The sequence below is a fragment of the Numenius arquata genome, chromosome 9, assembly GCF_964106895.1.
Source record: "Numenius arquata chromosome 9, bNumArq3.hap1.1, whole genome shotgun sequence".
NCBI lineage: Eukaryota > Metazoa > Chordata > Aves > Charadriiformes > Scolopacidae > Numenius > Numenius arquata.
In genome coordinates this window covers 18829017-18901105 of record NC_133584.1, presented here as the reverse complement: position 1 = coordinate 18901105, position 72089 = coordinate 18829017, and the positions used below count along the sequence as shown (strand labels likewise).

The window sequence follows — 72089 nt, the reverse complement described above, 5'->3', positions numbered from 1 at the left end:
AGCTTTCTGACTTTTCCCTATATGTCCATAAAATCTGTCATATCAGTCCTCAGCAAGTAGAAATGCACCTTTTCCATTTCACCCCCGAATGTCGTGAGGTGTGCTCATCTCTCACGGCTGAGAGCAGCCGCACTGCAAAATAACCCTTGCATTGCACAGCGGATTGGATTACTGCACAGAATAACTGCGTTAGCAGCTGAAAAACCGCGTTAATTTGAGCTGCAGCCTATGTAACCAGACAAGCCAGTCAGTTCAAGTAAAAACACCACCATCCTCATCTTAAAGGTTCCTGCATTCGGACAAGACTTGAGCTGGGGTGAAACTGAAGTTATGACTCAAACATACTGCGCAGTCAAGACAAGCCCAGAGAGCACTATGAAGAGACATGCGTGGATACTTTCCTTCACCTCTGTTAAAAATAAACACAAGCAACAGGCTGCACAGCAGAAACGGAGGCCTCGCTGCCCACTCGCATTTGAGCTCTAATGAGAACAAAAAGGATAAGAAAGTTTGACTCTTTGAAGATTGGGTTGCTCCCAGGGCTGTTCCTTCTCTGAGCTCCTCTGTCACAGAGGATGCACAGGAATGCTCTAAAGCCATAGAAAGTCTTCAATTCACCTGCTAACAAGACAAAAAGTTTCAGGGCAGACCCAGATGAAACATGACAAAGCATGGTAATACGGACACAGGGATCCTATTTATCTGTTTTATAAATGGAAAATATTGAGAAACTAATGAAAATAAAACAAGCTGCAAGAAATGTTTTGAAACCTTAAGTTAACCGTGTACGAGCATGGCAGGCATCTTGCTGGTATTTCTGTAATTCACTTAGCTCCTACAGTCACACAATCCTAAGAGCTTCAGTGGAAAAGAAAATAAGATCCTCCAATCCTTAGGGAAAAGTCACAGTTTATCTCTAGAAAGCATGAAGCCGCAAATCTGAAAAGATGCCAAAGTTGACAGTTAACTGCCACATACTACTGAAGTCTTTTTTTTCCCCGTTTTCTTAAACTCTTTCTTCCCATTCCCAGGCCAGACTCAAGTTTGGAAGTCAGTGAATGAATTCCACAAGTACTACAGTTTGTACTTTCACAAACAGCTTAAAAGCAGAGGTATCAGATTTCACAGCTCTGTGAGGAGGCTGGCAAGACTTCAAAGCACTTCTGAAATATCTATTACTTTATTCTGAAGAGACAATAGCCTCTCCACAGTGAAGGCTGAAACAGTCCTTCCCTTCAAAAGCTGTTTTTGACGCATACAGTCTCTCACATACATACTCAGCAGAGTAACAGCAACATGTCTGAAATTTCAGGACCTTATGCCAAGGCAGAATTTACCTGTAAAGTCTGAAGCAAACAAGAAAGCATTTGAGATCTCAAAATTTTTAATGAGATTTTGGACCTGTCACAACTCAAAAATGGGTTGGATTCAAATCCCATATTGGCTTCAATGTGCTAATCCTGGTGGAAAGCAGGTGCTTTTGACAAGCTTTTTTAGTTACTAAAAATAGCTACGTATTACATTATCAAAACTACATAATCTTTAATTTTTCTCTTGACTGTAGTTAAATTTTAAAGAGACAAATACACCAATCCCAGAATTTATAGACAGGTCTCATATAACCTTCCTATCCTGAATTATTTTAGATACAGCCATTTTTAAAAAATATAATTTTCTCCTTTCTCCTTTGATATTATGAGAAGTTATCTTTCATAGCTTCCTGCAAAGATAAAACACGCAGGATTTTGTTTTGCCAATCAGTTTACAATCACAACCTTTCACCCAATCTCAAGAATGGTTGCGAACATCACCTCCCATAAAGGCAAAGGCATGCCAGAGAAATGGGTTTTTACTAGGAATAGCAACATGAAATAAGAAATAGGAATATAAAAAAAATTGATATAAATATATCAAGAGCAGCAAAACTGACTAAGCAAATACTGTACTGAGAATACCCTTCTAAGCTCCAGGTCAATGGAAAATTTTAATTTACAACTGTATCCTGTGCAACAGAGCTGCTACAATTCCAAACATGACAACTGGGTGATATATGTCATTTCCCATGTTCTTATATGTCCTAGTGTTTCAGTTATTAAATGACAAGCTGAGAAACAGTAATACAGAGACAAGTGACAATAAAGCTGCTGAAAGGATAGTCAAAATTTGTCAAAGTGTGATGGAAACTATGTGAAGAACAAAACATGAGCTGCATTGAAGCCTGGAAAAAAACCACCTCACAAACCACTTGAGAATTTGAACCAAGGACAAAATGAAACACTAGACGCATTCATGAGGCGAGACAGCATATATTTGGATGATCCTTGATAGAAAAGCTTAAGGGAAAGGGAAAGGAAAGGCCAGCTGAAAGCATGGCAGTCTAATGCTTCATCACCCTCTCTCCCTCTTCAGAACTTTCTGGAACAATCTCAGCATTGCTGTTTAATCACAGCTCTTCTTGCTGAAGAACAAGTGGAAACAACAGCAAAGTTTCCACAGAGTTTATCAGGAAAAGGAACTTACCCTGATTACTTAATCCCTTTATCCTGTTGATCTGGTGCTTTGCATCAGCACTACCGCAGTCCAGTCCCTGGGTGACAAACTGTTCACATGGCTTTCCCGCTGCCACCCATCCTGCTCACAGCACTTTGTCTCACCTGAGTGTTTCATTCACAAAAATGAAAGGAAAAGACTTTTCAACTAAATTAGTAGCTGTCTTTATCAACTTGTGCAGATTTTCCTCTGTGGGGCTGCGCAAGGTTTGGACGCTGAGGAATCTACCCTGCTCTGTCGTTCCAACCCATGACTGGACAACTATATTATCAAACTTCAGGTAGATTATGAAAAGTGGGGAAACTGCCTCTCAGAGCCTCAGCCTTTAAGCCACTTAGAAGGTATGAGCTGTTCTTAGATGATGCTACTAAATTTGGGAATCTGACTCCAGTACTGAATGCAAAGCTGATAAATCCACCTCTTCCCCCTTCCTTTCCAATAATCTCATCATGTACCCTTTATTTTTTCCGAACTTCAAATGCTGCAATGATGCTTCAAGCTAAACTCCCCAAACACCATAAGTCAAGAATCAGCTGTGTGTTCTGTGAGGCATCCTACAGTCACAAAATTCAAGGGCAAAATGGAAGAAGAATCTTTGATGGAAATATAGTTTGCTTTCTCTAATGAGTTTTCAAAAACAGTAATGAGGGAACAAGCTTCCAAAAAAAAAAAAAAAAAAAAAAACACAAACAAAACAACTAAAAATGGAGTTATCTTGAGATAACTTAAAAAAAAAAAAAAAAGCAGAATCTGAAAAGACAGCAGGTAATACAGATCAGCCACAAACCACAGTACTGGCTGCAGCTTAAACTTATTTAAATTAGGTATGCTGTCTCTTCTCCAAATGTAGGGTCTATGAGCCCATATATTGTTGAGCAAACTTTTTCCCATGAAACCATTCCCACTCCAGTTCAGAGATAGGCATTATGGTCAAGCCATGTTTCTAACAATAATGTTTGGTTTGGCAAGTTTTAGTGTGGTTATCTTGGCAAACAGATACTTTAGCCTATGCCATTTATTTGGTCCCAGTACATTCCAAATTATTTTGATGTAACTTCAAGTGTGATATGAAGGGAAACTCATAGCTAGTAAATCACCTGGAAAGTCCCATAAAGGATAGGTCTTGAAGGCCTCACCCTGCCAGAGAAACAACACTGGGTTGCTGATCTGTTACAAACTGGAAATGCTTACAATAAAAGCAGGGGTTCTTTTTATTGCAAGAAGGCAAGGAAATTTATACAGCACAAAGAATAGTAATATGACCCTACAGCAATGCTCACCATAGAACAGAAGGATCGTAACTCTTAAGAGAAGTCAGCACTTAAGTTCATAAAGTTACTGAGTCGCTTCTCACGGCATTCTCTTCTTTTTAAAAATTGTTATTTATGTGCATGCACATGTATGTGCACAAATGCACACTTTCAAATATGTGGATTATTAACTTAAAGGCAAGAGTTCAGACCAAGCAGGAGGGGGAGAGAGCTATTTCTTTATCTCCTTTCAACAGAACAAAACAGAAAAAGCACTGCAAATCGTAGTAAAGTAAAAAGAAGACAGATTTAAATCCCCAAACAATGCATGATAGCTCACACAAACATTCTTCTCTTTTTTTTAAGGTCTGTTGCTTTTTAATGGTGCTGTAAGAATTGCAATATTTGCCCTGAAAATGCAAGTTTTTTGCAAACAATTCACAATATCCAGGAATGATATAAATCACTTTTTATAGTCCTGAATACCTTAAGAAGTTAGTTTCAGAAGTGCAGAAGTAACAGCTAATGGCTTGGTTCTCAGAAATGCACTATAATCTCAGAGTCCAATGTAAAAGACAGCGCCTGTCATTGCCTTGCACTTGTGGAAATCAGGCCAATTTTAAAAGCTAGAAATAAAAAATAAAGATACTTTCTATGTTTGTCACATTAAAGTAATTCCTAATCACTTTATAAAAATCTCTGTTTTAAAAACAATAAGTAGACAATTCATAGTGCTTAGTTCTGATTTGTATTCACATAGTTTTTTTCTCATAAATGTTCAGATGCACATCTCCAGCTTTTAAGCTGTCCTCAATAAGAAACACAGACATGAAATACCTACTTTTCATCTTCCTCCAACCCAAATGCTGACTGCTCAGAGTTAAGAATAGCAGCAGGAAGGTGATAGAAAACTAGAAAAACGAGAGCATTTGAAAATTAATGCTTAGGTTCACAGTATTATCAGAATAGGCTGACTGACAGCTATGATAATCTTACATACATCTATTGGAAATTTCATGATTTAATTTCTTTCATTGCACATAGTATTATAAATATGAACAGGAATTAATATGCAATGACTACAGTTAAAAGTAAATATTTGGCCTCTTAATTTCATAGACATTCTTCAGATATCATCTAAATGGGTAGGCAGAGTTATTGGTATTTCTCTTTTCCAGAACAGATATCCCTTGAATCAAACAGTAATAGAAGAGGACTATCTAATTTACTAAGCAGCCTGCTATAGAAGCAAGAATCATCTACTGAGCTCTTTTAGGCTGATAGAGAACCAGGATGGCTATCACCTGCAGGAGAATAACTCCAAACTTACCTGGGTTCAAGAGAAACTGCTGAAACAGGTCTATTACTGAAATTGAGTCCTGGGAGAATATTTAACATACTCTGAAACACAAGTAATTCAACACCTCCTTCGACAGACATTCATCTTTAAATACATCCCATAGAACATGTGCATCAGAACTACAAAATAAAGCAAACCATGAACACCATACAAAAAACAATTCTTCATGTAATTCACTAATGAATAAATGCCTAGTAAATACAGATGTTAAGGCTGTTGTGGGATAAAAATAGAACTGAGTTTTCAAGGGCAATTTGTGACTTGTGGTTACCTTGCAGTCAGTGCTGTTGGTTTTACACACATACATTCATAAAAACACACACACTTCGTTAGACACAGTCACTCTCTGATGCTTTTCCCATTCCCCCTTTCCTTATCTTCTACAGTTCCACCTAATTCCCTTTTTCCTTCGTTTTATTTTCTTTTGAATAGCCTTTGTGCATTTTTTTGGTCCTTAGAGAAAGGAGAAAAAAAATACAAATAATTGACACTAACCTCTGCATAGAGAAACAACACTGCTATCGACACTGTCTTTTCCTTCGAGCAAGTCAGTTTCTTTAAACAGGCTGCACTCCACCAAAGGACTGAAAAAACGTATCTTAAAAACAAATTAATTAGCTTCCTACAAATTAAATTTTTCCTTTCTGTACTCTTAAAGCTTTTATCTATGTTTTCCTCTTTTACTCTAACAATAAAATTGATTAAAGTCAAATTACGTTTCTGTAGGCATTGATTTGCTAAAGCTTTTGATACATCCCATTCCGGATGCATTAGCCGATATGACAGATCCTGCCTGGGAAGCTGCCACAGACTCCAGGCAGTGTTTGAAGTACGGTTACGCAATGGATGCCACAATGCCCGGGCAGTCAAATTATCCGGTCTTTACAACTGAGCTTTTTGGTAGATGGGTAATTCACATGGATCTGTGCTGGTGTCTGTATATAGAAACTGCATAACTCTTTGGACAAGGCGCAGTTGAATGTGTGCTCATGAGTTACTATATACCGACCACAGAAGTGGTCATTGGGAGTAGTTCAAAATGTTTTACAAGAATGCTTTGATGCTATCCAGAGCAGTACTACTGGCCAGTAGCTAAACTATAATTATGCTAGCTGGATCTGAAAGTCAGGGTTGAGCTGCAAGAATTCCCTTCTCGGCTCACCCGTTCCAGACCTTGATCAAGGCCAATGTACTTTTGGGAAAGTTCAGTTCCAGTGAAAATGTAAGCCTGCAGCTGAAAACCTCTTGGGTTCAGTTTTTGTTTTTAAATCTAGGTCACGTCACTCCAGGAGCAATGGCAGACTTTCCACACAGGTGCAGAGGATGTGGGGATATTCTACACACAAGAAGGTACAAATAAAGAAATGTTTACAAAAATCTAACCATATGTGTTAAAAAAAAAAAATATTAACATCAATTCATTATAAGCTTTGTCTCTGGCCTGGCTACCATCTGTGACGGGGATTTTGTTATGCAGTGAAATAAGAGCAAGATAGAGCTTTAAACACTGCCTGGAGCACACAAGCCCTATGTTTATTCCCAGCAACATATTCATAAATTATAAAACCGAAAGAGGACCACTCCGACTGTGCGGGCTGCAGGAATTTACTTAGTCATTACATGTTCTGCCTGCTGCTGTGGCCAAGGCAGGCATTCAGAAGCTTGCAGCCAAATTCCCATTTGTTTTAATCAGGTACGTTACCACCACACACCTGAATGGTGGCCCCTAACTCCATGCATCAGGGGTGAGTGATTAATAGCACTCAGATGGGTTCCCATCAGAGCGGGGTTGGGTGCAGCCACTGCCTGGGCCTCGGCAGCAGACCCATCACGTCACCCTTGGAAGCATGCATGCTCCACAGGGAGGGCCAACGGCAGGGTCACAGACAGCAGTGACTGCTGGCTGAGCCCTCCGGTGACGTGGTGCACCTTGCTCCTGAGGTCACTTCTACTGAGGGAGATCACATAAGGCCAGTCAGGAGAGGATCATCCTCTGGTGTGAGTGGGGTTAAGTTCAGCATCCAACCTCCACTTTGATCATGCCGTTTCCATAGGCAAAGATCACAACTGGAAAAAGCCTAACAAACTCCACAATCTTTGTTGGCTGTGGGTTTTAACCTACTGCTTCCCCACATAAACACGTGTCTAAGCTTGAGCCTGTCGCCTGGCTTTCAGCTCCTTCAAATTTTGCTGGTGTGAGGAAGGGTTACCTCTATTCTCTACTTTCTAAAGCGGCTTTAAAACTGGGGATGGACTAAACAATAATTATAATCTGGGATGTCTTTATTTGCTGTGTGCTCCATGACATTGGTTTATGGAAGCCTATGCACAGCATATTCCCACACCAACCCATGTACAGTTCCCATTATCATATAAAAAAAAACTAGCAGGGAACCACAATTTTTTCCCCTTGTCCCCAAACAAAGAATCTTTATGACGATGAACTCCCTCTTCCTTTAAGCAGCCTCATTTCAAGCCTCACTATTTATACAAAACACAACACAAACCAAGACACTAATATCTTATGGACTACTTCATTCGGTAGAGAATTATCTTCTGTTATTTCACCTCCCTCTCAGAAATTAACGTTGGTTTTTTTTTTCTGTCTTAGGAAGTCAGGATACCTTATTGTGTTTGTATATTTCAGTTCACTCTGCCATACATTACCCTAATTAATTTTGGCAGTGACAAAGTTGGAAAAGTAATTTAAAATTACGATCATACAGAAGCATTGTATTTTACTGCAGCAAAATCAGCACTCATGTTTTAACTCTCCTGACCTCTCATTTCCTGTGAAGGAGCACAGGAGGTAAAACCTGTTTCTGAAAGCATGGCCTTAAGAGTTCTCCCAATTTTGTTTTTGAATCATTTTTCCTTCATAATAAATGAAAATGCATACAGTGTTACACTTACAGAGACAGAGTTGCAATACCACAATAGCACCAAATAGGTATAACTAAAGGTGGAATTAGACTAGAACGCTAAGGTTGTTAAATCAAAAGGAAGTCAATCTAAATTTATCTTTATCAACCTTAGAAAACAACAGAGAAGAACCCAAGAAATGCAAATGATAGGCATGAGAAATCTGACTCTTGCTTGCTGGGTAAAGTTTGCTTCAAAAAAGAATATGCAGAAATACTGAAAACAACAAAATGTGCAAAGATGACAAAGGGAGAATTTGAGCACACTGGACTTGTAATTTATTTCCTTTGAGTTTCATTTATTGTTTCCTTCTCATTACAGCTATTGAAATTTTTTTTTAGAGAAGTATTATAATATAATGATAGTTATCTATGTGAATTGTAAATCATTCATGGCTTAACTCCTCTTTTTAAGAATTGGCCTTAACTATTTTCAGACTAAGTATGTACTTCCTGTAATTTCCCAAAATAACTTCTGGCGATCACTAGAGCTAGAAGAGCTGCTGATTGCTGGAAAGCGACACTTGAAGTGTCTACACAAAGATCAAATATGAATTTATTAGAGAGCACCTATCTGAATGTCTATTGCGATGAGATCAATCAATGATTCTCCACTGACAAGCTTCTGAAAGTGGTCTGCATGCACACAAACATAATAAGCAGCAAAAAAAACCCCAAGCAAACAAACAAAAAACACCCCAAAAAGCCAATAAATTCTCAGAGAAGTTGACCACAGCTCTCCTTAAAAGATCTAATCTATTGGGTATCAATTTATATTACTGTTATATATGACAAACATCCTGCTTAAATAACAACACTGTTAAGAAAATGGACTGACAAACCCACATCACAGTTACGACAATGTTATTTGCTTAGCAAGGACATGCGATTATTTTACAGTGAGGGAGGTTCATTAGGAAACAATTACACTGCACTGCCAGCTAGCAAGGTGTGTAACAAACACACTGAGCGAAAGAGACTCTGATCCGAATACTAAGTTCACTTTGGATCCCATCAAAAAGAAAGTAGCATGTTCTCTGAGCTGTTAATCTTCTAGTTTCTTGCTTCTCTTCTTCTAAATCCAGAGTAAGTTTAACAGGTTGCTATGTCTCAAGCTGGAAGGTTCTGCCTTTTGAGTAGTGTTGTTACCTGGATGATCATGTTCTAAACTGTATTTATTAAATTATGTTTAAAAAAAAAAAAGTGAACTCACTTTTTATTTTGGAGGTCTCACTTCAAGTGAAATCATTCCACATATCTAGTCAGGAACAGAATTATTCAACCAAGTTAAACCACCTAGTATTCCATCAGGCCATCATTTCCAGCCAAAGACACCAGCGAAGACCGAGCCTTTTAAAATGAAAATAATTCTATTACGTGGAAAACCAGTCTTATTTCACCCCAAAATTTAATGCTCCAAGTCCATCTACTCACAGTAAAATTGGAGAGCCTGCAGTTTCAGGATCCACAGCCTTCAGTGGCAATTCCAAGTTGAAGATTTCACACTTTCCCCTATTTGTGGGTCATTTAAGTCCAAGTCAATTCAGTGATACTGCTCACAGTACGTCTCCAGAAAGTTTTGGTGGCATGTTGTGGTACTGCGGTAGCAGCAGCTGTGAAGAGGGCAAGGTTTCAGTAAGCCAGCACTGTCCCCGAAGTCAGCATACAGCAGTCAAAGAATATTCACGTGCTAGAAGTACCTCACAGAAGAGAGGAAAGCAAAGACAGTTTCAGGAAGGCATGAGGAGGTCACCAGTGAGGTGAAGAGTAATAAGCTCCCTCCTAAAAGCATCCATGGGAAGAGTTATTAAGAGGAGGAAGAAGACTAGCTCGCTGTGACTAAAAGAGGCTTCTGTTTTGACAGGGCACAAAGTCAAGATATTAGTGGGGAAGAGCATCGTATCTTCAAGGAAGCTTTGAAGATCTTCATTTCATGCAGATCCTAGCTCTCACAATGAAACTGCTGGGAAAACAAACACAGATATCCCAAAGCACTTATATATGTATATAGAGCCATTCTTAATTTGAGGATATACTTGCTTTAAGCTTCTGTATTTAGTTTATAGGCTCTGTTTAGTTAAGATCACTTTAATGAATCTTCAGCAGGCACTGCACTGGTCTTCCTAAATAGGAGTGATCTCCTGAGTCAGGGTCAAGTGCAACTTTGATTAGTAGATCACAAAGAAGGTTTTTAGAGAACTGCAGACCTGGCTTAAATGTGAAACTTCTGGTGAGAACACCTTGACTGTGCGACAGTTACAACAAAACTCAAGAGTGGAAGAGACTGATGGACTAAAACCAGAATGAAACCTTCCAGCAACCAAGTCTTCTGACTGAGCAAGATGATATTAAAACAATGGAAGAAGCATTGAAGTGGAGGCTGAAATCTGGAGAGATAAGCAGGGCCAGATAGTACTGCTGTTCTGCAACAACAAAGTTTACGTAGTTTCTTTACAAGCATTTCTACAGTGCCCAACGTTGCAGGAGTTGAGTTCTTCTCATTCTTTACTTAATCCTCCTAACAACTCGGCAAAGCAGGTAAAAATAATTTTCATTTTGCATACACAAAACCAAGGCAGTAATATTAAATGATTTATCCACATTCATACAATGTTTTGGCAGAGGTAAGAACAAACAGCTCACTCATGTCTCATTGTTAGCTCTAACTTTAAAAATAACACAGCAAGCAGAAGTCTCTTGATCTTTCATATACGTGTGTCACGCTCAGACCCTTCTCTTTATCTTTCACCTCAGATGACAACACTCAGGATTAGCCACATGACTGGGAGACTGGTGATGAGCCAACAGATTACCAGCCCATTTCACACAGAGCCCGACAAGGAAGAGGCCCAGGCAAATTGTTTCCTGGCAGATTTAGGAGAGAGAATTTCAGCTTACCTTTTGCTATAGGATCCTGCTGAGGTGGCACTGACGGTGTGGATGAAGGAGATGGACTGTATGACTAAGGGAAGCTGGCAAGAACTCCACTAGCAGGCCACGTAATGGCCGTCACAGATGCACTGCGAACAAGCTGAAATTAATGAAAAACATGCTACCGATAAAGGCACATTGACAGTATGAGGTAGATTACTCTGCCACGTAGCTGAGGAAAGCCGGATGTTGTGGTAAAATGGCAGGCTGGGCAGGAGAGTAATGACCCACTCCTCTGAGGAGGGGGCAAAGGCATGCAGATTCAGCGCACAGGGCCTTCAGGCTGCTCTGGAGAAAAGATGATCAAATCCTAATTACTGAAACCACAGGAGTATCTAAATGTTGTTAGAGGACACCCTTTTTTCTCTGAATTTAGTCATAACGCATATTTAAAGGACAAATAACCACTTTTTGGCCCTTCATAGGCTTGATCCATGTTTGGATTGAGACTGCGACCACAGGAACTGGACACTCACCACCCAACAGCTTTTTAGAACAAAAGCCAACACCCTGTTGTTGATTTCAGAAGATACAATGAGGAAAAACCAGTGACACTCACCTCAGCCAACTGCAGAGAGAACCAGGGTATGTAAGAAATTTTGTTATTGTTCTCAAACTCCTGCCTTAATCAAATTTCCAAACAACGGTTTAAAGAAAAATGAAATGCTGTTCTAAATTCACTAGCTGAAGGCGAAACAGTAAATTGATAAATTGTTATCATTTCTTCTTTCAGTTAATGTTCAAAAAAGTGGAAAAACAGAGCACTGCAGTGAGGAACCGTAACAGAGTCCTACCACTGTCCACAATAAACCGAGGAGAAAATCCGCAATATCTCAACTTTATTGTATTTTATCAACAATAAAAAATTCATGGCATAACCGACATTTCATTCAGTCTAATTAGTCTGATTTCATTCAGTAATAGTTATTTATTAAAAGGAAAGACTCCAAACAAACAAGAGACAGGAGGTCTCACCCCCTGGCTGGGCAGAAGGCCCCTCAGGGAGTTCCCCCAGCCCTGCAGGGCCCAGCCTGGCTCAGCAGGAGGGACGCCCAGTCCTGCTTATACACCAGGAAGGTTCCATCATGACACCAAACAGCCAAACTGTGCCAGGCGGATTCTGAAGTTAAAAATAAAAGTCTGAAAGAGAGGCAGAGATTGTGACTGCTGCATACAATATACTGTAATGCCACAAGACTTTGGACAGTCAGACAGGAACTGAGCGGTAAGGCAGAACTTCTTCTTCTCAAAAATTACTGGCAATAATATAAAAATACCAGATAATGTCTTTGATTTTTTTATTAAAAAAAAAAAAAAAATGCTGCTTTAATGGTTTTTGTTTGCAACACTCTACCCCGTACAAACAGAGTAGGTGAGGTGTCCAGTCAGGTCTCTTTCCTCTACATAGTAAGTGCTTCTGTTTCTATAGATAGAAGCCTAGGAGTAATTGAAAAAGCCTAAATATTTTTTTGAAGCTGTGACAAAGAATAACTCTTCTTCTTGTTGTTCTTATTCAATATAGTTTATCTGCCTACAGATAACTTGATTTCTCTGAGATGTATTCAATTGGTTTAATCTACAGAACACATACAGGTTTTATTTAACTGTCAAGCATCCTAATACAGCAGAAATGGGAGTTTTGGGGATTCTTGCAGCCAGAGGGATACCCACCATACAGACATCGGCTGTACCCAAAGCCGGGTTGGAGCTCACACAAGAGATGGGCAAAAGATTGGCCCTAACTTCATTAGTTTCGGTATTGCTTCTTTAAATTAAACTAGCGTAGGTGAATTAAGTTGCAGAACAAAGCACTCGGACATCTATCCTGATTGATTCAATTAACAGTTGATATGCTGTACTTAAGCTGCTACCAAGTACTAGCTTCAGCTAATCATTTCAAAAGCAAATGTGAAGGCTGTTCCTACTGCTGCATTAATCTGCTGCTGCAGAGTAGAATCATGTAACTGAAATATAGCACATGCTAAGTTGATAGGACCCATTTAAGCACATACTACTCATTACACAGCCCTTGAGTGTAATAGAGGGCATGAATAATAGCTTCAGCTAAAAGTCAGCTGGTAGCAAGATGGACACGGATGCTTAACTCTTAAATATGCAGAAAGTAAGGATACGGCACTAGAATATGCTTATAAATGTGGCCTGAGTTTCCTTTTTGCTTTCTGAATTTGGACCTTGGCTGGAAAAAAAAATATTAATAAACACTATAGGAGACGTATGACATTTTAAATACTAATTAAAGAGCTTAATACCAAAGACTAGAAGGATGAAAATTTATTTAGAGTTCTACAACGTACCTGCCAACTCGGCACCAAACTGAGCTTGAACACAGCAATCCTTGCAAAAACCTAAGTCTAGAAGTGTTGCTTGTGCTCCTGGAGACTGCTTCAAATGGTTTTTCCAACCAATAGCACTAATAAATGCATTCAGTAGAGTTCCTGAAAACTGAAGCTGTCCCAGTAATGGAGCCAGAAAGAACCTCAAATAATAACCAGAAACTTCCACTTGAAAAAAAATTCAAAGCAAAATAAACTCCTGACCATCTGAGTCCTACCAGCTAATATAGGACTGATCCCATTTGCTCATTTTCAAACTTAAAGAAATGATAATCTGTTCTGTGGCAGACAAAAGAATGTATGCAAGGATAAGATAGTATAGCACCGTATTTTTGAGGCATTTATTTAAAAGAGTTCGGTTCATAATGGTCTATTTATTAAAGTTTGCAATTTATAAGAATAAAAATCTATGCAAGAGAAGAATCAAGAGTTTCAGGTTTGGTTATCAATGCATTTTGCTTCAAAAGCCTTTTCAAAACACTTGCTTAACAAGCATGTTTAATTTTACTAGGAAAAAAATAATGATTAACATAAAAACAATGCATGTTAACATCATTAACAAACTGTTTCTCTGGCCGCATGTTACTAGTAACATGAAAGGAAACCCACCAGATCAGCACTAATGTCTCCCCACCATTCCCTTCTGTAACAACTATTGCCAATTCCTACAATTTTTTAAAATTCATATTTTATGAACAAAATTTGCACATAGACGTATCACCATGAAATACTTCTACCAGGATTAAATGTACTCAACTAATGCCTTTAAAACTTAACAGTAGCTTCCAGTACTTACAAACGTATTATTTCAGTAATTGCTAGAGCATGCAAATTATCTGAAACAATGCAAAACAATGGCCATAAAAAACTCTTCTATCCAAGGCACTTCAACATCAACACGGGCTAATATTTAGCAACCAAGTCAACACAGTGAACATTTATGTTAATTCATTAAGCTGGAGAAGGCTGGGAGCAAAAAGGGGTTGGGGGTGAGGGTTTTTATGTTTTCACTTCAGAACACATGCAGGTTTTCATTACAACTAAATCCCATAAAAAAACCAACAACAAATAAAAGAAGGATCTTAAGATAAAATTAAAATGGGTAACTTACAAATTTAAATACCGGTCTGATGCATGTGGCTTTCTTTTAAAGCAAGTGCTGCCTTCTTATATATTAATGCTTCTTTGGAAAAATACACACCAATGCTCATCAAGAGCAATAAGCAAGCTACTGTGGTTCCTACATAAAAAAGAAGCAAAGCCTCATGTCTTTTACTGGTTGGTATCAGCCCCTCTAGGAGTAGACAGCTCTGTCAGCAAAGGCAAAGACTTCCACAGGTGGCACACTGGGCAGTCGCAGGTCCTTCTCAGGCTGCAGCCTCACCACACAACAGCATCCTCAAATCTGCCAGCATCACTACTCATGCAATTGTTCCCAGTCATCTAGAACGATTTAAAAATATTCTAAAGCTGCAAGTGCTTTCTTAAGTTAATATTTTGACTAGACGTGGTCAAAGTTGTTATATATGTGCAATAATACCAGCAGATCTAAGGGAATGGTAAGCCTCCAGCAAAAGGAAAGGTGAAAATTAGCTGTGGAATGGCCACTTCATCTATAGTACAGTCAGAAGAGGACATTGCACTAACCACAGCCTAACCCCAGACATCACAAACATCTCAGGGGAAAGAAACCCCTCCTTTGAGGGTTTGACAGCCTTCCCGCAGGGAGAGCTGGTGCTTTGAGTGCCTGCCTTTTCCTGATAAGAATCCTGTCGAATGTGCATTGGCCCATGGAGCTGCTTTGCAGAAGCAGGAGGAGCGACCAACAGGGACCTGACATGGCTTCAAGTTCAATTATGACTTCAACATTTTACTTGGAAATCCATGATCTCAGTATTTTTCCAGTCCCCAAAAGAGTTAAGGCTCTGCAAATACTATGCACAAAAGATTTTTTATCTGCATAGAACCAGAGTGCAGCACAGGAGAGTCGCAGAATTCTTCCTCTTGCACTGATTTCCAGACAATCATCTGGACCGTTCTTTTTAAATTTTATGCTGAAGTCTTGCTATGGCTTCCAGTGATTTCACTTGCTGTGAACTCTTTCACCAACTTAAGTGGATGGAGGGCTGTATCCTGAAGTATCTCCAGAAAACTGAAATAAGAGATTTAGTGAAATAATTCAAGGAAGCATACTCCCTACTACACCTAATTACACTTGACTTTATTCTTAAACTATGGCGATCCACAGCCGTTCTCAATTACACACAATGGAAACATCAAAGAAACCTGGTGGGACAATTTGAGATATTGGAGACGGCTTACCAAGAAAACAAAAAACCCCAAAAAAACCACTACAGCAGATAAAACAGTATCTAGTTTATTACATATAGAAAGAGATTTCCAGAATTTACAAACACCCACATTTTCATTCCAGGGAAAGAGTCAATTTGAAAAGTTCACTCTTTTTTCTTTTCATTTTGTTTTGTGGATTTCTGTTGGTTGTTTTTTTTTTCTTTACAATATATACAATGGAAGACTTTGATTTCTTTTTACCGATTTTTTTTTCTCAGTTCCTGTGCAATTGATGAATTCAAGTTGACACTTGTAAATACCATGTACAGTAATGTTTGTCTTCATTGTAGTTAATACAGACTATTATTTTACAAGGAGTACAAAATTATTTTTCTTTTGGAAAGAACTCAACATCAGGGTTATCTTACAACTGATAGTATCAGTAAATATGACTGTACAATCAAGGCCCAGGGACCAATGACTCATATTATATTATTTTCTGAATTACAATCTTAAAACAAGAATAGTACCCTACTCTATTCTTAGAAGCCTTGTTTTAAGCAGGTTTCCCACTCTGTTTACAACAGAATATAGTATACCTCAGTTCCACATCAAAAAAGATGTGCTGTAGGAAAAGTTACATTTTAATTAAAAAAGTACATGTATAAATCAAAACCTATGTTAAATATTTAATACTCTTCAACCAACATTAAGTTTTGTATGTAATAATTTACAATGATGATTTGTCATACAGGTTTTCAGCAGCAAATGAAGTTGTGTAAATGTGCTAGTAAAATACCCATTCTCACCATGACATAGTGGTGGGCACATCAGTTCATTGTGGCCAGCTAAGTCCTTATGGTAGAGGATGAAGTAAGAGAGACTCATTGTCCAGGTGTCACAGTGCTTCTGCTTGGCACAACACAGGATGTGCAGCTCAGTCAACTAACTCCTGAGGTTTGTGTAAAGTAAACAAACTGAACTGGATGCATCGTACCCATTTACAGAGGAAGAGGAGGAGGAGGAGGAGGAGGTGAGGTCCTAGTTGTGATAGCATGAAACATTTATAGTCTTGATACCCATGAGTTAAAAGAAGGATTTGCTGAGGTTGTATAGGTCATCATTCTGAAATTGAAAGAGAAAGAAAATTAGCATCATGGGCACTTTAAAAGCTTTTCTGTAATTATCTCCCTCCCCCTCCTTTTTTATTTATTTATTTAAAGGAGTTATAATCCAAACAGAAAATGTTAGCACCTTGAAAAATTATGGCACACACAGTTGAACTGTACTCAAGCATCTGAATCCCAAAAGCATTTAAAACAGATGTTGGCAATAAAATTCAAAGCAGTCAGAAATACATTTAAAACTTGCAAGAGATTCACCTAAGCAGAAACAATTTAAGTGTCCACAATGATTAACTCTGACAAGCTCCTGTGCCAAGAGAAAGAAAATCTCAAACCATTAGCCTGCTGTTGGCGTTTTTACCCACTGCAAGATAGATTCATTAGATCTCAGGCCTCCTTGCAGGGCTTCCTGGCCACCTGCAAATGCCATGGCTTGCATGAGAAGGATGACCAAGGAATGAAGCATTAGGGGTGCAGCATTACCATTCGCTATTGACATACAAGTTACAAAAGAAATTGTATCCAGAAAATCCTGTTAAAGTCCACACGTTTATCTACATTCATCTTCTCTCTCTGAGAAAGGACTGGATCCTACAACCCTAATAAAACACAGCACAGGTTTAACGGGGAATGAACATCAGAAGCTGCCTTTGACCCTGTCCCACCAGTCGATTTCTTGGCTCCAGCCTCCCTGATCTAGCACATAGTGCAACTCTGTCAACAAGTCCTCTCAACTCTGCTTTTCCATTGATTTCACACAGGCAGGTCATCAGTACAAGGGCTCTGATCACCAGTGACATAGTGCGCAGTGCAGTGCTCTCAGTGCCCATCTGCCTCGTGTCCTGCCACCAACCCCATGGCAGATGCTTCAGCCCCCAGTGAGGAGTGGTGTCCCTGCTGGAGGACACAGGATGGAGGTGGCAGGCTGTGGGGTGCCTCCCTGGCCAAGGCACTCAGAGAGGGGCAGCCACGCGATCCGTGAGCCACCCCTGAGCCCAGCACTGTCCTCCTCTCTTGGCACCACCGTCACAGGCAGCCATACCCACTGGGGACTGAACAGCACACCAGTGAAATGAATATATTTTTGTTTTAACTAGGCTTAGAGAACTACCATCATTTACATTTCAGGAGTTTCACCTAAAAGTTGATGAAGCAAGACTTAGATTTTACATAAAAGTGTGTCTATTTCTATATTAGATATTAACTATGCTCCTGAAAAGATAGGTAAACAGTGCATTTTCCTCAGTACAAACACAGGCTTCCCATAGACACATTGAAGTAAAAAAGCTGAAAAGACCTCCTGTCCTATATTCTTTAATTGCCCAAGAAACAGAATTTACTTTGTGTGGTCCTTCAAGTGAAAGGAAAGCCTATCCCTGCAAATGATGTGTGGTATGCTGTGAAAACTCCCTGGAGAATTATCTCACAGATCTCTTATTTACTTTCAACTTTCTTCTGCACTCACATTGCAATCTACTGGAATGTTCCTACCCAAATATCTATATACAGCTTCACATAGCTTTGCAGCTTTCAACTATGTTGGACCTAAAATTAGCCAGTAATGCCATACTTTACTGATAAAGACAAGCGACAAAGGAGAAATGGCTTCATTTAAACAGAGGAGCAAAGTGTGCGTGATTCGCGTGCTGCATAGCTGAGGTGGGTGTTTTACACCCAGCAGGGCCAGAGGAACGTTGGGTGACCACCAGCAGGGCTCCACAGCCCAACCTGTCCTGCACATACAGGGCAAGTGGAACGAAAGCAAGTAACAGCTTCTCTATATCACCAGACCTTTTCCTGCTCAGAGATTTTAAGTACGTAAATAACAATTTGCAGTATCAGGACCAAGTATTACGCCTCTTCACTAGTATTCAGCTCATCTAAACTCAAATGCATCATGTATTGAACCAAATGGTCTGTCTGATCCAAATCCTCACCAATTCAACTAGTATGGTCAAGACATCATCGCAATTGCTACTAGCAAGCATTCACTCCTGGATGAAAAAGCAAAGTCAGAAAAACAAAGGAAGAAAGAGAGTAACAAGTTATTTGAAAAACAAAACACTTCCTAGAGGATTCACTAAGAAAATAATACTGAGGAAACCCACACTTACAGAAACGCAGACACTGAAATACTGGAGTCCTGCGCGTGTGTAAAGAGTGAAAAACCACAGCAGGCTGAAATAGCCAAGAGTTTGAGACTTGGGGTGAAGTGCCAGAATCATGTAGGACATAAACTGGCACAGGCTGCATTTCATACAGACTTCAGCTGCAGGTATGACAGGACGCAGGGGCACCGAGCAGCTTCCAGCTTGCGATTACACCTCCAGTATCTCCAGCAGTACAACATGGAAATCTATCTGTCACCTGTTGATACAAATATAATCGGTAGCTCTTGTTTTCTTCTAATTTTGTCAGGGAAAAAAATTTAGACACTTTGCTATGGACCTTCTGAAATCATTGATTGCAATGATTTGTTTTCACATCCCCAAGTCCTCTGACAAACCTCTTCCCACAAAACAAAAATAGTGTAACTGAGAATGACAACCCCTGCTACTGTTACAGGACAGCGGTGCCTCTTCTGGCTGAATGCACACAAAGATGCATAAAAGCCAGCATTCTGAGAGCAAAGTGCTCTTCCAAGGTCACTGGAAATACAGTCTACCTGTGAGGCCTTGGATCCAGGGAATTCTTGTTTGTGCATAACAGATACCAAAAAGCCCTATTCTCAATTTTAGTGCACAAATGTTCTTTTCTGAACTTAAAAGAGTGTTTCTTGAATTTTTGACAAAACGATCTCAACCTCCTCTCTCCTCACTGAACTATTATAGTATGTTTCAAGGCGGAAGTACCTTATACGGAATTTAAGTCATCGGCTGGATATCTCATTGTTTCTTATCAACAGCCATCAGCATTTCCTTAACAACACATAAAAACAGTGCAGAAGACAAGTGTTTTAATAGAGTGTGCTAGGACTGCAGCGAGCTGAGGTAAGGATCATTAAAACTACTGACATCACTGTTGGCAACCAGAGTAAAGGGAAAACCTGTGTTTAATCAATTTCCTATTCACCACAAGCTTCAGCTGGAGTCCCCAATAATGCAGTTTGTGGTTGACTTTATGGAAAAAATTAGTGATGCAAGAAAAACGTACTGAAACAAACAAGCATCTTTAAAAGTTACTACAAGGTACCTTTGACAAGTAGTTTCTGCTCAACATCTGTTACAACACACATGCAGATAACATGCACGCACGTTCCAGCTGGCAATGCTTTCTTCTCAAATCTATTAGTCCAGGCTGGATACAACACAGCTAACTGTAGTTCCTATTACAGCCGGAGTCCCATTCTTAAATCCAGTAACTAAAAATAAGTTGATACTTCATTTTATTTCCATTATCAGGGAGCTGGAGAAGGAGAAGAGTGTTTAAAATTTGAACTCTAAGAGCAGAGTGTCTAGACAATGTAATAATATATCTTTCCTGAAGTTAACAGAATTTTCATACATAAAATAGATGTGTTGTTAAAATACACTTAAAGCCTAATTCTTACTCCTTCCTTACAATCCATTCTCTTTGAAAAATAACCAAGGAGGAACAAATATATCAAAAGAAATGAAGGTGAAAACTCAAGCAATCTTCAAGCAAAAGCCTTTCCAGTAGCCAATTTAAACTTCTATTTACTATTAAGGGCTACTAAGGGCTATGTGTCTTGTCCCCAAAAGACCAATAGAAATGCCCTTCCAAAGGGTAATTTCATTTCAAAACAAGTAAAATAAGGTGGAGTTGCTGTTGAAGGTCCATGATCATTTCGGCAACTAAACGCAGCTACTTTGTCACTGATTAATATGCAAGGCAAAACGGGGCTCCCAGACCTGCTTGGTACCCTGTGACACCTTTCCAGTGTGAGCTGGACATCTGTTCAGGAACAACTCTTCAGGTAACAGAGCGAGGTCAATGAAAAGATGACTCCTGACTGAAGACAATGCAGATTTTTCCAGATCCGCCAAAGGTAGCTAATTTCCCAACTCTGCCATCAACCTTGCTAAGTCAAACCTATTCTCCAGAAGTCTACATATGCCACCAGCCTCTCATTTGAAACAATGAAGAACAAGGACCATCTGAAGACTCCTCTGTCAAAGATACTAGTTACAAATAAAAGGTTTTATAAAGTAAATGCATTTGTTGTTTACTTTAGGATCATATAGCGTATCCTATTCTGTGTAGATTAAACAGTGATTTACTACACAATGAACACATCTATCTAGTGAAAAAAAAAAAAGCTCAGGAACAAAAGCTCAAAATAAAAAGATAGCCATTATGAAAATACACCAGCAGAATTTCACAAGTCGCGGTCTACACAAAGCCTGGGCACCCTTTGTCTGGGCACGTACAACCGAGTGTCTTTAGAAATCTGACACAAAGTAAACACATTAAGTAGTCCTGAAAAACTCATTTGCAGCTCTTGTCTTGGTGACATTTGCATGAGTCACCCCCTAATTATAATGAAACGGTGCACACCTACTTAAAAGCTGAATTTATCCCCATGTTGTTGTGTTCACCATACTGATGATCATAAGTAGTGTCTGTTTACATTTTTCTTGGCATTACTGACAAGCGCACATATATGGGAAGTATCCCATTCAGATAAATTAAAAACATCAACCAAAATTTAAACTAGCTCGAATAACTTCTTTCAAAGAGATGCAAATAGGTTGTACGGTTTCCCCGATCTCCCATAGACCATTGAAAGAGTAAAGGAATGCAAGAAGAAACAATGGTTGCCCTAGTATGTTAATTGCAGCTTGAGTACTAACAAAAGGAATTCAAAATAGAGCTAAACAAGGTAATTACAACATTGCTATTTCACTTGACAGGCTATAATCTACATTTAATAAGCCTAGATAGGCGTTTCTTCATTGTACCCCAAAATGCCTATTTCAGCTTTCTTGTGAATGTCAGAAGTGGGGAATTACTGACCATTCGGTTTCACCAAGTCCTTTCTTATCAGGCCAAGGAACCGGATTTGGTGTTTTCATTCCCTTTTTTCTTCTTCTTATAGGTAATCGTCCACTGACGGAGGAACTGAAGGACCAGTAATAGATGGTACAGTCCTTCCGCTATGAGTTCAGACAAAATTCACTCCCTTCATGTATAGCACTGAAAAAAAGTCATATTCACCACAGAGAAAGATTTTTCCTCTTTTCTGCAGAAAGAGAAGGTGGGGAAAAAGCAAAAACTAAGAGACTTGTAAAAGAAGATGATGAGCAGAACCAGGTTCTTATATTTAAGAATCCATTTCCTGGGGTGTAAATAGAGTGGGAAAACACAAACTAAACCACACGCATTCTTTGGATGAGCTTCTGCCCAGCGAAGAATTCATATGTTTGATTTCAACTTCACAGCATGTCAACCTGATTTAAACTCACTCAAGACAAAACTAAACCCATCACTGAGGTCAGCAAGAAAGGCTGCTGCCAGACAGAAAGCCAAGGACCGCCTGCCCCAAGCGGCTAGCACAGGAGAGTGACGCTGCTGGAGGTCAGATTTGCCCATTTCCACCCATAAAGAGGAGGAAACGAGCCCGCTCTCCCCACTGGTATATAGATATTGGAAAAAAGGAATTCACCAAGTTTGTATGTAGAAAAAATATTTAAGAGATCTCCTGCTCTATTACACCAAATCAGGAGCAGGTTTTTTACTATTTTTTTCCTTCTTAAATTTTTTTTCCTTTATTAATAGTCCAGCTGAGTAATCAGCTAAAGGTTGAGTCCAGCTTACATAGAGAAATTCCCTTTGTTTCAGGACTGAAAATAATGATGTGAAGCCAGGAAATGCAGGATCTCATGAGATCAATACTCCCAAGTTCATCCCAAATCTTCTCATCATGCTTTGCTAATATCTTGGCAGTATTGTTTGTGTTTGATGTCCCTCAGATAAGCCCAATGCTGACCCAGTGTCTTCTTCCCTTCCCCAGACTCCAATGATGAGAAGGGACATCAAACCTAAATGTGTATCATCTAGTTAATAGCTTCAGCCTTCACAGGACAACATTGCTTCTGATTTTAAGATTCTAAGAAACTTGCAAATTCAACGGCCATGGTCATTCATTATTTTTGAATTTGTATTCTTCGGTTCACCGAATTTTCAGTCTAACCCTGAAGAATCTGGGGCATTCATGCTTCCCCTGATGACCCAATAACCCACTCCCAGTTCAAGAAAGCAATGGTGAACTGTGCTTTGTATGTCTGTATCCTTGAAAGAGGAAAACACTGCTCAGTATTTATCTTTATCAAACATATAACCAAATATCAACTATATTAATAAGGGAAATCCAGAAACACAACTTCATTATGCATTTTGTTTCTCAAAGGAGTTTTCTTAGCACTTTTTTTAAAAAATAATTACTTTTATGGTAGTTTGGAATTCAATAAAACTCACCAATGCTAGGAATCATTATAACTGCTCTCCCTATGGGAAAGCAGATGACCTGTGTGCCTTTAGATACACTCACACACCCTCAGCTTGTTAGCAATTTAAACATACACAATTAAATTTGACCAAACTTGAGTGCACTTGAAGCTGTGCTCATAATACATCAACTAAATTACATCAGCAGTGGAGCTCTGCAACACATAACACCCAGTGTAGATCTCAACTGCTGAATTTTCATTTTCATTATCCTTCTGTGACTTTGTATTTGACATGCCTTTTCTGGCACTGTGGTCTGGTTCCCCATTCCTGCAGCCAAACTCTGCCACTTTCTCCTGTGCTTTTCTGACCTGACTTTATAATGCTAATTTTCTGCCAGATTTACTTTTCTCTGACAACATCTTAAAAACCTTACCTAAATAGCCTCAACTACCTTGAAACTATTCTTGTGATACATGCTAAATTGTGAGAGTTCCACCTTAAAGAAAGGATTCACACCATTCGGCTTAGCTGGAGCCATTTTCCTCCCCATGGACAAATAAGAGCAAAAAGTAGAACAGACAGAAGAAAAATGGCATTTAAAAGAAAGACATACAGAAGCCCCGCAGGGGGATAACCTGGCCAGCTGACCTTCCCTTTGAAATTTTGCCAGTGCAAATTAAGTAGCTAGTCTGCAGCACTTCTGGCAGCAGCATGGGAAGGAAGTTCTGCAGTGATTTTGGATGAAACACTTCCTCAATTCCCAACAACAGCACATTAATATCAAAGAAGGATAATAAGGAGGTGCTGGAAAACACATCCTAAAAAACACGCCAAGAAAACAGAGGAACGGATAAGAACAAAAGAAATGTCATAAAGTTGACAAAATTGTAACAATACGCTTGCAAAGCCAAGGTAGAAGCAAAGCCTCCATTATTCTGACACTGTTTGCTATGCCTTAATACAAAAACTATCATACAGCAAAAGTAACAGTTGAAAACAAATTAGAGGTAGTGCTTTTATAAGGTAAAAGGAGAAGGACTCTGGTAAAAGGCAAAAAGCAACAGTGAAGTTTGTTACAACTTGAGCTGAATTAGAAAACAATTATTTAACGACACATTTAGCTTTTCAGTGAGATACCACCATCAGTCTGACATCAGATGAATTACACCAACTGCTTTGACCCATTGTTTTCTTCTATGTAGAAGAAGATAACAAATCTTACAAGTCTACGATATCTGACATAAATTTGTTTCAGTAAGAAAGTGTTTTCATGTACATCCATGTATATTCATAATTTATTTCTAGTTTCTAGTAATTTGCACTCATTTGATCTGACCTTTTTACCTTCTCTCGCTCTGCCATAAATTGCAAAACTTCTCCAGGTGGAGTCATACGGTGTTTTCCCCTTCCCAGCACTTCAGACCTGACGTACAGAATCCTTTGATGCTTGAGCTGACAACCAAAAACCAAAGCATCAGTGATGCTCAAAAGCCCTTCAACAATGAAGTGCTGTGGTTGGGGTATACAGCCTAGAGGCAGGTGGACATGCACACAACTGGATGCAGAAAGACCTGAAATTTAATTCTGCTTCTTGGCTTGAGCTGCTGTGTAGTTTTATCAAGTTACTTTGTCTTCGCCTCACGTAAAACAGGTAAAATATCTACCCTATCTCTTTTCTACATGAAATTTTCTTGTGAGGAGGAAGAAGTCAGGATGTCTCAAACACACACAGTCACTCTAACAATCTAGGGAACTAGGCCCGTGCCTTAATCTTCCCGTATCTCGGAGCCCTCACTGTGAGACGAGAGCTGCTACCTGACAGAAGAGTTGAGGCTGCTCCAGGGGCCAGACAGCAGGGTGGTAAGTGTCTCGACAGTGCCCGCATGACGACAGCTGCAGGGCGGCATCTGGACAAGCTGCTATAAATACAACACTGGGCCAGCCATACGTTGATGAGAATAAAAAGAACTGAAAAAATGCTTCATTCCCTGAACACTGCCTACAAACTGAAGAATATGTGGGAAATATTAATTTCTTAATACATGGTCTTAAACTATGAGAATACATATGCATGAGGTAGGGGCAAAACTACCAGTTCTTAAGAAAATACATGACATCTGAGAATTTTGTGACTGTATATATTGCCAAGCATTATTCTGTAGTAAAACAGATTATATTATAAAGTTAAGTAAACTGTACAAGCAAATATAATTTTTAGCTGGAAAAAGAAACAAAATTCCAACATAAGAAGAAGATGGAAAAAGAAACAAAATTCCAACATAAGAAAATAAGCCTTTCCTGGTAGAGCAAGAGCTCTACCCTTCTCCTCCCACTGATTTAGCAAGCAAGATACTCCGGACTGCAATGGGATTAACCTCGAAAATAACGCTGAGCACTTTAATGAGCTCTGAGGTATTTCATGGCTAAACTATTCACTGTACCATTTAAACACTGAAATACTTGTTTGTATATAGATTAGGTTTTCAAGACAATTGTCATCCAATTTATTCCCAGAAAGAAAATAGCAAATACAGGGTGATGAAAGGGCCCAAAGGAAATGTAATTCTGATTCAAACCAATGGAGCAATCTCAAGTTTGAAGTATACGGACAGAGGAAGCAGCACCTGGCAGGCTCTCGGGGAGGGGGGAGCCCTATTTGAATACAGCTGTGAATTAAATCCAAATTATAAAGATCAATCAGACAAACCAAGTCTTTTACTGCTGTTTCTTTAAAGTTTCATTCAGTGAAATCCTAAAAGCCTGAATGACTGCCAGTATTATATTTTAAAGTTGCTAACAGCTTAAATGGACTAATCTTCACTTGTTCAGTTGTCGTGATTTCAAATGGGAAACTAATCAACAGTCACATTAATTATCTGATATAATTTTAACATCAATTTAGCATTATGAAACTTTATAATTACACACGCAAAAGTCGAAGTAGGTAAAAGATTTTCTCCTCTCAGAATTTCAGTCAGACATTTAAGTCAATAATTCTTACTTAAATTCTTTAAAAAAAAAACCAAACAACCATGCCAAGCAGAAATTTTCCCCATATAATGAAATTTGTTCACAACAGTATCAGTGAGAATCTCACTAGAAGATAGATACTGTATTATTGTGACACAAATCTTCCATCAGTTGTCAAATCTAGTATTACGGATAACCCTTTAGAAGCTATTAGTATAAGTCAATTGAAAATTAAAAGCATATAGTAATACAGATTAAAGGCTTAGCATGCACACAAAAGGATCTGTACATGATACCATATCTCATTAAGGTGTCTTGGTTAATCATTGATTGTAAGCATCCACTAAACATTAACCTTGACAAAATATATAAAAATTCAGCCTTATTACACCATATGACCACACTATATAATCTTCTATACTTCTATACAGTATATAATCTTCTTAGCCAAGAGAGGAATTTTTAACTATCTTGGACAGCTGATAGTCTCAGGGATTACAAAGTAATTGATGCTACATTTAAACCTCTTCCCAAAAGAAGTTATATTAATCATCCTTTAATATCAACTTAATTCAAAAAGTTACTCAAAACACACATTAGACAGAAGAAGGTCTCTTCTTGAAACATGAAGAAGTTTAATATTATACTAGTTAAGCACCAATAACAGTTTTAGAAATGGTTTCACAAAATACTGTACGAGAAGCAGCTATTGACACTGCTAGTCTTACTGACTATAAGTACCATTTAAGTTAGTGTTGATGATGGAGTATAGTTTCCTTGATGTCCAGAACTAGGCATACCTTTAGCATTTAGCAGTTCAAAAACTGAAATATGGCAGAAGGAGAGCAAGTAGGATTAGGAAAGAGGATGAACTTTGGTATACAGAAGCAAAAGTCCTCAAGACGAATTACTGAGTTGGACATTACACAGAATCACACAGAATCACAGAATGATACGGGGTTGGATGGGACCTCTGGAGATCATCTAGTCCAACCCCCAACTTTGTGCTTCCTTTCAACATCAGGTCTTCTAACTGTGTATCCCACTATGGAAGTTATAGTTCAGCCATACCACAGAAAAAACATTGACTAAAATACCCTGGAAATAACTATTCTAGGCACATAGATATTTTCTTTCCTTCAGAGCGACTGCTCAGTAGATTGCCCAAGTGGCAGCTACACACAAGCCAGTGAAGGGGCAAAGATGTTCATCTGCCGCAAAGCAGAAATACAGTCAGCACAAAACCCAAAGACAGTACAGTGACGGGAGAGGAAAGGAGGGTATGGCCAGCACAAGTAACATGGTTACCAAGAAGACAATATATGTTGTGTCATAATCAAGAAACCTTAGCTTGCATTGGGTTCTCTGGTCTGGTTTCCTGAAGAAATGGAGCTTATGTAATTGGTAGAATAGAGAGCAGACCTTCTAAACAGGATGTAAAATTCAGTTTAACTTTGGCAAAGACTTAAAGTTTCAGACACATTAAGCTGCAGTACGTTTTTTAAAAATCCATGGCTGAGTAAAGAACTCTTTTTCTGAAGCACAGTTTTAACCCACATGTTCCACGAGAAGTGGAGAGCAAGCTGCTCAGCACCCACCATAAGCCCCTCACACTCGTCTCAACAGCCCCAGCACCGTCTGGCAGAGACTGCAGAGGGTATACCGGGGGCACAAAAGAGACAGTTAATAAACGTAAAACAAATCTATAGGAAACAGAGCTTCATTAGTTCCACTGCTCACAGATCATCCGTTGGTATAAGCAGTTTTGCTTGGAGCAGTGTTTTGTCAGTACTATTACTGTTACGTTATTCAAAGAATGTATTAAATTCTTAAATATTACATGAGATTTAATGGATTGTGTATCACGTGGGAGGTCAAACAAGGAGGGTAATGTTCCATTCAGCCTTATAGATGTAATTTAAAAAACAGAAGCCTGCATTATACTTCAAGGAGCAAGTGCAGATAAAACATATGCCTGAGATGGGAAAAGACAGCTTAAAAAGCAATGGGGAAAAAATAAAACAAAATTTTTAAAAATAGTAAAAAAATATCAGTGGTTGTGACAAGTAACAGTACAATGTTCAAGAAAGTTCTTGCCACTCTGATCTTTGTTATAAAGGTAACCCAAACCACAACAAGACTGCATTCAAGCTGCTATGCCATTAGTAACGCCTAGTAGTAAGTTACTTCCAAAGCCAGTGCTCCATAGGAAGAAGTTTTACAGCAGTCCCTTTAAAACCTTTCCTGCTTTCAGAAGCTGTCCATATTAAATTCTCCCTGTATCCTTTGCCTTATCCAACAAACTGTTGCATTTTTTTTTTTAAGTTCCTGTATATGTTTGGAAACTCTGCAGCTCAGCGGTAGGGACTCTGAATGTCCTTGCTAAGGGCTAAGGAGATCATATGAAGAATAGCAGTATCTTGACTTCTACTTTCCATCTGTATTTTCATGCCAGAGCCAAAAATACTCTAAGTCTAATTTTAGGTCCAGTTCTCTTAAATGAAGGCTTTAATTAAGATAAAGCTAGCATTTTTGTTATATAACTTCCATTTTCATGGCATTTTTGAAAAAAAACAAAAAACAAAACCCCAAATCTCCCTCACACAGCACAGCAACCAAAGAGTCTACGTTATTTTGTCCACCTGTTTTCCAGTAACAGCAGATTTTTCATATTATTGAAAAGTTTTTTTGAAAGTACACTTCATCATTTTAAATCACATAAAGAACAAAAGAAAACCACTTTGCAACTATGTTTTCTATTTATCACATGTATTGTACAGAACATAAGAGTATAACACCACTGCCTATGAGTATGCATATATACAAAAAGGAGCTAAAGTGGGCTATAGTAGCATGAAACAAGAAGTTCAATTGCATTACTGGAAAAAACAAAAACTCCAAAACCAGGACAGCTCTCTACCTCAGTTTAAAAAACAAAACACACCTCCCAAATCTCCATATTGTCAGACACAATTTATGATTCCCAGTTCAAATTCCAGGGACTCCAAGAATTAAGAATCATCTTGGAAGGAGAAGGGAAAAACAAAGAACACTTATTTTCTACAGAGTAATACTTCCTATATTGGTAATGATAATTTTCTATTACTTTTTCTCCAGTCTCAATAATTGCATATTCATCTCTCTTGAGAAACATTCCCTTCAACTTTTCAAACTTACTTCATTTCTAGTTACCAACTATGCATAATGCTTAACACAATGTTTAATTTTCACTAATAATTGTGACAACTGGAAGTCAGAGTTTCTGCAGCATCCGTAGGCATCTTGTTCTACTACAGAGACAATACGATGAAGTACAAACACAGGAACCTTTTCTTTCTATACATCAGAGTCCTGGTATTTCAGCACAGTAAAACAACCTTTCAACTTTCCTTTTTGTCTGTGACTCTCTTCTACCTAAAAGTTCTAGTTTCTAGGAAAAGATGCATCAAGGTCTGTGGAAGCACACAGAGTGGGAGCCACAGCTTTTAGAAACAGTAACTGAAAGGTGTAGAAAGTTCTGTTGTAAATGCAACTGGGCATTTTTCAGTTAGTTACAGTATTGACATAACAAAGCATTGCTTTCAAACAAATACAACACCTGAAATGTAGAGATTGCTTCCTTCCAAACTTCAAGGTCACTTCAAAACCTGCAAAACATCAGAGCCGTCCGAAATATTGGTTGGAAGGGATGAAAAAAGAACAGTGTTCTTGTCTCATTGAGGATGGTTAAATTCTTTTAGATAAAGCTTTCCAGTGGATTTCAGCTGGAGGGAACTGGTAACAAGCATGGGAAATTTCAGCCTTAAGCACTGAAATTTGTCAAAAATACGAGCAAATTAGATCGATCGCAAATGTAGACAATACAGACATTCACATGACTTTTGAAGTGAAAATCTTGCGATATACGTTTTCAAAACAATAAGCAACTGAGCTAAAACACTGTAAGCTTTCTTATAGGGCACAACAAGATTATTTTAAAGCTAGCTCATCTTAGACAATCAGATTTTTGCTAGCACAATCTTTACATAACTGTAAATGCAGCTTTTTATTAAAAAACCCACAAAACCCCTTCTTTTGCTACTATTTTTATTTCTCAAGTGTATTCCAGATGGGCTTAAGAATACATCCACATGCTTCCATACTCTTATTTCCTTTTCTGTGCTCAGATGCCTCCTTGCTGCTGCTATATTATTTCTCAGCCTAAACTTTCAAGAGAGAAGTAAACAACTAAGTTCTTCTGCACTGTACCTTCAGTCAGAGCAATCTTATGACAATAAAAAGTAATAATATGTTTAGACGTGTAAGATTTCAAAACTGTGTATTTTAAATGGTGAACTGGCCACTTCGGTTATACTATGCACATGAAATATATAAAATATTAACCCACTTCACTGAACAAAGCCATGCTGCACTGAAAGTGAGATCACAAAATTAACAGAAATATAACAAAGGTGAACAGGGCTTTGGAAACATCCCACAGTTGCAGTTTGGACGTAATGATTAAACCAGGGAAGAACACAGATGTCTACTGACATTTTGCTTTAAAAGGTTTAAAGAAGATTTTCCCCTTCACTTTTTACAAACCAGATTCAGTTACAGCAAAACAATTCTGCAATCATCATTTACAACAAATCTTAAAGTTAGTAAGCACAAGTCATTAGTAGTAACAAACAGATTTGGGCATAAAGAGAGCGGGAACCTGAGCTATGGGAAGGGCAGTCCATAAAGCACAAACTCCTCCTGTCCCATCTTGCATTCCAGCTGCTTCTTTTGACTTCAATGACTGTCCTAGTGCAAGTATTTCTATAAGCCAGTATAACCTGTCTTTCTTTTATTTAGGAAACCAATATGCAACTATAAGCAATATGTTTATAAAATTATAATCCATATTGTGCAATATGTAAACAAGTACTCATTACTTAGAGGCCACAGATGAGCATAATATTAAATAGTAATAGAAATCAGCTGCATTTTCCTTTTCCAATTGTTCACACTTCTAAAGTATCCGCTTAATAAAATATTCTCCATTTAAATCAAAACATGTTGTGCCGGAACGAAGGACAAAACAACCACAGTAGTTTTAAAGCACTGCATTTCCTGCAGTATTATGCAAATTAAACGTCAGTCTGCAGCCAGAGTCAACAGGGTACTTCAAACGGTATAGCAACTGAAAAGGTTACTCCAGTCAGGTGGCAGGGAGAAAAAGGCACACTTCACCTTACTGCACAGATTACCCATACCACCACCCAAGCAACCCTGATATTGCAATCATTTATACATCTGTGGTTTTATGTGAGTTAGCCCACTTTTTGCGTTTATTTGCCACAAAGCACTTTTTTTTTTTTTTCTCTCTCCGCCACTGTCTATACACACACAGGTGCGCTCTGTGCAGGCAGACTGACACATATAAATATATACATATACACACACAACTCAACATATCCAAGCACTCTTACTTTGTTGATATAGGTTAGCATAAAGCAAGATTTATTTCAGTATTTCCTTCAAACATCTACAGTACATGCCATCTTCCATGTCAGTATCAATTAGAGGCAAAAAATTTGTGCACAGATTTATCAATCATTAGAAAATAATGCACTCAAATTATATGATCCAGAAGCTTTCAAAGCTCTCATCACTCTTGTCCTGAAGCGGCTTACAGGCCAACCTTTTGAGAGATAAAACACAAACACTAAAATCACCTAAAAGTTGAGGGACAGTCATTGTGTGATCAACACGGCTTCAAAATATACTAGTACTTTGAGCTAGCATATCTTTTGCCTTCATCTGCCACAAAACAGTGTTCAAATATAATTCTGTAACCCGCACTATAGCAGTACAGCCGAGGAGAAGCAAGGCAAGAACTAGGTTTCCCCAAAAGGGGAAAACAGACGTGGTTACAAACCCAGATATAATCTTGTGTATGTCTCCAGACTCTCATAAATTATCTCTCTCAGCTGGGATTTCAGATATTTCATAAATAATATCAATTCACTGTTTGCCAACCTACTTGTCAACAGGAATTGATGATTTCTTTTCCATTGTAACCCAAAATTACTGGCAGTTACTAAATGATATCTGGGCTACCACCTTACAAAATAAGCTGCTGCTGCTAGTAACTAACTGAGCCGGCAACTCACTTGCAAACAACATTTCTAGTAGTTTTGTTAATTGTAATTATTCAGTATAGTTTTTATTTTAACTTAAGAAAAAGATAGTTTCCATAGAGGCTGAGGTCTCTTGTGAGAAAATAAATCAACTTTTACTGTCCGTGATTTTAACCTTTGTCAGAGGAAAAAAAAAAAAAAAAAAAGCTTTAAAGAGGCCCTGGTATACATAATGCTAAAATCAAACTATGTTAAACAAGCAATACTTGCCCTTCCTATAGTTTTAAACCATTCTTTGCAGTTGGCGGTGATTGTTTCTGAAGATCAAATAGTGTTAGCACCATATACGCCAACATAAAATAAAATACAAAAAAATAATCTAGTGTCTACATAAACGAAAAAGATTAAAATAATTTACATCCCTCCATCTTACAGGCTGTAAAGACAACATGAAAACAGCAGCCATTTATAAATTGGTGTAACACTGGTATACCAGGAGGGAACTCATTACTTGCTTTGACTTTGAAAAGAATTTGTCTGTTCTTGGGATGAAGTTACAGCAGAGAGGTCCCGCCAGCCCCTCTTCACCTTCTGTGGATTTGGCCCCTTTCCAGCTCAGGAAACTAACTGTACTCCCTGCTCTACAACATGCAGCTCCTTGTGCAGCAGCTACTTTATTTTTAAACTTATCAGTTGAGTGGTGGGAAGTAAAAAATACTAGAATGGATTACTTAGCTTTTAATCATATTAGCCTTTGTGAAAAATGCTGATTATAATTTTGAAAGGCCATTACTAAGCACATTCTATTCCCAGTGCAGAACAACAACTCTAACAAGTCCTCTGCTTCACACTTTTCTTCCATCATTTCATGTCTACCTTTCTTTTGAAAAAAGCAGATGCTGGGGTTCAAACCCCAAAACAAGCATTCAGCGCTAGGCTACAATACCAAGTTAAAGTGGAGTATGTGTGCGCGTGTGCCTATGTGCACACTTCAGCAGCTGGTAAACATCCTGACATATTAACCACTGCACAGCAGCTGCAGCAAATCAAATTCAGAAACCTTGCTGCACCTCCTATGTGTTTTGGTATGCACTAACAATTATTTCTACGCTACAACTGAACAAAGATCATAGGAACAGACTGTAACTACACCAAATAGCTCTTCCAAAGTAAGAATTACATTAATATTAGAAACCCACAGCATCACATTTTCTAATACAGTGCATAATCATCAAATGAGGGAGATATTCTTTTTAAAAAGTGAAAAGATGGTGTTAGTTTTGTTTCATGTACAGCAAGATATAACAACCACATATAATAAAGACCACGCAGGAGTATCATACGTGTTACTAATATGATCATTATGCTGCAATTTTTCTAGTTATCACAAACATGCAAACATTTGCATTAAGTAAGACAAGAGCTCAAAGTTATACTAAGAAGAAACACCCTAAGTTCATGTCACAACAAAACAAAACATCAAGTAAGATTCACACCAGACAAGTACTTGCCACCCATGTATCTTAACTTTCCTGAGCAGTGCTTCTTCCCAGCATTCTCCTCCATCCTTTTAACTGTTCATCAGCCGGTCCATGATATACCTACACGCATTTGCCAATATCCTTCCATAAGTGTGCTTATAAACAGAATGCAACACTTCAGAAAGACAGCTATAATTACTTCCAATTTCAAAGCCTATCTAACGGCCTGCTGGCTCTTCTGCATGTCCCTGCACATCAGTTGGGAACCATCATTCTAGATGTATCTTTGTAGTTTTGGAAAGACTACAACTAACCTTGAGATAGTGCAACTGAACTGCTCGTTAATAAAAAACATTTATTGGGGTGGAGGAGGGAAAATATTGAAACTTCTGACTTTCACTGTATTTTGTTTTCACGCTATTCACAGAATATTTTGAAGGAATTCACAAACTTAATTTTTCTTTTCATATTACCCAAAGGCCCTAAAAAGGCACTGAAAACAACTATCAATATAAAACATCAGGGCCATACAGATATATTAATTTTTCTTAAAATGCCAAAGTCAAGCAACTATGTAATTATATTGCTTTCTTCTATAATTAGAAGATATGATATGTTGGGGAAAAGACTACATCAAGTCAACAAGCCGCTGCAGCACAGCGTAAGGGTGTACTCTGCAGCACAGCTGTGTGTGTCTCCGTCAGCAGATATTCCATGTTTGCTGGCGTTTTCCTATCTGCCTTAATGAAAACCAATACCTCTAGGTTTCACTGCTGGCTGTTTACATGAAACTAAAGTTAGAAGCCGAGCTGAGCACCATCGGGGGGGTGGGGTGTCAAGACAAGTGTGTAGCCAACCAAGACGATGCAGGGGAGAGTCTGAGCTCATTCTTACTCAAGTAAGGAAATAAAGGAAGTAAATTAAAGAATTATGCCAATAAATCTTACCCTGCAAAGCAGATTTTCAGATAACAAAAAGATAAGTGCATGTTTTTAAGTAACATGAAATACAAGTGCATTTCATGGGGAGCCAGCTTCCCTTCTATATAACTAATCTAAATGCCAATTACAGCAGACAATTTGAACTGAATATAAAAAGCCACAAATCTCACAGTTTGAGATAACTTCAAAGGGGGTGTTAAAGTTAACTTTGGAACTATACAACACCACCTCAGCCTTCTCATAGTGAATACGTTACTGCAGAACACCCAGGAAAGGGCAACCATGCTCATCGAAGCACCTTATAATTTGTGGGAACAGAGAGGCTGAAGAGATTACGTGGATACTTCGCATATTTCTCCAAGAGTAACATCAGGAATTTTCTGCTCACAGAACTTCATGGATGAGAACTTGGCTGTGCAAAATATCAGTGGCAAGACTTTAGCTAGTAACTGCAGTAATCTCCGCATGTGACTGGGCTATGTCACCCCTAAATGCGGCAGCTGGATTAGCGAGGCTGCCATGGGAATACCGCGATGTTTGACGTTCTGCAGCACCAATAACCTGCGACAGGGAGAAGACAGGGATCCAAGCCTGCAGACTGCTTGTAGTCTTCAGCACTTCATCTTTTTATTAAAATAATTCCTCCATTCTAACTTCAAATACAACAGATTGGCTGCCATCCCTGCACTAGCCAGAACTCACAATACAATTTATCTGACAGATTATCAGATGGTTTTCTCCCTTTCTAACAGGCTCCTTCAACATTTGATACAACCAAGCTGCATCTTTTCTGCTCATGGTAACGTACTGCAGCCTGCAACAGCAGCTGGAGACAGTAGATCTCTCTCTCCCCTCTTTCCAGCTGGTTTGGAGCTGCATGTTTTCCACTGCCTCTCCTATGTCCCTAGCTGTGTGTAGGATGCAGCTGCCCAAGAAGCCTTCCTGACATGCTTTGTTACCGTCAGTTACCTCATTATTAGAGAAGAGTATTTTGGACAGCTTTTGCCAACCTCTCAAAGTTACACAAAGCTTCAAATCCAACTGCTAATAGAAATACATATATATTAGGAAGCTGGATTGGATTTATGTTTCTGCTCTACAAATATAGTTGGGAAAGACCCCAACTTCCATAGAAACAGAGAAACTGAACAAAATTGCTACAAATTTCTAGACTGCAAGCTCTAGCTCTCTTCCTTCAGTAGTGATCAGGCTGTATAACTTTATCTGTAAGCATCCATCCGCAGAAGAGCAATACCTATGCTTTAAGTAGCAAGGCCACTTGAATGGATATTGAGAGCACTGAATTCACCGCTGCTGGTATGCAGTTTACAGCTTTACTTAGCCACAGAGAGAATCTCAGCACCTTGCACCTCCTCTTATGCTGCATTTGTTAAATGCTCTCTCCATCAAAAGCATACTCAGACATGTACTTTCAGCTCCGCTTGATCAAAAGATGTTGACACTCATCCCTGGGAACTTGTATACCATACACAGGATCAGGTGGACCTCTGCACGCTTCGCTGTGGCACAGAGGTGGGCTCCACGTTACCCTCAGAGGTTAGCCAGCCATCACCAGGACCCTTTCCTAGCGTAGACAAGAAGTGGCAAGGCTACCAATGGACCAGCAAAGCAAACTAAGGAGCTTTATACTGTGGCCTTCCATAAAAACAAACAGGTTTGAGGAAGACTTAATTTCCCCCCACTTCCTTCACTCCTTACAGCTGATAACTTCTAAGGAGCAAAAAGAAGTCACAAAACAATCTACATCACCGTCATCCTCTTTCCCCATCACTAGAGCAATAATATGGTAAGAGAGCAGGGAAGTCAACTTCTCTGGTCCCTCTCAGGCAGGTGCATTCCAGAACAGGACAAAAAGCAAAGGAGGTTTTCTCCATACATTTGTTTTTCCATGTTGTGACCGGAACCAAACCAACCAAAATCTGAATACTGAGCTTAGGCTCAGGTCTGCAGTGCCAGTGCAACGTCACCAACCACTCTGTATTCTTCTAGTGCTTTTTTCCCACCGACCAAGAATGGCTTTTAGATAAGCTCAAAACTCATTTATTATGATCACTAAATACAGTATCGACATCAAGGAGTATTTTCACTGCATTGGATGGAAACACTAGACACTCTCAAAAATGAGCAAAAAAAGGTACAGAGCTGGTTCAAATGGCAAATATTAAAGACCATTCACAGAATAGTAAATATTGACTTTTTAAATGTCAATATTTCATAATTTAATAAGAAAGTGCTGGCCAAAGAAGAAAAGCTGGGTGTTCTTTTCTGTTTGGTTCTAAAGTTACTGAGCAAACTTTATAGACTTTTATACAGTATTTTAAAAAAATTTAAAAATTTTTTTTTAATCACCCACCCCTCCAAAATAACCCAGAGGCTCTTTTTCTGTATCCTAAGAAGTAGAAGTGTACTGCTGAGATTTATAGTCTCTTTCAAGGAAAGACTTTCATATAACTTAGGATTAATTTACACTTTGAGCTATCAAATTTTACTGCAGTTATGGAAAGAGAAAGAGGGGACAGGGAGCGCAGGAAGAAAGGAGGACAAGTTCTCACAGGGCTCATACTCAGTTTATTTCCAAGACAACTATGCCCCAGCAAGAAAAATTCAGACGGATATATCCCGCGAATAATAAATATTGCTAGCATAGACTTCTTAGTGACTGATTCTAGAGCAGTTTGACACTAGACAAATCTTTTCCTTAATGAAGTTTTCCTGCAGGATAAAATAAATTGTAGAACATTATATTAAAAATTGAACATTTATTTCTCTGTTGTAAGAAACTGAAGTTAAAAATAAAAAACAAAAAAACTCTACTTTTGAAAGGAATGCCCTCACCATTTTTTCTATTTTTCTTATTATGCCATTTTTAGAATTTGTTCAAATTGCTATTTTTCAGCCTTGCAGTCTCTCCAGTCTTAAAATTATGCAAAACCTCCAAGTTCTCTTTATTAATCGATCTTTTAGAGGACTTTCACTCAGACTCACTCTAAAAACATAACAAAAAAAAACCCCTAACAGCACTAGGTTCACTGTCTTCCAGTTACCAGTGGTTACCACCCTACAAGCCACTGCTATACTGGAGTTAACTTTGTGAGGATTTTAAAGAAACACACTTACTTGAAAATAGTGTAATATACCACCCTAGACTATAACAAAAGAGTTACTCACATTCTTCAGATTATGATTCAATGCCTTCTAGCTGTGGGTTTCCTTCTCACTCATGAGCAAGGTCCACCAACTTATTTGCATTAATATGCAGCCTTGGTAACTTTGAGATGAGGCACTGGATGAAGAACTTGCATTTCTCAAAGCACACCAAATACCAAGGAATATGTCACACCAATGAAACAATAAAAAGTGTGTTTGGAGTCTTGTTGCATAAACAGCAGTGTACCTGCTTACCACCACAAACTGAAGGCAGCTAAGTCTAAATAAAACCTTATCACTAGTAGCTGAGAACTATCCCTAACCTCTCCTTGTAACCTGAAAGGAAAATGATGAGTGTGACTCAGATGAATCACATTCCCTGATGGACTTCCCAGTATTTTTTTCCTGGCTAGAAAGAAGGAAATTTCTTCCAGCTTACTATGAAGCAATAGCCATCTCAGCTTGCAGTACTGATGATTTAAGCAAGTAGATCAAAAGTCTCCCTTGGAGGTGCAGCTCACTGAACATGAAAAAGAGAGAAGCTTCATGCCTCCCATCTAACCCTGCCGCGAATGAGAATGTAATTTTGAGTGACTGACAAAAAGATCCCATTCAGCCCGAGAGCTCAGGAATATAAGAAATGCCCAGCTGGATCAGGCCAATGGTTCATTCCAGAATGTATCGCCAACAGGGTGGAAAAGGTGCTATTTAGAGAGAACCCATAAACTATGTTCTGTGGTCCACTTCCTTCACACTCTACGTGCTGACCATGAACTCTCCTAACACTGTTTTGAACCTGCCTATACAGCCTGTTTTCAAAACAACCTCTGGCTGCAAGTTGCATAAATTCACCACCTGCTGTGTAAACAAATACTTTCTTTAATCTGTCTTAAACTGATTCCAAACCAGTTTCATCAAGTGTCCTGTAATTCTGGTACTGCAAGGTTTCTGTCAACAAGAGTTCTGCATTCACCTTACCCACCACCTTTATGATTTTGTAAATCCGATCATATTGCCCTTCATAGCCTCTCATCTTCTAAATCAAGCCTTGTATATGACACACCACCACACAAGGCAGGGATACCATCCCTTGGATTGAGGGTTGCCCTTCTCTGTACCTTCCCTGAACTAAGGGTACTAACTGTACACCATTTTAAGATGTGGACACCACAACTGTGCCCAGTGATCAAAACGTGGTGGGCACACCAGTGTTTTAAACATCAACAAAATGATACCTTTTTCTTGTCCCAAGTACCTTTTTCTGATGATGCCAAAAGGCACTGCCCTTGGTTTTCTGGCTGCTGTAGCGCTACACTGCAGACAATGATTCTGGAGAACTGTCAATGACAACCACAAGGACTCTTTTCCAAGTTGCAACCCTCAGTTCTGAGTTAAGCATCACACAAGCATGGTTTAGGTTTAGTATAATTTTTTCCTTACTGGAAAAAACTTATGTTTAAAACCTATGTTTACCTATGCTGACATTCGTACACTCTTTTTTTGCCCACTCAGTTACATGATGGCCTGCTGGAATTCCTCAGCACTGACACAGCATCTAACTAACCAAATGCAACAGTAGTAGCATTTTTCATGAAAATTGGAACTATTTTGAGGCTGGTGCAAGTTAACAAATCAGGTTTGAGTGATGCCTAGAAGCCACAGGGAAGGCAACCGAGATCAATCAAGACCACCAGAGCCAGTTTTATCATTGTGGGAAGATTACCAGAGACAGGAGATTCGTTAAACAGAACAGAAATCAGGTACAAAATTTAACCAAAAGAATAAAAAAAACCACCAACCCATACATCACACATCTGTGACTGATGAGGGAGAACAGTACAAAACCGGCAATGGATTGTTCATAAAAGTTTTAAACTGTTCATGGATTACTTGAATACTATTATGGAGGAAATTAGATCTCTTGTAACACCAACTCTGGTGATATTCTAGCATGATAACTAGACAGCAGAGCTCCTAATATCATTTTGTATCTGTCAGCTATCAGTTCTCACTTTTACCTTACAATAAAAAATTATTTTCAAGGAGATCTTCAAAACTATCTTTTAAAAAGTTAATGTAAAAATCCAAGTAACATTGGGGAAAAAATAATATAATTAAAAATCACACTGAAGATTGAAGCAGGATTCTTCTGCTAAAGAATTCTGTATTTGGACAAAGCTGAATTGCCATAACAGCAACAGAAATACCAACAAAAACTTACTCAAATTAGAGGGCTACAACAACTTATCACACAAGAAAATTAACCAGCAACTGTAAACAAAAGCCTTAAGAACTTCTGTGATTAATGTAAGATCTTCTTAAGAAAAAAAGTATTTTGGCTCAGCTGCATCTTGAGCACTGTTATACCACCACAAGAATCATCACCTATCATGTGCAGCATTGCCAAGGGCTGTCCCATAAAACAAATGACAGAAACTTCATGTGCTAAAAGTAGCAGATCAAAAGTTAAAAAATAATACTGGTAATTTCCACTTCTGGATATGATTGCAATTTAATCTGTGAAAGAAAAGGGAAAAAAACCCACAGCACCTTTATTCAGACTCAAAAGTTAATTTAAATTAACTATCAAAACTGGATTCCCACCTTTCTCAGTCACAGGAATCAAAGACAATTTTAAGGCTGTTCTCTCAAGCATAAAATAATTTACAAGAGGAAGCTATTTTTTTAGCCGTACCTAGTAGACCTGGGAGTGTGTTTCAGGTATCTGTGCAGAGACTGCTTCGTAACAAATTGAAATATCACATTAATTTTGTACTTTTCATCTTCAAAGATGCTTACACATTGCATGTAACAATTAGCATATCCCGTACCTACTAAAAAAATGCCCTAACACCCCACTTCCTCTCCCCGCAAAACAAAAGAACCCCACTAACTGCCAGATTCCAGAGTGCAAATTAATTTCTGATTCCAACAGATTTAGGTCTGATATGTTTCTTCATCCTCCCCCTGATGTGTGTGTTGGGATTTTCTGAATGTTTTGGTCAGAAGACCTGTTTTCAGAAACCCCTATTCTCTTAGAATCTTCCATTTGGGATCAGGTGATGGATAGGTACTTTCTTTTCTTGAAATTTTGAATGCTAAGAAACCCTGTAGCAGTGCAGAACAAGTGCTTCTGGAATACCTGGTACCAGTGGGGTGTTATCTTCTGCAAGTGAATGTTGTTGAAAGCATGGCACTTTTGTCAAGGGTGCTGAAGCCCAGCCTGCCATTTGTCCCCTAGAGTAGTTTACATCACCTTAACTCTATTTTCCCCAATATGAATGTAAAGCAGGACATAATGAATAATAAAAGGAGAAAGCCTATAAAAGAAGAAAACCTACTTTTTGTTCTCAAATGAAAAAAAAAATTGTAAACTTTTGTGCACTGTCTCCTAAATATAAGGTTTCTTTGATTTGTTTTCCTACGAGTCAGACAGTCAGAAGTAACAAAACACGCCCAGTAATGGGTAGGGCAAAGTCACACTAAATACAGAAAAGCTTTCGAACCTGATTAGCAATGACCACAGCAAGCTCTCCCTTTGGTACCAAGACCGGCGAGTGCAGAGTACGGAAGCCATGCGCATGAGACAGCTATGCAAAGCGGTGACACTCTTCTTCTCAGCTCTTCTCAATGAAGCACCTGCTGTTCTGCTGAATAAACTACTGGCATATTCTGCACACATCTGTCACCAAATAGCTGGATGTTAAAAAACACTCCAGGAGAAAGAAACACAACCAAAAACCACTTCTGCTTTTAAATGGAAAGAGAAATATAAACTGACTTTGCTACTAGTAACCTACTTCCACAGAACAAGAAAGAAATCAGTCCCTGATGCTTTGCTGTCTGAAAGCTGAAGTGGGAGTATGTTTCAGCTTCTCTCCTCTTCCTCCACCAGCATTAGTGGCCAGAGGGTTTTTCTGAAAGAGTCAGAGCTGCCTTCCAGTTTCCCAAGCAAATGAAAAAGGCAAACCAGCCTGTGGAAGGAGCAGGAAAGTTCAGAACAGGGGCACGTTAAAGGCCATCAAACATGGAAAGCATCAGTAACTTTAGGGAAGAAGAAAAAAAAGGATGGATTTGTGTAACAAGGAATTTTACACAGCAGATTTTAATGCTGTTGCAGTGCCTGCTTAAGGGAGAATAGTTTGAAGCAGTCCACTGTATGGTGTTACACGTTGCAGCCTCTCGATCTTGACCACAGAATCTGCAGCTCCAAATTTCTCTGCTGAGTATCACAGAAGAGCAATTCAACTGCATTACTGTTTCTCCACATAATGTGCTTTTATTTGCCCATTCTAAATAGGGAATGGTGTTTGCCTCAACATTTAAATAAAAACAATTTTTAATATTATTAAAGGATACACTTCTACCTATATAAAATTCTACCTTCCACTTTCCAATTTAAATAAGCTTTCCACTCAGAATAAGTCTGTTTCCATTTTTTTAACAAAAGGTTCAAGTAATTAGTTCATTAAAATGAAGCCATTCTCAAATGCTGTTCCTTTCATCCTACAAATTCTTTCCTACCTTGTTCCAACTCTAAATGTTCTGTGCACTTTGAACACATAAGACATCAGGAAACCCTAGATGCAATTTCAGAAAATTAAGAAAGCACCAAAACTCCACTGCTACCTTCACATTATGTCTGCTGCCCTTTCCTTATGAACAGTTTAAGAGACAGGTCTCTTACTTTGAAACCTTAATATAGCTTCTATTTCAGTTCTTCAAGTTTTATTTTCTTTACAACTTTTGTATGGAGAATCTGTTTTCAAAACATTTTGAAACCTGTATACACAACAACAACTTGTTAGCGAGTAAGTTGCCAGTATACACACATTTGCGATACTAGCACATGCTAAATCAGGTTTTTGGTTCTTTACCCTGCACATCCCAAGTTTGGTTAACTTAGTAAAGCAACAGAACACTACTACTATCACATTTACCTTGGCCTGTACATCTAGTCCTCCCCTAGAAAGCAATCCACCCACAGAAGTAAGAAGCAATAAATAACATAATTTATCATCTGTTTAAGACAGGCAAAGGCTACGTGTCAAACACAACAGCTCATCTCTCTCCTCTATTCACTAGATCAAATCTTTTGGTTTCTCTAATCTGCGTTTGCCATTAAAAAACATTAGCTTTAAACTCCCTTTAAAACATACAGTGCTCAATAAGAAAACTGAGGAGCTGAGAAATCAAATTAAGATACTGCCTTAAAGCTGCACTTATAACTTTGATACTTCTTGTTTAATAGCTCTACCCACAGTGGCAAAGAAACATTCACAGTCATTGTAAAGGGTTTGAAAGGCTGCCCCAGGAATGTCTGAGCTGAACACAGTCCATCCTGCTCATCTTCAGAGGTCACTTTTCAGTAGTCAGTCTGGTCTCACATCACAGACTGAACATCAGAATGGAAGACGTATTTACCCTCAGTTGACCAGTAGTGTTTACATGTTTTCACTTACATCTGTTCTATTCCATTTGAGCCCATTATTAATTTGAGGTTCCCTGGACTGTGACTTTCATCTATTAAGGCATTAAGTTATTAAGGCAGATGAGGCACATGATGATGACAAGTTAGTGCATCTAAGATGATTATCTGTTATCCTACATCTTTTATGATTTGGTCACGCTTGACTACAAGGTAATGGACACAGTATAGAGGAGTAAACTTAAAACAGTTTTATCCGAGAATTTTCAGCAAGATCAAACTACACCATTCTGTTAATCTTTTAGGAGTGTCTCTCTGGTGAGTTATAATGTTTTTTGCTGGTAGATCAGTACATCCAAGTTATCAAGCCTTAGGAAACCCATAAAACATCTCAGGAGACTGCACAATAGAGATGTGCCAATACACGTTGCTTAAAAGATGCTTCTGTAACTGAAACAACACAAATCCTCAGAACAACAGGCATAGCTTGGACCAGAAATGCAAGCGACACAAATCCTGTCATGAACTATGGTCACAGAGGTGGAGCACTTAAGTTTCCTTCTACAGATAACCCCATCACTTGCTCTACTGCAATGTAAGCCATGTAATTTGCACAAAACAAATACAAGATTTGATGGGCATTTTGTAACACGGGATAAGAAACCTAGTACTAATTTATAAGTCTGAAGAAAAAAGAATTACAATGTAAAGCAAATTGCCAAGTTGTAAAAGAAACAGTAAATATATTGACTGTGATAATTAAAAGAAATATTGCATATGCACTTTTAAAAAGAAAAGTTAACGTAGTACTTATGAGCAGTGTGCTCAGTCAAGTCTGTGCTGACTCAGGAGAATGCAATCCCCCGTTTATCCATGGAACAGGTTTTCCTCCAACAGCTGATTCCTCCAACTTGCTCACAGCTCTTTCTGCCCTCTCCAGCAGCAGCAAAAACAAAGCTGTCGGTTGTCCTGGCAGCCAGCTTTAGCATGTAATAATGTTTTTAAAATAATAACAACTCAGAATATTAACAGCGTACACCTCAGTAAACAGGCTCAGGAGCAGGAATCACGATCCAGCTGTGCTGCGGCAGCAGCTGGATTGCATTTGGCAGGAGGGAGCGGGCGCAGTGAGCCCCCACCAGCCCGGGACTGAACTTTGCCCCATTTACTGCACTCGGGACCGCGGCTCCAGGAGAGGGACTGGAACACCATGGCCCCTGTGACCTCAGGCAACAAGGTATTTTCTTCACATTTAACGCTTGCAAGTGACACGTTTCCAGCTTGGGATCCAAAACAGCAGAGTAGGTAGCACCAAAATAGGATTTTTGTTCTGCCTCTCAGCGAGACACCTTAGTCCTTCATCAAACACACCCGTGAAGGAAAAGCAAAGCTGGGCAGCAAATAAACTTCATTTAACAGCTTTCCTGTGCTTCCTGTGATGTCTGTGACACTACAGTTCTTGACCTGAGGCATTTAAGTGTCTAACACAACAACAAAACATATCTAAAAGTAAATGATTGATGACCCTAAACCACAAAAAAAAAAGTTAAGATGTTGATCTAGAAATATTTTTAAATTAACTCAGAAAGGCCTCAGAAATGGGACCGCAGCTGAAGTGAAAGAAAAAGGAAAGCTGCATAGAAAACTAAGTCTCCGTTAATTCCCAGCCTTAAATTTCCACGCACAAGTGTAACACTTAGGTTCCCTGGTAACTCCTCTAAAAGGGTTTATCAGGCTGCCAGAGGTGAGAAAAGCTGACACATACCCTCTGCCCCCCTCGGTCACCCACTGACAAGATACAAAATACCCTTCTACTGCTTCTCAGAATGCTCTGAAATATTTTTCCACCATTTACGTGACCTCATCCTTAAGGACACTTTTGAAAACAACGTTTGATGCCTTCTGACTCACAGCCAGTGGTTTCACTGGCAGCCAAACATGTGCACTCCAAAACACTCTCTACAATCTAAATTGCAAATACAGTACAAGTATATCAAGTTCCCTTTACAGTTTATGGCTTTATATGCAAGGGGAAAAACCACTCGAAAATAAACAGAATCAAAGCCATACCCTACCTTATGGAAAGGACCTCAGTTATAGAAGGACTGTGAACATTTTGTCCAAAAAGATAGCCCAACTGTCTTATTTGTGCTTCAATAAAGCTAAGCAAACAGCTTTCAGCAAGAAACAGGGGATCTTTCACTGGCAGTAGGTAAAAAAAGCTAGTAAAAATTCAAAGTAAAAGGAAACACAGAGGGGAGGAAAAAACACCCAAAATCCTTTTATCCCCTGAAGTACAAGATGGAATTAAAAAAAAAATAATTTTTTGTTTCAGAATGGTGGGTTTGGCATCAAAATTCATAATTACCCTCATATCTTCTCTCTCCATTTTGCCTTTCTGGAATTCTAAGCTAATTTCAGAGCTCTCTGAACTTCTTCCCCAAGGCAAAGACACTAAGCAAACTTCTGCTGGAAAACTACCTTGTCTTTTCTGCGTGGCATAGCACAGCTGTGGAAGGAAAGGGTGTGATCTCTTTGAAGTCTCATTAGTAGCACTTCTATCTGTTAAATATAGCTCTCCCTCCCGCACAGCTCAAGTGATTGCGCTGTGCGTTTTGGTGCGTCTTGCTTGTCTGTACCCGTTGTCTGGCTGGTGCTCTCTCTCAGGTGACCCCAAAAGAGGAACCTCCCAAGCTATCCAGTTTCATCGTCCCTGAAGATTTAAATTTAGATGATTAGGGTTATAAAACTAAAGAGTTAGAAGCTCTTTTCCCCTCTTCAAAATGCTACAGTTCCAGGTTGTTTTACAGGGAGTGACCATGTCTGTCTTGGCTCCACTGCACTGAGAAGCAGCTGCAGGTGAAGCTCACCCAGGGTTACAGAGGAGAGCACACTACACAAGCCACCCAACGACTGGGGGGAGGGAAACAGACAGGTCATCTGTCACTTGCTTTTTAACAAAATACACTTGACGTTAAAAATGATCCAGTTCTTATTAAATAATGAAAGATGTGCCTTTTAAGAAGATTGCTGTTATTCTTAAATACCAATCAGCAAGTAGAGACAGCAAGATAGATTGCAGGGCAATGAAAGCAATCACACGTGCGATTCAACGTGAAACACGGAGGAAAGGAAGCTGGTATTCATGTCATATTCCTAGTTACAACCTTTATGATGCAGGCTTGAAAAAAAATCCTAGTGCCAGTACCTCTGGACAAGTTTTGTCAGAAACAGCTACCAGGATGGAGGAGGGGGAGAAAGCTTGACAACTGGAGCTTTGTGAACAATGCGAGGCTTATTGATTTGGGGTTTGTGAAGACTTTAAATCTCAGCAGCAGTAGAATGTTATGTATTTGGACACTGCCCAGCCCACGCTGTACAGGAACTGAAGCAATTACCAGTGATAATGTTTATTCCTATTTTTTGCACTGCAACAGTGTGCAGGAGCCTCAGCCACAGCTGAAGGCCTCACCTTACTGGCCACTGAACAAACAAAGTAAAATGACAGTCCCTGCCCCAGCAGACCTATAGGGAAAGAAAAAAGAGGCAAGTAGATACATCAGAGCACAGGGAAATAGCAGCACAATATTCCCCAACCTGTTGTAAGCCGCATGTACAACTTACCAAAGGCCACAGACAAGCTATTTCTCATTAATTAACGAACATACAGCTGCAATTGCATAACTGTTCAACATCCTTCCTACATCCACATCAGAGAACTTCTATCTGAACAGTGAGGCTTCTTATCTTTAACTATTCTTAGCCAACTAGTGAAGGACACGCAACATTAAAAGAGAGAGTGCTTAGAATTGGGCTTAGGTGTTTTCATTTCCTCTCTTCTCTTGAAAGCGAACATCATTTAAAGCTTCAGAAATACCTGGTCTAGTGGGAAGTGTCCTTGCCCATGGCAGGGGGGTTGGAACTCAATGATCTTTAAGGTCCCTTCCAACCTAAACCATTCTATGATTCTATGAAATACATCCTCACTATTATGATGCAGCAGATTAGCATCTGGATGATCAGAAGATGAGCATTACAGCAGCACAGCTTCTACTAATTCCTTCACGGCCAGAGGCCTTAGATGAGGTGGTTATTGCTTCCAAACTCAGCCCACTGAGTCCACTGCAGAGGTCACCCATCAGGTATCCCATACATGAATTTCTAGGCTTCCCCTTTTAAAGTAAAAATTTCATTAACTAAGTTTGGTCGGGACCTGCTCTTTGTTTGGCATTAGGGAGGTGATTCTGCTCCTCTACTCCGCTCTGGTGAGACCCCATCTGGAGTATTGTGTCCAACTTGGGAGTCCTCAGCACAGGAAGAACATGGACCTGTTGGAATGAGTCCAGGAGGGCCACAAAGATGATCGGAGGGCTGGAGCACCTCTCCTGTGAGGACAGGCTGAGAGAGTTTGAGTTGTTCAGCCTAGAGAAGAGAAGGCTCCAGGGAGACCTTGATAATGGCCTTCCAATACCTGAAGTCGGCCTAGAGAGATGGGGAGGGGCTCTTTACCAGGGAGTGTAGTGACAGGACAAGGGGTAACAGTTTTAAACTCTACAACTCTCTAAAGAGATTTAGATTAGACACCAGGAAGAAATTCTTTACTGTGAGGATGGTGAGACAATGGCACAGGTTGCCCAAAGAAGCTGTGGATGCCCCATCACTGGAGGTGTTCAAGGCCAGGCTGGATGGGGCTTTGAGCAACCTGCTCTAGTGGGAGGTGTCCCTGCCCATGGCAGGGGGGTTGGAACTAGATTATCTTTAAGGTCCCTTCCAACCCAAACCATTCTATGATTCTACGATTTCCTGAAAAGATCCAGAAGGTTTTTCTTTGAAGTTCATTATTTTTCCCCCTCCTCTATCTTTCTAGTCCTGAAGCATGAAAAAAAAAAACCTTTATTTCTCCTTCCTTGAAAGAATGCCTTGAGTTTTAATCATTTAATCCTAGTTACAAAAAACAATTAAGCACACATCTGTTCCTAACTCTCAGATAAGTAGTAAGATGGCTGAAAGTCCAAATCAAAATACTTGCTTGTAGATCTCAGAAACAAAACCAGAATCTGCCTTGTGGTACAAACTGTGTCCCCCTTTCTAGTGCTTAACAGCACAGTAAATTACTGATACACATCAAAGTAATATGTTGGGCAAGGTAAACTACCAGCTCATCTGCTGTTGATAATGACGGGCTGACAGAACAAGCTTTAAACGCTGTATTTGTTCTACTAGCAAACTTTTAGTGTGAAACAGAGGCCAAGCAGCAAGAGACTGTATGCTTCCACAAGCACAGAGAGAGAAGAGAGATATTCTTTCAGGACAGCTATTCAAGAGAAAACAAACCAAAACAACCACCACCCCGTCTCACTACGTAATTCAGCACAATCATTCCCATTTCTGTTAGTAATTGGAATTTGTCTTAAAAAACCTCCACAAAACTCTCCACAGCTGAAAGACAGAACAATCACTAGAGTAATTAACACTCCTTAACAGAAATTCAGGTTTCTAACCAGAGGTGCCCAGTGTGATTTTGGTACCCCTGACCTAGCAGGTACGAGACAGGACCATGTAAGGAGATGCACAACCTTCTGGAGCAGGAGCTGAAAGCTAAACAGGAAGGCTGGGAGCTTCTAAAAATGCATTAGACTAACCATAAAGGATGAGATTTGGCTGCTTAACATCAAGTGGGTTTATACAAAAACAAAACAAAAGAACCTTTGTGCATAAGGCTCACTTCCAGCAATTAGACTTAGAAAGTTTATATGATCCTAACACAGGAAAAGACCAAGCCCCTTCTACTTCACACTATCAGTATAATGCCTCAAGGCACAGCTATCGTTCTGCCCCAATGAAACAAGCACTCTCAAAAATGAATGAAAATGCTGCAAGGAGATGATGATCATGGTTTCATGTCTACTTGAAGCTAGTACAAGCCTGTCCTGCCGTTGCCTTAAGTGTTCCCACCTACTTCACATACCCCCATCACACACAGCACCCCCTCCTTTGCCCAGGCACAAGGGACTGCATATAGCACGATGAATTGGATCTGAATTAAAACCTGATTTCATTCCTCCCCGAGACAGGTTACTTTTAGCCTGGATTAGGTCCCTGATGTAGCTGCCTGCTTATCTACAGGAACGCTTGTACTCAGAAAAGGAGATGGCAGCATGGCAGCAGGAGTAAGAATACTACTTCAAAATGACAGTCAGTAGCAGTGAGAGGATGGTGTACATGCATGCCTGAAGCCTTGCACAGGTACTTGTCTACAAGTCCCATCCATGCTCTGAATTGAGAGGGCACAAACTCTCCCTTGTCCGGAGGCTGTTCAGAGGCACGTCTGTAACTGCACCTGCTCCAGTAACCCTTTCTTCTTCCTGGGAAAGAGGAGGTCCAAATCAGACAGCACATTCAGCTCAGCAGCCTGATTCAACGCAGGAATATAATGTCATACACTGTGATTAAAACCATAAAGGGCTTACAGGGAGGGAGAGAAATCTGGTTTAGTCAGATGGAACCTGAGCTGATGACTGAACCTTGAATAGCTCTTCATACCTGCAGTCCAGATAAATAAAGTCAGTGAACTTACCCTGGTTAAAATTACACCCAGCTGTAAAAAAAAAAAACAAAAAAAACCAAAAAAACAAACAAACAAAAAAAACACAAAAAAAAAACCAAAAACAAACAAACAAACAAAAAAAACCCAAAAACACACCACCCTGATTTACTATGAAATGTCTTTGTGTCTTCCTCAAAGGTCTAAATGAATTTTTCACTTTATGCCCAGATCAGTCACTATTATGCATGGCATTAAAACACTTGTATTAAAATGCTAACTTTCTTAATTTACACTTTTTATTTCTCTGTGCAAGTTTGTACACAGGCCAGCCTTTAATATCATAGCATTTTTCCCTTGCTTAATCAAAGCCTTGTGTGTGAGGACACTGATGCACGATAACTTGGTATTACTCAGTCAAATCAGAACACCCTACGTTCAAACAGAAGTATAAAACAGATTTTACAAATCTATGACATACACATCAGAAATATTTCACACGTGATTTTCATTTCAAATCTTTGATTACCCTTTTTCTCTGGAAAACAACGTTCTTGGGCAGATTGGCTTGAACAGCGCAAAGCACACAACTCTCACTCTAAAGCATACACACACTTCCAGAGGAAAGAAAGAACTATAGAAAATAAGAGTTCAATAAGCATTCACTATCAGCTTTTAAATACTGATAAAGAACCCTTGGGAAAAAGCGTTTCTGAACATACAGCAGCTCTACAGCACTGTAAACCCTACCGACTTCCCCCTACTCTGTCTATACTACTGAGGAAACTCTGCTCCAGTAAAGTCAATGGACATTTTTGTTAACAATTCTTAAATGATAAAATACCTCCAACAGTGTGCAAACACATTAGCAAAGTCACCTCTTCCTCCTGCCTTCAGGATAATGGTACAAAGGACTACCTGGCTTAAAAATTTAACTGTGGTGAAGAGAAATAAAAACTAAGCCTATCTTTCTACAGGACTGCAATTCAAACTGCAAACATCCAAAAGCAACTGTGAACACAATGAAGAAACCCTGGGGAGGTATGTCTCAAGCAGAAGTGAAGCTGCTTCAATTGCCAAATGGCTGGGCTGGATGGCCCTTGGAAAGGAGATGCCACCACAGACTGTACGTGAACTGAGCTTGCACAGAACATCTGAAATAGTATGTTGAATGCTTTGGTCCAGTTTTTCTTATTTCTGGTTTCCATACCATTGCTAGTAATAAACTGCCAGATGGCAACTGAAAAGAGTGTGTTGTGTGACCTTCAGTTACTGAAGCAGAATGAACTTGGGGGAATTCTGTCATTGACAAACATATCCACTAGAAGATGCCAAATATTTACACTGCCAAAGCTACTTAAGGTGGAAGAAAACTACTCATCCATCTGGATCAGTGGATTTCCATGAGTCTATGAAGGGGGGGGCAACCTGAACACAGTAAGTCAAGCTAATGTAACATAAAATTTAAGCTTCTTTTTCCAAAGATGTAAGAAAATTGTGTCTGTGTTCTCTTCCATGTTTTTTGGAGACACCCAAGACACACCTTTATATTAAAAAAAAAAAAAAAGGGTAAAGAACTTAAGTTTCCTCACTTCCTTGCTCAGAAAATAGTCATTGTTTGGATGAGCCACTAAATTAACTTCAGCTGTAGAGAAAATGACTCATTAAATAGAACAATCAAAATCTTCATTGGAGAGAGGGGGAGGAGGTAAGGAGGAACTTTAACCTTCCCCCTCTCCTGCCAAAAAAATGACACAGTAGTTTGAAAAAACAGACAGAATGCAGTAACACTTATTAATAAATAAGGCTTAAAACAGAAAGGTACAGAAAATTGTGGCAAAAAAAAAAAAAAAGCCAAGCTACAGATCACTGTAGTAGCGCTTGGGAGCATTTTAATCCTCCAACTGTACTCAAATACATCTGGAAACATTGCACAGAGCAGCAGAAAGGCAGAACTCTATTTAAGAAGTTACTTCCTAACATAAATCATAATGTTAGAAGTTCAACAAACAGTTAAAAGCAAGTTTTGTTTTTACAATCACACATCTGCCGGACAGCATGCATTCAGTTTTGTATCACACCACAGGGGACAAAATGGAAAAGATTTTTTAATAAAAGAACAAAAATTTCTTCCACAAATTCATCTGAGTTGCTATGAGATCAGTAGGAAATGTTTCAGCGAAACTGATGTTTCCTTCCATCAGAGTCAGTTACTTATTGAATCCTCCTATAATCACTAAATTTGAACAAGAATTGGGGGCAGAAAGGTGGGAACCCTGCTTGTTTCTCATATGACATCCTGAGTAACTGTATCAGAAGGTCTGAAAGACAGCTGTCTGAAGTCATTACATCTATTTTTCATTTTCACCTGAATATGTTTCCTACATATGATCTTATCTAAACTAGAAAGGCTAATTTTTCAGTGTGGATTTTGGTTTTGGTGGTAAAGGTTTGTTTAGAAGATGACTAACACAGACAGCTAAACTAGTACAAATACTAAAGTAGCAGGTGCAGGCTTGCCACTACAAGATGTCTTTTCTCAGATACAGCTTACTATTTTTACCTGAACCAAAACTAGCAATAAAGGAGAAGTGTTTTTTTTCAATAGCATAAATACATCTCTACTGCATTCACACTTAAAAGTAGTAACTCCAAGGCGAGTGAAGAAGCAAACCCATTTCAACAAAACCCCTCTGATTCTACCCAGTACACCTGCAAAGTCTTCTGGGGCTGAGGGACTGCTGGTACAGCTGGTTCTGGCCAAGTCACAGCTGGTCAGGATCATACGTCACTAAAGGCACAGTTTCACAGCAACTGTGTAGGCAGGCAACTTCAAACACAGTTTTTGCAGTTGGCAAAAGGAGAACCCAGACCAAAAGCAGCAGTAGTATAGGTCAAGACAACTATAGTTTCAAGGAGACTATAAGGCACTAATCACATAAGGTATTCCACTTGAAGTTTTAAATAACCCAAGTCCAGATTGGGGAAAAAGAGGTTTAGGCGCGGCCTGAAAGAACATCGCAGATGAGGTTTCTCAGTTGGTTTTAACCAAACTCTAGGAGCAAGCTAGAAGTGGTCCAGCATTCCCTCCTAAATACATTTCCAAATGCTCCCCTGCACCATCACCTGTGAGCAAAGAACTCTCCAGAGAAATAGATGGTCAAGGAGACAGCAACAACAGGGTAGCCTTCAATTACTTTAAGCTGATGGCAAAGCTGTTGCCCTGCATTCTGCTTCTAAAGTGTAATGATTACCTGTACTTATCACAGTTCTTTCTGGCTTTAAATCTGTCATATGTGCCTGCATGAACCAAGCCTAAAGACTCAGAATAGAGAAAGTTGCGACAATGGTAGAAGTTGTAAGTATGACTGTAGGATATGCAGATCAAGCCAGAGACATGAAAACAGATTCCAGACAGTGATTTGTATTACTCTTGACTTCACAAAAACCTTCAAAAAGTTACAGTGAAGATCAGTACAAAGCTACTGTAAGAGTGTATCAGTTAAAAACACAAAAGGCTGCAAACCTCTAGAAACACCAGGAGTCCTACAAAGCAAAGGCTACCATTAAGTGTTCTGTAGTCCTGTTTATTCTAAGCATATAGCAGTGCTGCTAATAGTCTTTTGCTTTTACCTGTTCCTTCAACTAAATGCAAATGCTGAAATGTGACCCAAATCCATACAGCACAATTAACATCACAGGAGTTATTTGATAAAAGAACAAAAGCTGATGAGCTACTCTAACAAACATAGAAATAAACAAGCTTGAATCAAGACAGATCAAACATCCCGCCTATCTTCAGGAGAAGAATTTTTGGAAAAGATGAAATACCCCAGGTAGGAGATAAATTAGACATTGAATTACAGATCATTTTGTAGCACTTTAGAACTAACTCATTACTATACCTAATTAAAATTAATGGGGACTTGCTATTAATTCAAACAGAACAGTATAGCAACAGCTTACAGAAAAAAAAAAGTTAAAGGGATACATTCTAAAGTAAGGTACGTTGGCCTCGTCCCATCAACTTCAAGTAGGTACAGCAATTTACATCCATTGAAGACTCCTTCCCTTTCCTGCCAAGATGAGAAATACTTCATCGCGCACTCATGCAGAAGGATCATCACTCAAACCTTCCTCCAAAATATGTTTACAACGTTACCAACATCTTACACAATTTTTTTTCTTCGAGCAATTCTTGGCGCATCAATGCTTTCCACTACTGCAATCCCACAACGTTATCAGCGTAAGAAACTTCATTCATACCTACGTTTAAAATTTTATAACAGCCTATCAAGCTGAGAGATTATGAATCATTCAAGCCATTAAAGCCCAATTACATCAACTGAAATCTGAGCTTCCCAGCATTATTCCAATTTCTCCCTCTGATCACTTAGACCCTGTACCCCTTCCTACACAACTTTTCCTTCTCTAATCTTGTGAAACTTCTCTTACAGAAGACCCACTAACTGGCCAGCCAATTTACACAGCCTGCCTGTCGCTCGTGTCCTTCAACATGTTTAACTACCATTTCTCTGTACTTGCGGTTTTGTCCTTTCCTCTGACCCTCCCAACCTCGTACCTTTTCATGTATTGTCTACTCCTCCTCCCCTGGATCAGACAAGGTCCTGGAACCAGGTCTTTTCTGTGCTACACTTTATTTCTGCACGATCATATCAGCTCAAATATATTTAATTATCATGTCTATACTGACACTTAGCTTCATGGTGGATAAATTCAAATTGAAGTGATTAAAATAATCAAATTTAGATTAGCAAATGAGGGAACTCATCTTTTTTATGTTCTTAATGGTCATTCTCAAAGAGCGATAACCACTAAATCATGCTGATCTGCAATATAACCTTTTAATTTAGCATTTGCTATAGTCCCTAGTTAGACAATACTGTTAATGCATATTTATGCAGATTCTTGACATGAAATTAATGATCAATGCAGGTCACTATTTACTAGCTCGTTACATTTTGTATTTATGACTTTTCAAGCTATGTTTGAATGAAAATCATGACGAAACCGTTAAATAGTATGCTCTGTATTTAGTTATCAGTAAATATAAAACTAACAAAATATCTTAAACACATAAGGAAATTTGCTTAACAAAATAAACCTTGCATTTAAAGACAATTCCTTTTTTTTTTTAAGCCTCCTCTATTTAGTAGGTGAAATTGAGTAAGCTTGGCTACCACAGACTTCAAAATTCCAGATTTAATAGAGTACATGAGGCTTTTTAACTGAAAAACTTTAGAAAGGAAATCCATTTTTGTATCATTTCAGTTAATCTCACTCTACTTGAGTGGTTTATTCACAGTTACTAAGCTAGTCATATGCTACAATGAAAATAATTTTTTTCTGGACATCTACTGAAGCAGCTGCTGTTCTCAAAAAATTTTAGCACTTTGAACCCTGATTCTGGATACTTCACCACTCACGTTCACTAGAGCAATGGTTTTATTTCCTGTAAACATTTGATAGTTACACTGACCGAAAGGTCTGTCTTAATTTAGGTAGTATTAGTATACTATAGCACATTTAGTCCCAAATATGGGTCTATTTTTAAGAAAGCGTTACAAAAATTACTTCAACCTGAACCACCCTCCTTTCTCAACCTCAGCTTGCCTTCTCCAGGGATGTGCTACCACCACCTCAGGGCCAAAACAGAATTTAAAAGAAATGTAAATATTTGCTCTTTTTCAGGGAAAGCACTACATAGAGAGAAGGGGAAAAGAGAGGATGTGCATACGGGGAATTGCACCAGTATAATAAGAGAGTTTTATCAAGCTGGTAAGTGTAGGCAACCCCTTGGCTCTAAAGGGTATTTCCTAATTAAAAATATGCACCCCATTTTCCAGAGCCTTCCTACAGAAAAAACATCTCAACATCACCACCCAATTAGATCAAATTGGGTGGCTGGCTGTTTTTGTTGTGTGCATGATTGTCAAAGACTCTCCAAGTTCCTGCTCAACAAAGGCTTGTGTGAAACAGGCTTTGAAGACACAATAACATTCCTCTTGCGAGTTTCAAGCCCAGAGGCTAAAAGCACGGAGTAACTATTCATTCTTCCATCTTGAGACACATTCCTAACCTAGTTCAAAGGCCTGAAAAAACATGCCCTAGCTACATGCCTGCACACCTTCAGAAGGGCTCTTCCCTGGTATCAGATCCTGCTAGGGAAAGAAGTTTCATACAGAAAAGAATTAAATGTATTTGAGAGTTTTGTTTCATTTTTAAGAACCCCTAAATTGTTTTAAGTATTCAAGACTGGCTTGCATATAAATTGATCAGCTGTGTTAATCCATTTAAGAATAAAGTTTCACCATTTACATATTTAGACTAGAATGTTCACACACAGTGCACCAATGCTAGCAGATAACAGTTCTTTAACTTCTGCTCCCAGGAAGCAGCTGCAGGAGGAAGGAGTGCGCAAGCAGTTGGAAAAGGAAGAGGGATGATTTGGAGCTGCTTGGTTTCCATCACCGCTCTTCTATTTAGTTTCATCTGCCTCCATTTTCATCTCAAACTGGTAAGATAGATGTAAATCACATGTGGCTATCCACCCATATCAAGATATCCAAGGAATTCAAGAACATTGTGCATCATGTTCCCCAGATGATGATAAAGTCAACAAAACACAAGATTATTTCCAAAATACTGACACTAGAACAAATATTAACTTTCAATGAGAAAAATATTTACAGTTTTCAACCTACAGCTTCCTAAACAAACTAAATTCCTCTTTATACATTTTATTTTGCTGTTCCTCAGAAATCTGAATGCCATTATGTGCAAAATGAGGAAATATAAAGAGTTACTAAATAATACATCAGCCTAACTACAGTTGCCATTTACTTGTATGGAACCGGCACAGGGAAGCAGCAGGAGCAGGCAGATGAGAGTAAAGGCAGCCGAGGTGAGACCACCCTTTTCAGTGAAGCAAGCTGAGCTGTTTAAATCTGCCTAACCATCTCGCAGGACCACTCCCTAGAGGTGCCAGCCAGCCTGCTTTTTGAGATTCCTGAAGGAAAGACAGCAGATAGCAAGTTCTCTTTGTTTGTAATGGTTTTCAGTACACCTAAGCTTTAGAAATGCTAGGGTTTCCTTACCTGTATTTCATTTTATGTATGTGATCAAGCAATTATCTATTTAGTACTCATGCACTTCCCTTTGTTTTTCAAAGGGCAACAAATATTTATTATTCTGCTTTTAATTGCCACTAGTTAAAAAAGAATAAAAAAAAAATTAATCGACTTTGTTCTGCAATACAGAAAAAAGTGGACCAAGTGCTAAAAATACCGTAACACAGCAAAGCACAAAGGGATGGTAAACTGAGCCTACGCTTTGCAAGCAAGGAAGTCAAAAACAGAAACAGGGTAAATGCAGCAGGTTGAAGACAGGTAATTTTTTCACTTCTAACAAAGCAGTTCCTACCTGTCCAAAATATATTTTAATCCTCTTATGGATTTCAGTTAGTCGCTTTCATTTTCACCAGATGAAAATGGTTGTTTGAATTTACCATCACTGCAGAAAGGTAAGTATTGATCATTTCTCCCTTCACACACCCATCGTACAGATCTTTGTTCCCACCAAAACAAGGAATACTTTACCTTACTGACATCTACGAGTCATTTCAAATCCTCTGGGCAAGCCAAGCTGTCCTACCTCTTTCAAGGAGCAGTGCCGCAGGGCTATCTGCTGTTGGTCACTTCCATGAAATATAACTGTACTATAAAAAGAAAATCCTGGTGGATATATTCCAAAGCAGAAAAAAAAAAAAAAGTAAGAGAACATTGCCTTAGCCTCAACTGACTTGTTAGTTCATTTCCTCGTTATTCCATAACATTCTGCTCCATAAATGCTACATTTTGCTATTTTGAAGTAACAGGCAATTCAGAATTTGTGATCAGGAATTACGGGAGAGGAATCACTAATTATGACAGCACAAACTTTTCTGAAGAAATGAAATATTTTTTTCTTTTTTAATATCAGTATGAAGGCTCTTACATAGCACATGCATCACTGCTGACACTGACTACCAAACACCTCGTCCATCACTTGGCACAAGAATCATCGAACTAAACTGGGAAGTTACTGGAAGACCGTAGTCTCCTCGCGCTAGTAATTTTCAAGGTGCTTCAGCAAAGTGACTAACTGTTACTCTTGCCTGGGGACCAGCAGCATTGCCTTGTTGTGCAGTGCATACAGAGGGCTTCTGAACTCCCAGATTGTCTCCGAAGCCAAGAGTTCTCCCCTCTTGCTTGTTCCCTGTTATCTAGGGGTTAAAATTTCCTTTAATAACACAGCAATCTTCTCTTCAAAATGAAAGCCAGCTAGGCTGAAGATGAATTACCATCTGGTGTTTTAATCCAAAAGATTCCCTCACTGATACACATCAGCTGTCGCTCTAGATGTCTTTTTGCATCTCTCATACACAGCGCAGGGCACGGGAAGCTCAAGTCAAAACTGAAACAAGTCACAGCTTTAGCCACAGCGTTTCAAGCTCCCCATCTCCCTTCTACTCCTCTATGGTCACTGAAAAACTGATAAACAGCGAGATATCCCAGCTGAGATATGCCATAAGAGGAGCCATGAACTCAATCTTCTACCTCCATCTACACTTCCTAAAGGTCTTTGATTCTCTCAACTAAGACATGTCTTCTCCACAGCTTCGGGCACATTGTCTAAACATAGATGTTACTAGTGAGGTAAAGACATCCAGGATCTTGTGAGGAGAATGAAGGGCAGCTGTTGGTTGGGTTTGTTGGGATTTTTTAGGTTTTTTTAAGTCTACAATTCAGTGAAGTAAGGGCAGAAAGGAACCCACACAATCGCTGGCTTAGTCTGGCCCACTCCATGTGTTTGAGCTTTTTACTCCCTCAGGGAACTGTGCCATTGAAGGACAGCTCCTGGGCACAGACTCATGTATTTTATTGACTGGCAAAGCCAGCTTATGGAGTTCCTGCCCCATAGTTATGTCTTAACAAATATTTGTGCACCACACTGAAAACCAGACCACTGAAATTGGACAAGACCGAACAGCGTGGTGAGTAGGACTCGGGAGGTTTGTCCCCCTGTACTCGGCACTGGTGAGGCCCCACCTCGAGTACTGTGTCCAGTTTTAGGCCCCTTACCACAAAAAAGACATCGAGGTGCCGGAGCGGGTCCAGAGAAGGGCAACGGAGCTGGTGAGGGGTCTGGAGAGTAAGTCTTATGAGGAGAGGCTGAGGGAGCTGGGGTTGTTTAGCCTGGAGAAAAGGAGGCTGAGGGGAGACCTTGTCGTTCTCTACAACTACCTGAAAGGAGGCTGTGGAGAGGTGGGGGTCAGTCTCTTCTCCCAAGTAACAGGCAATAGGACAAGAGGAAATGGCCTCAAGTTGCACCGGGGGAGGTTCAGGTTGGATATTAGGAAAAATTTTTACACTGAAAGGGTTATTAAGCATTGGAACGGGCTGCCCAGAGAAGTGGTTGACGCACCATCCCTGGAGGTATTTAAAAGACAGGTTGACATAGTGCTTAGTGACATGGTTTAGTGATGGGTTTTATCAGAGTTAGGTTGATGGTTGGACTAGATGATCTTAAAGGTCCCTTCCAACCTAGACAATTCTACGATAATTCACATTTTTTCTATTCACACACACTCTATATTTCAAAGAAAGCTTGTCCAATGGTTAGCTGCCCTACTGGGTTACAAATATCCAGTCTACACAGACTGGGGGTAGGGGCAAAAAAACACAGTAAATTAAAGTTGTAGATGTTCCCAGACTACCACCTTCCTGCGTTTTATAACATGTATCATCAGACAGTTCAAATGTACAAGTACACTTCAACAGCTCTACTAGCAGTAAAGTGAACAACATAATTCCATTCTTCCTGAAGCGTATCTTATTTGAAAACATAACAGGTCATTTCTTCCACATCCCCAGCTTCCAAAAAAATGGAGTTTTACAACAGTTGACAAAATGTACACAGGAAATTTTGAGTGATACACCACAAGAACGGTACATTTCACCTTACAGCTCAGGTGGCTGACACCAGATCTTTTAACTAGACTCCCAAATTATTACAAGCAGTTGAACACACACAAACTTTCACTGTTTCACCTACCTGATCAAAAACTACTCAGAACAAAATACACTTTGCAATTACCCAAGGTTAAATCTCTAATAATAGTCTTCAGAGAACGTGACCTAGATATGTCAAACATGATCAGAGAGATATATATCAAGATATCTTTTAGTTAGTTAAGAGTGCCAGGCTTATTTAATCTCCTTTATCTGTTCACACCTTGGCTTTTGTTGTATTTCCCACCATTTCTGTAAGCGGAGAGTAAAGCTGTTAAACTTGAGAATCTTTTTATTTTAAGTTACTGACGCCTCTCCTTTACTACCTGTATCTCATGTATTCAAAATAATAATCATCACGATCACCATTTATCAAAGCCCCAGGATGATGTAAAAGTAGAATAATGCTGTTCACTTTTATGAATAGGTACTCTTAACGTATCAGATTATGTACAGATGACCAAAAGCCAGCTTTTAGCATTCTGATAAATTGGGAATTTCAAATTTGTATTGTAGCTCTTACCACAAAATGATAAACGCAAGATCCGCTGTAACGAGCCACAATAATTTTGCCATTTGAAATTTTCTTTTACAAGATATTCTTTAAACAATTTTATGGGAATCTATACTTAATTATCTGAGACAAACTTTGAAAATAATTAATCTCATTTTTAATCAAATTTATAACTGTCCAAGAAGTAGAGTGTAAAGAACAAAATCATAGAATAGAATCATAATTGTCTAGGTTGGAAGGGACCTTGAAGATCATCTAGACCAACCATCAAACTAACTCTGACAAATAAATAAATAAATAAACAAACCCCAAACCATCACTAAACCGTGTCACTAAGCACGTTAACCCATCTTTTGAATACCTCCAGGGATGTTGCCTCAACTACACCATCAGTTAAAAAAAAACAATCACATGTGAATATAGTTCTCCTTTCATTAGATGTATTTTATAAAACCAAGGTTTTCTAATGTTAAAATTCACTCATTCTTATTTATCTTGTACTTAATTCAGATTCCTACCTGTGGTTTACTGTTGCAGTTGTGACAGGGACGCTACAAGACAAAAAATTCAGGAAAGATGAGCTGGAGGCAAATTCTGCTTACCTTACTATGCACATCATCCTGTTAAGGTCAGCAGAATATCCAAATAATATTTAAAAAAAAATAATCTAATCACAAGTAAGGAAAACACACACTTTCTAAACAGAGTGTCTATCCCAGTAATAAAGATAAAAAAAAAAATACAGAAGTAAAAACACCTTCAGAAAACTGCAATACCATGTAAAAGGAGCAGCTCTAGAATAAACTCTCTGTATATATCCAGGCTCTCTGCATTTCTCTATACTCATCCTCAAACTTGCACATACCACCATCCCAATTCCCTTCAGATCACAAACACCGTGCAATTCTCTCCACCCACATCATCACACCTGTTTCTCTGTGTCATCTAAGTAATTTCTATGTCTCATTTTCATCTCCCTCCCATACCAATTTCTACAATTATTCCCCAGCCTGTACCTCTAATTCCCCATTATCTTATGACAGCATCCCATAGACTCTCTTCTAGCCACAGCATGGGTGCAGTGAACAGCATTGCCCCCTTTTTCCCTCCTCCTGTAAGAGAGTACTGTATTTTATAACTCTGTCAGTCAAATCATACAATCACAGAATCATTTAGGTTCGAAGAGACTTTTAAGATCATCAAGTCCAACTGTTAACACTGCCAAGCTACCACTAAACCTTGTCCCCCAGCACCATGTCTACCCATCTTTTAAATATCTCCAGGGATGGTGACTCAACCACTTTCCTGGGCAGCCTGTTCCAATGCCTGACAACCCTTTCAGTGAAGAAATTTTTCCTAATATCCAATCTAAATGCAATGATTAGTTTTCAATGAAACTTGGCACAGATGTTAAATCTAGTATCAAATTAGTTCTGGAAAAGAATATCTATTTCTCTTCCATATCACTGGACACCAAAATATATTTTTTTTAAAGTTTCTGTTCACTAGGGGCTTTATCGGCACAATAGTCAGTAATGAACAGATCCACTTTCAGAGCTTCAGTAAACTGGAAAAAAACACCCCACTTTCTTCACAAACAAGCTGTACAGTTGCTGCAACTTGTTCAAAAGAATATTCAAGTACATTTTACTTTCAGCACTTGCATTCATGTATTTATGAAGTCATGAAAACTGTATAGCCCAAATGAATATCAAAATTTCAGCTATTATAAAGTATTCCTGAAACAATCCAACATACTGAAGATATTGCTCAAATAACATTCCTACTCCACAGCTGCTTGCTGCATTTCATTTAAGAGTTGTAATTCTCTATTTACGAGTGTTATCTAAGGAAACATATGATCTCTCCAGTTGCTAGTTAAAAAAGAGCATCATCCTTGCCCTGCAATGCTCCGTTTCATTTTCAAACTTAAACCACATTCAGAAACCAGTTTAAATTCTGACTAAATATGAAACCTATGTGATAAAGAAGTCCAGATAGTACCTCATAATCAACTGAATTGGTTTATAAATCATACAGTTGTAATTTTTAAGCCAGTAAAACAAACCAGAAAGGTCCCAAGAAACTCGTCATTAAAATCAAGGTGGGGGTGAGGAAATAATCAATACTACAACTTAATGTAGCTAGATTAAAGGAACTGACCTACTGTCTAAATTACAAAAAAAAAAAAAACCCAAACCCAAAACATCACCCAACAATAAACCCTCAAAAAACCCAAACCCATTAATTATAAGCTTGTGGTCTTGTTAAACAGGAGAACTGCAAATACGCAACTATGTGGAGACACAGGCTCAATTTTGGCAAATAATTAGCCATGGGGAAAAACTGGTGTGTGCATACAGTAAGAAATGCACTGTTTTGTCCACAGTAATACCCATAAAGCATGGAAAACTTCCATAACTTACTGGTATTTACCTTGGTGCTGACCCAAAACTACAGAAACTTCTGTTCTTTCAGTTCTGGAAACAACCTCCCCAAAAAACCTTATTTTAAATTGTACATGTCTTCTTTTGGCATTTACTGTGTTTCAGTTCTTCCACCTTAAGTTTTTAACTTGAGGAAACAAAACAAACTACTGAAAACCATTAAAGAAAGAAAATAAAAAAGCGAGCAATCTCCCAACAACAACAAAAAAAAATAAATGCAGGTATATTATCCAAGAATTACATAAGTAATTTTCTGTTTACCATCATGTGTACTTTCATGAGACCCAAACGAATGCTTAGCTCTTCCCTTTAGTAGTGCTTTGCTTTAACTGGAACCAGAGAGAAGGTGTAACCATCACATAGATGCCACTGTACTGTATTCCATTTTCTTACATCACCAAAAAAACCCAAACCACCCATGCACTGGGTAAAAGAGGCATCATTAAAGCTGTGAGTAAGCCAAGTTACCACTTGCTCACACTACACATATTCTATTCGGTGTTATTAGCACACACTTTCACGAGTTCTCAGACTCATCAACAAAATGGAAATGAGGCAGAGGAATAATGACTTTGCTTTGAAGCCCCGGAGATCAAAGCCACATACCTGGATTCATGCTACTATCCTACTACAGCCTTTCCTGTTTCTCTGGAGCCAACATCTAATGGTTTCCTTTTTGGAATATTTTTTGACTATATACTCCGAACCCAAGCTATCAGCGGTTCATCTTCAAAACCCCTGCTCATTCTAGGAGTCTTGTCTTCTCACAGCAATCCCAAAAGCAAGATCCACAGCATATCCACAACATCTGCTCATCTCACACGCAAAACTCCAAGCAGGAGGAAAATGCCTTACAGCAACACTGCTCTCTCCCCCCTCCCCAGCTCTCGACTCACTTTCTCCCTGTCACAGGCTGGTGTTTCCCAGCAGGATTTGGCTGCTGCAGCAATGTGGCCTTCCAGCTACAGCACAAAAGTCCACTTATCAGAGGATCCAAGCACTGCAGAGTCACCGGCTAGGCTAGGCACACACAACAGTCCCCAATTCTCTGAAGCAGAGGGAAGCATTTGGGCAGGGAAGCATACGGGACTGCACTGAAACTGCTGCACTTTTAATGGGATGAGAGAAGAGAGCTAGAAAGGCCAGGGCAGGGCCAGCTGTTAGGAAACAGCCAAGAATATATGACAGGGAAGGCAAGGGGATTGGAAAGTGCAAAGGAATGCTGCGGGTGCGGGAGAAATTTTTTTTAATTAAATTTGGGAAACAATGTGATTATTTTAGCCAGTATCTTTACTGTTAGGAGAAATAAGTACACTTGAAATAGCTTAAAAACACTTCACAATGTAATGCCTGAGCAACTTAGAGGCAGCTGAGGGGAGGAGGACAAGGGAGCAGGGAAGAGGAAAGGAGTTAGCCAGCTTACAGCAAAGCACCAACAATAATTTTACCCACTAGGAGATGGATGGCCAACATTTGGGGTCCTTGTCTTGTAGTCTGGAACAACAGAAAATTCCAGAATGGATAAAACAAGAGTTACACAGATAGTTTTGGCCTTTGGGGTGGGGTAGAAGGCTGCCCTATGGAGAAAAAGAAAAAAAAAAAAAAAAAGAGTGCATGCAGTCCTTTTGGCACTTCTGAGATTAAAAATGTAAATAATAACCCATGAAAGAGATGGAGACCAAGAGAGGGTACTTAGCGCAGCCTTCGCCATCCCTTGTTCTGACACTTGCAGCTTCACCTCTCTCTTCCTAGGTCTGGATGTTCTCTCCTCTCCACCATACCTGCAAACATAGCAAGTAGGTTTTCCTCCCTCTTTCACATTGCTCAGACACCACCAGGAGAACAATCGCAGCCTTCCCCCTCTCAGCCAGAGCCTGGACAGCCTGACCTCTCGGGAGGAGCACGGGGGAAGCTCAGGGAGGCTGAGGCAGCAGAGCCCTCTCGGCTGCTTGCTGGAAAGGGCATGCAAAGCTTCAGGGAACTGGAGCACCCTCACAGCACGTGGAGTTTTCAGGAGAACGGTTTAGCTGAAGGTGCTCAACAACTTTTTCAGGCATGTGCAAACAGACTGTTTGCAGGCCTGTAAACCACTCACCTCCAGGCAGATTTTCTCAAGAATGGCATAAGGTATTACCTACTTGGGCCGATTCCCCTGCCAAACCTAAGTTCCACCTCCAAAGCAAAAAAAGGTATGAGGATGTGTCAAAAAACAGCTGTAAAAATGGTTTAACATGCACAAAACATTGTTGGGTTTTTTTCCTTAACACACTCAACAACAGATGAGCTAGTCAGGCTGAATTTTGTGAGGAAAGTTTCAGCTGATGGTAGGAAATCTAGGCTGGGAAGTTAAAGAGTCTAAAGGGTTAATGTCTGAGAATGCTCCAAGCAACTAACACAGCTTTATAGTGGGAAGGCAAAGGGAACAACCATGGCTACAAACTCCCCATATAATTATAGCCTGACTCTTCCCCTGCCTCCCAGGAGAAGCTGTGCTTACTCAGTCCAATCCTAATTTTGGGAAATAAGACCAACTTCAAATAGCAATTACTCTATTAGACACTACCTTTCACAACACTGCTCTGAAAAACAGCCACATAATACTTTTCAGCATGTCCTTGTATCAGGTCTTCCATGTCCTGATCCTCCACTGAACAGCAGGTATTTACCTACCACCATGATGGAAAACATTGCCACAGCTTTTTTGTTAAAGATGACACACAGGATCAATTAAGTTGTCTACAGCAAAAGCAAGCAGTGCTTTTGGAAAAAACCTGTGTAACTAAACAGTTATGACACTGCTCCCCCCTAGACTTGCATTCTCATACTCTTGCGCACATTTATTAGTTATCCACATGCTGACTGAGGATTTTCTCTCACACCTTCTCCCCCAATCTTAGCACACAACGGGGGGCGGGGGGAAGTGATGCTCCTAGCAATGTGACTTACAGTGCACCATGTTGCATCCTCTGGCAAAAATCCCCTCCTGAAGAGTTCCTAACACCAATGCTGCCCTGGGCAGATATGGATTCCAGGGTAACGGCAGGCATCATCACCAAGACAGTCTAGACAGGCTCTTACAAGCACATCCCAGAACAGCGAAAGGGTGTGGCAGTGTAAGTCTGGTCACAGACAACGTACTGTGACAGCCAGCACGCTCCTGTCAGGTATCCACAAAAATAATCATTTTCTACCAGTTACCATTTGAACCAGACCAGCAATATCTGTGCTGGTCTTAAACCTTATCTCAGAAATTTGAAATTAACTGGTATTAATTAACTGAAATTAACTTTGAAATTAACCTGGTATTGACTGGCCATGTGAGACTAACACCTAATATTGCATTGCTCTAACAAGCAACAGCAGCAAGTGCCAAGTAGCAAATGTGAAGCAATTGTTTTACTTTTGTTCAGGTTATAAGGATGGAAAACATATAAAAATAGTGAATATATCATCCCAGGCATCATACCAAGACCAGCCTTCAGCATTCCCTGGAGCTGAGGGAATATGCCATACAAATACTGTTTATTACATGTACAGTGTAAACAGTAGTATGAGATTCATCCCATAATATCACTGCACTTATTCATAATAACTACTTAAACTACTGCGATTGCTGCTGCTCAAGTGTGTAGAAAACTGCAAAATCGAGTGTCACTAGATTAACTGGGTAGCTATCTACTAGCACTTGCTGCACCAAAATAGTCTTCACCTTTCAGGAAAGGACTCACACGGGTACACCATACTTCGGGAGCTCTAAACAAGATATATTTGTTATGTGCTGCATATAAAGTTTCCACGTAGCAAAAACATCACATTGCTTGCCACAACGGTCCTACTCATCTTCTACGCCTGTAATCAACGTGCAACAGCCTGGCAGAAGTTTTTCCCAAATTAAAAATGAAAAGCTTCAACAAAAAATAGAACATATCAGTCATTGCCAAAGACACAGTTCATATGGCCCGTTTCTTATGCAGTTTACAACGCTGTTGTAGCATGGGACAGCCACACTTAGTATCAGCTGAAACGCAAGTGACAGAAGGCTTTGAAGTCTGTTTTCAAATTCAAAGCACCTTCCAAACAAAACTGAATTAACACTCATCACAGCCCTGTGAGGTAGATGCCATTAGCTGTGTTTTGCACATGGGAAAGCAAGAGCCCGCACAGTTGACTGCTTTACCCTTGGCCACAAGAGCGATTACTGTCCAAACCAGGATTACAATCAGAGTTTCCCATTTCCAGCCCTATGATTTAGCTAACTCACTTTTTTTTTCCCCCTACACATACTTTTGAAGCACACCTAATTCTGAAAAGCAAACAAATGTGGCAACACAGTCAGCACAGTATTGATTCCTCGTCTGAACAGGAGCATCCAGGTGTGTTTTGGAAGCAAGCCCCCGGCCCAGGTGGGCAAGGGCCAGCAGCTGGGACACCCGCAGGGATGCTGTACTCCTGGATGCTTCTGCCATTAAAACGCGCTGCAGATATTAAGGCCAAAACGCACCACGAAACCAACCTAAGGTGCCACGGCCACCGCTCCTGGGGCTGCGGCATCTCCCGAAGCCCCCGCCCCCGGGGAGAAGGCCGCAGGCCGCCAGCCCGCCTTGCTGTGGGATGCTCTGCCGAGTCCCCACGGGAAGAAACCACAACCGAGGTGCCCCTCAGCACCCACCTCGGCCCTCTCCCCTTACGGAGCCGCCCGGGGCCGTTCACCCGGGCTCGCCCCGCCCCCGGCTCACCTTCCCCGCCGGGCGCCCGGTTCCTACATCTCCTCCCGCTTCTGGAAGCTGATGCTGGCGTACGCGCTCAAGTCGTCGCTGGAGTGGCCGCTCCCGCGGGGCTGGCCCGGGGGCTTCGGCGGCGGCTGCTTGCCCCCCGGCAGAGCGGCGCCCTCGGCGGGGGGGTGGAGGTGGTGGTGGCGGCGGCGGTGACTGAAGTCCTTCACCAAGTCTAGGTCGATGTAGTTGAGCCCGTTCTCCACGGCGGGCGCGGCCCCCGGCTCACGGCGGGCCTCCCCCGCGGCGGGCCGCAGCCAGACGTTCTCGAAGGAGGCAGAGCTGTGCCGCTTCACCTCCTCGGCGCCCCCCGCGCCGCCGCAGGGGAAGGCCGCCCCGAGCCCGCCGCCGCTGCCCGCCGCTCCGCGGGCGGCGCTGGGCGTGGAGGAGAAGGTCTCGGAGCTGTGCCGCCGCCGGCCGCCCTGCGGGTCGGCGCGGATCACCTTGGCGCTCTGGTTGCGGCCGGGGCTGAGGCTGACGCGGGTGAAGGCGCTGCCCGCGCCGGGACCCCCCAGCAGGGAGGAGGAGCGCGGCGGCGCCGCCGACAGCTCGGCCGGCGGCCGCGACAGCTCCGGGGAAGCCGTCGCCGCCGGAGGGGGCTTCTCGGCGGCGGAGCGACCCGCCCGCACGTCGGCGTAGCTGAGCAGGAGGGCGGGCGAGCAGGGGGAAGGGCTGTCGGCGCAGTCCGAGCAGGAGCCCCCGCCGGCGGCGCCCCCCAGCTGCATCGTCACGTAGTCCCGGCCGCCGGGGGCCGCGCCTCGGCCGGACCGGGCTGTGGAGACCGCCCGGGTGGCGGCGAAGCCGGCGGGGCAGGGGGCCCGCGGCGGCCCCAGCTCCATGTTCATGTACTCCTCGGCTCCCTCGTTGCCCGGCGGCGGCGGCAGGCCCAGCCCCAGGGCGGACGAGGGGAAGGCCGGCTTCTCGCCGGCGATGAACTCGATGTTCACGTACTCGCCGGGGCTCTTGGGCTCCGGGGGCAGGAGGAGCGGGGGCTGCTCCCGGGCCCGCGGCAGGGTGCTGGCCTTGGGGCCGCCCAGCGACAGCCGGGTGGGTCGCGCCAGGCGGCCCTTGGTCTGCACGGCCGTGTCTACCTTGCGCGGGGGCTGCGCCTGTGGCGGGGGGCCGCCCTCGGTGCCGCCGCCGCCGCCCAGGCTGTCGCTGCTGGTGGAGGAGGACGAGTCCTCGGCGGCATAGAGGAGGCGGCTGGAGCCCAGAGCCATGCGGGGCTGGGGGCTGCCCTCCTCACCTGCCACCCCGCTGCCGCCCCGCCGGTGCACGTGCTTGAAGGAGCGTGGCAGCGAGAAGTAGGAGTAGATGGGTTTGTGGTGGGCCGCAGTGGCGGCCTCCTCAACACCTGGCTGCCCCGCGCCTCCGAAGTAGCAGTCAGGCGGGGTGCTGGTGGTGGAGCCGCTGGCTGGGGACATGTTGATGTAGTCGCTGCCACCGCAGGGGAGCTTCCCTTCGTTGCTCTCCACTGAGAGTTTAGGGTGGTGGCCTGCGCCATTTGTCCAGATCTTCCCATAGCCCGCAGAACCGCTGTCGGGAGAGTAGCTGCCGCTGGGGGACATCATCATGTAGCCATTGGAGTCCACCGTGGCTGGAGGATGGCGGCCTCCCCTGCCAGGGTTGATGATCTGCTGCGGGGCTGACACACTCTTAGGACTCATGGGCATGTAGTCACCACCCTTGGGGGGCCCCCCACCGCTGGGCACAGGGGCTACACCAGGCGACATGGGCATGTAGCCATCATCCGTGTGCGGGGCAGAGTTGGTCCGATGATGGCCGCTGTCCAGGTGGTGCATCTCCAGACACTCCTCTGGGTAGGAGTGAGTAGGCACAAAGGCTGAGTGCCGGTAGGAGGGCAGCCGGTTGCCACTACAGGGGTAAGAAGGCAGCATCTCTGTGTACTCCTCAATGGAGGCCACCGAAGACTGTGAGGGCGTCTTCTGGTGGGAGATGGTGGGCGATGTACCTGCAGAGTGAGTCCGCTTCCTGAATGCCTTCTCCAAGTCGGCAACCTCCTCGCTACCACCTCGAGGACAGCACGGTGTACTAGGGTAGCGGGGCTGCTGCTGTGGGTGGCAGGTGCGTGGGATGAAGTGGCCATTGGGGGCTGCCAGGCTGCAGCAAGAGGAGGTGGCCTTCCCCCCCATGCAGATGTAGTTGAGCTCTTCATCTCCCCGAGCTGGTGGGGTGTGTCCCAATGAATCTGGAGTCACACTGCGAAAGGAGCTGCGAAAGTCACACGGGCTGGAACCATACTCATCAGAAGAAATAAATCCACCATCGCTAGGGGAGCCAGACACTGAAGCACTAGACCTTCGTGGAAACAGGCAGTCCGAGGTGGAGCCATGGCCACTAGTACTGCTGGATGAAAGGCTGACTGGACTGGTGGCTGAAGGAGAGCAGCGTGAGGAAGGCATTGGGATGGACCGGCTATGGTTGAGTGGAGGATGGAGCCTGGAGTTGCCACGGTGCCTATGCGAATGGGTCCGGTTGGCACTGGGACTAACTGGGCTACCATCCACAGAGGCAGGCCTCGACATTGTGCCTTCCCCATCACTCGACGCTCGAACCCGGAAAGAGCTGGGTTTGCCACCTGTACCTCCACCCCCACCACCAGCAGGAGAGGTGGCCGTGACACTCTCAGTCCTGGACCGGCGGCTGAGCCCCACTTGGCTGGGTGGAGGGTTGTTGACGTGATGCCTGCTGCGAAGGGGCACAGAGATGGGGTTGGAACAGTTTGAGGAGGACTGGCTCTTGCTGCGGGGTCGGAATTCCTCACTCATTGCTCGCATGGCCTCCAAGATGGTTTCATGCATGTTCTGTGCCACCACCGAGTCATCCACCTGCATCCAGAACTCACCGGGTCCAGTGACAGCCGAGCGCCCCACCTCAATGAAGAAGAAGTTCTCAGAGTGACCACAGCGACGGATATTGAGCAGCTGCAGCACCACAGCAGCCGCATCTGAATTCAGCTTCACAAAGCTGATGGTCTTGTTAGTCAGGCACAGGCGGTAGATGCCAATCAGGTTCTTTGTCTGGCCTAGGCCCTTAGGCTTCAGAATTACTTGCCAAACTTCCTTAAAAGCCGGGCCAGGGGCTACTTCACCATAGCTGTCCTCACCTGCTTCCCCCAGTCCCGCACTGCTGCCTCCAAAGGTGACGTCGCTGTGGTGGTGGTGGTGATGGTGATGGAGGTGGTGGTGGCCCTTGGCCCTGTTGTGCAACTGCAGCAGCGCTTGGTACCAGCTCTCCTGTTCAGGCTCGCTGTCAGCTGCAATGGCAAAGTGCTCGTCCTTGGTGTAGAGGGCCACCAGGTGCTTGTTCTTGGAGTCAGCCCGTTTGTTGATATTGAAGCAGCTTTCTAGTGGGATGGAGCGCTTGGGGGCCCCTGACTTGTGTCTCCATTTCTTCTCATTCTCGTAATACTCCAGCCGGGCAGGTCCAGACTCGCTGGCTGCCCTCAGCACGAAAAAGCGTTTATGCATACTCTTGGGTTTGCGCAAGTAACCCACCTTTCTGACATCTGAGAAGAAGCCCTCGTTATTATCTGTGGGGCTAGCCATGATGAGAGGTGGTGGAGCTGCTACTGCAGCTACCAGTCCGCAAGACCCCAAAACAGCCGAGCCAGGCGGAAAAAACAACCACCTAAAATAAAATTCATGCAACAATAATTAAAAAGAAAAAAGAAAAATAGCTCAGGATCCTCCTCTGAGGACGGGACAGGGGAGGGCCAGAAGCAGGGTGAGAGCAGCTGTTCAGTGGCAGAGGCAGCTTCCAGCACCAAATCAGAGTTTGCGTTGCTGTTTATGCCCAAGTCGCCCTTAGATGGGTAAGCGTGTCCTTAAAAAGTCCATTCCCGATCAGTCCAGACGAAAGTCTCGTCCCAAGAGCAGCCGCCGGGAAAGAGAAACGCATCTTCCCTTGCAGGGGTCGGGCTCCGCCGGGGCCGGGAGCGGGGCTGGGGTCTCCCTCCTCCGCTGCCCGCACCCTTTCCCCGTCTCAAGTTTGCCTCCGCGAGTAGCGATTTCTGTTGCAGATTAAATAGCCTCTTGGGGGCGGAGATTGTTTTGCAAAGTCCGGGGTTTGCACCCAAAAATACACGCTGCTTTCCCTCCTCCCTCTCTCTTCTCCCCCCAAAAAGAGAAAAAAAAAAAAAAAAAAAAGCCACCCACAACACAACCTCCCCCCCCTTCCCCAAATATCAGCGCCGGGGTTGCTGCTGCTGCTTCTCCCGCTCAAGCGTGCGGAGGAGGCTGGCGACCCCATTCAGTCCCATCTCGTTAGGCAGAGAAAGTGCCATTTCCACACACGGCGCAGCCCGGCAGCGGCGGGAGGGAGGGAGGGGAGGCAGCCCGGGCGCCGAAGGAACATCCTCTCTTCCTCCTTCTCTTCATTCCAGTCGGCAGCGCCTCAGCGGCCGCCGGCGCGGCCCCCTCCCGTGCCCC

The 72089-nt window shown here is 40.9% G+C and overlaps 1 protein-coding gene across 1 annotated transcript; it reads right to left on the bottom strand.

The window, feature by feature from the left end:
- Positions 1-15722: 15722 nt before the first annotated feature.
- Positions 15723-71228, bottom strand: IRS1 (insulin receptor substrate 1). Its single transcript, XM_074153359.1, has 2 exons — positions 67603-71228; positions 15723-16783 (listed from the first exon to the last, which is right to left on the bottom strand). The coding sequence occupies exon 1, from the start codon at positions 71205-71207 to the stop codon at positions 67626-67628; it is 3582 nt and encodes a 1193-aa protein (XP_074009460.1). The 5' UTR covers positions 71208-71228; the 3' UTR covers positions 15723-16783; positions 67603-67625.
- Positions 71229-72089: the final 861 nt, after the last annotated feature.

Excerpts from the sequence above, each read along its gene's own strand:
- IRS1 (XM_074153359.1), bottom strand. The coding sequence starts at position 71,207 with ATGGCTAGCCCCACAGATAATAACGAGGGCTTCTTCTCAGATGTCAGA.